Source organism: Sphaeramia orbicularis, chromosome 22, assembly GCF_902148855.1.
Source record: "Sphaeramia orbicularis chromosome 22, fSphaOr1.1, whole genome shotgun sequence".
NCBI lineage: Eukaryota > Metazoa > Chordata > Actinopteri > Kurtiformes > Apogonidae > Sphaeramia > Sphaeramia orbicularis.
In genome coordinates this window covers 39,010,195-39,082,283 of record NC_043978.1, presented here as the reverse complement: position 1 = coordinate 39,082,283, position 72,089 = coordinate 39,010,195, and the positions used below count along the sequence as shown (strand labels likewise).

Genomic DNA, 72,089 nt, shown 5'->3' with positions numbered 1-72,089 from the left:
TATTTACTCTATTTTGAACGAGGCAAAAGCCACGTCTAAGAGAAAAAAGCATTTGCATTAGTCAGTTTCTAATGTGAACTGTGTTGGGTTGTGACAAATGTTTTCCCATTACTAATACACACTGTCTACCATCTATTTAGACGCACCATAATCTTAAAGCAAAACTATAGTAGTGAAGAGAGCCTCACTTAACCACAGAATGGTGTAAACTAATTTGAGGATGAATGTGGAAGGTGTGATGAAAACAAAACTAATCACACAGTTTAGGTTACAAACAACTTGTAACACCATATGAACACACATTACTAATGTTTAGAAGGTTACACATCAGAGTCAGAGCCTGAACCTCCTGCCTCTGAAACGGAGAGCCTCCGAAATCAACCAAACTCATTTTAAAGCACATTAATCTTATGTGTATGTGATAAGATAATCACATTTTCTCTTCTTAAGACCAAAGACACAACAAAAAATTATATTTAAATCTAAAAATCATGGAATTGAAGAATACAAAAGGCACATTTTACACTTGAAATCACATTGCTGAAAAACACAGGATTTATCGAAATAGAAAGCTTGTAACGCATTTCTCCACATTGAAAAAAAAAAAAAAAAAATAGGAACAACACTCATATACACCTGTATATTAACCCTTTAGGTGTGGAGTTGTTTTTTTTTCTTCAGGAAATATTACATTTTGATATCAAGATTTGAAAAAGCTGGCCTTTTCATTCAGTTATGTTGCTTGTCGCAATATTGCCACTTTGGCACTTAAAGTGTTAAAGTGCACACACAAATTTAATTTTACTTTTCAAGCGCCAAATGAATATCCACAACAGTCAAGTAAATGCAATAAATAAAACAAGACACTCAGTTAAGAGTCCAAAATGGTAAAGCTTTTTGACTCTTTGACTTACAAACAGACCAGTCTGTCCCATGATCAGGTAGCTGATCTAATACACATCTATGGAATTTGAGTTAAGAGGCAGTGACATCTCAGGAACTGGGAAATATATGACCTAAAGTACCCCAACAGCTACATACAGATAAAGTTTAGTTTTTTGTTTCTGTGGTAAACTGGGCTGTTCAGTGCCCTGGAAAAACAACAAAAATATAGTGAAAGAAGGAAATATTTCAGCATTCAAGTCAACACACACAGGCACACATTTTCTCAGGATGAAGTGCCCTTGACCAGAACTACACCATTTCTTTCTCTGCTGTTTTAGCTACTTCACTTGAGAAGGGTTAGACTTCAGAAAGCGCCTGGTTTAGATGAGAACATAAAGGCTGCCGATGCAGGATCAAAGTCATGGGTGTCTGAAGAGACAAGAATGAAAGTGGGACACAGGGAGGGCAAAGCAATCAAGACAAGAAGGGAAAGGATGTGGCAAAGAAAGAAAAATTAGCTTTAAGTGAGCATACTGAAGCAGAGTTCATTACTTTGACAGCCAACAGCCATAGCTTTTAAAACATTTACAAGATGTATTACCCCACCCCCCCAAGGTGAGGCAACGGGTATTGTTTTTGGTTCAGTTTGTTTGTTAACACTAGTAGCAAAACTGTTGATTGAATTCATACCAAATTGGGTTTATAGATTGCCAGTGATTCAATAGATCTGATTACAGTTTAGGAACAGTAGGTCAAAGTTAAAAAAATTTTCAATTAAAAAAAAAAAAAAAAAAATGTATTTCCACATTTCTTTATAATGGCCAAAATTTCAAATGTCTGTAGCATCAAAACAATTGGTTGAATTAATACCAAATTGGGTTTATAGATTGCCAGTGACCCAGACTAGATATCACTATATTCTGGGAAAAGTAAGTCAAAGTTTACATTTCTTTTTCAATAAATTTTTACAACCCCCCCCCCCCCCCCCCCTTTACTTACAATGGGCAAAATTTCACATGTCTGTAGCAACAAAACTATTGGTTGAATTCATACCAAATTGGGTTTATAGATTGCCAGTGACCCAGAATAGATGTGGTTATATTTTAGGAATTGTAGGTCAAAGTTCAAATTTTTTATGAATATTCTAACTTTTTTTTTTTATCCCATTCACTTATAATGGGTGAAATTTCCAATGTTTGTAAAAACATCAATTCTGTTTCCATTTACTTCAAACTTGGTACATAGAGACAATTGCAATTACAATTAGCACAGGCATAGACATGATGACATCAGCTGGATCGATGCCAAAATAAGATACAATATGTGCGAGGGGCGGGGTTTGTTGTACCTGGCCCCACTTGTTCTATTTTGGTTCTTTTTCTGCCCCCTAAAAAAAACCCTACAGGGTATTTTTTGCTGCTGAATATTCTACTATGTTCACCATCTAGTGGATAACATCACCTGTCTGATGCTTCGATAGCAGTGAGTGACAGCTAACCAGTGGAGTTGAGGGCAGAAATTTGAAAGAGCTTTGGACTGATTTTGTTTTCCGTCTCTGGACTACACTTGTCAAAGTCATGTCAACCTAGGAGTGTAAAGCCTTCATTTATTTCAGGCTGACTCTAGTAACAACAAATTAAATGTGTGTTACAAACCCTTACAGAGAATTCTAACCCTATAAACCACGAGACAGTCAGTATTTTTGACCCAGTATCCATGTATATGAGTTGTTGGGTTGGGCTTCTTCCAAATGCCTCCTCTCTAATTCCTGCACATATAAATTAATTAGAGGAAAAGGTCCACAGAGCTTTGTAATGTCCTGCTTTAAGATTCTGATGCAGTCCACAAGGAAATTAATCACCCACCAGCAGAACAACATAGGATGGACATAATCGCATAATCAGATTAAACCAACATGTAGCACTGGTGGGAATGTCTCAGGACTGGTACAGTAATAATTAAAGCAAACTGGTTTCAGTACCTTGGACAGCTCCTGTGGCACTGGGAACAGATGTCGGATTAAAGTGCTGTGGTCTGCCAGGAAAAAAAAAAAAAAGTGTCATACATGGACAGCACTGGTGGAAAAGTCTCAAGGGCTGAATATGTTAACGCACACACATTAAGAGAGTGGGCAGACAAAGACTATTCTTTGTGAGTCATTCTTCTATTACATGCAACAGACTGTTTACATACCTTAGAGCCATTTTCTGCTCCACCACATGTCAACATGACGGATCTACCATATTTCCTTGAATAGTGCCTTAATGTCTCTTAGCTACAGAAGGGACCAGGCCTGTATTTAAAGGAGGCTGGTACTACAGGCAATATCCTGTTTAATATAGAGAAACGCTCATATTTTGTGCAAAATCTTGTTTTAAGACGTTCCCGTTTCTGATGTTAATAGAATTGCACTTTTCTACAAACGAAGCCCTAATGTTTCAAAATAAAAGCCCTCAAACAGTGTTTTCTTTCTAAAATGCTAAACAAAAGCTCTGTTTAGCATTTAATTGAAGAGAAAACACTGTTAGATGGCTTTTAATTGCACATCCCTTTATTTTCACAACCATTGCTTTCCTGTGGTGCTTCTGAGTTTCTATAAAAGGTGGTTTTATAGATAGTTAGACAAAGTGCTGAAAAGAGCTAGATTATATTGTTTAGTGCAATAAAGTTATTAGTAAGTTAAAGCAAGTGGACATTGTTCTTAACAGACACCAGAAGCTTATCCTTACTATTTTTTTTCCCAACCCGGCCTGTATTTGAAGACCAGTGTTGTTCGTTTCTGGCTATTATTAGAGACCCAGCTAGTTACTGACACCTGGTGTAGTTTATTTATTAGCGGAATTACACTATGTTTAAACAGGCTCCTGTTTGTGGAGCATGAACTTCAGCTGAACTTCATACCTCTCTGTGACCACCACATCAGGGTGGGATACATGTTTATAATTATGTGCAATCTGCCTCTTTCATCCTTCCACCATGTAAGTGTTTGACATATTCAGTTAATGAACAACTTTATTCTATACACTTTCTGGCTAAGGTCAGTGGGATGTTTGATCTTGGTGAGTGGTGACAGAGCTGCATCATTTGACTGCTACATGTACAAAACTGACAGAATGCTTCATTATTAAAAAGAAAATAAAAAAGTGGCAAAAAACTAATTTCTGCACATTGTTCTAAAGTACCACCACAAAATAAATTCTGTATTAAAGGTGGTTAACTAAATGATTATTAAACTTTAAAAGGGGTCATATTTAGCTAAACCCACTTTTATTAGTCTTTGGTTCATTTATTTGTGTATTTGGACCCTAATAGTTCCAAAAGTTTGAATTTGAATCCTCCACGTGTTGCAAAGCTATCTTTATATTCATTTTGGCAAAAACCGAGTGGACTTCTACAACCCGTATCGATTCCTGCTTAATTTGTTATGTCTATAACTAGTTATGTCATGACTTTTGCATATATAAGGTCCAGATTTCCAACGAACATTTCTCAGAGTACAACATAATTGTTTGTCAGCAGCAGTGGTTGTAGTCCATACTGAAAATATGTCCAAAGTTCGAGTCGATTACCTAAAATGTTCAGTTGTTGGTTGAAAAGGACAGAGCAGCACAGCCAACAACCTGGAGGGGGTGGGGCATGAAGTGGCTCATATGCATTTAAAGGGCCAGCACTCAAAATGACCTTTCTGGTGTCATTACTCAGAAATAGGGTTGAAGATGGACCTGTGGAGTTGAATTAAAGAATTCAGACCCAAGCATAGCATTTACAGTTTACGTAGGTCACAGGGAAATGGTTTAAAATGCATAATTCCATTTTAAAAAAAAAAAAAAAAAAAGCAAAATATTACTCCTTTAAATGAAATCAACAGATAAAAAAAGGTACTGAAACTGATGTCCTCTGTGATTCCGTTTTAAGAACTCCTGTTCATCACCTGCCTTAAACCTGAGGCTGTGGGATGAACATCAGGCTCTGCTTCCATTCTTTTCTCTGTCTTTTCCTTCCATTTTCTCCTTCTATGTTCCACGTGGCCCCTACTTCTGTAACTGCCCTTCGTTGTGTCACTGCCTCTTTCTGTTCCTGTCTCACATTTCTTGTCCCTCACTTAGTAAAGTGAAGAGCGACAACTCCACTACCTTGACATTCCCTCAGGGGTCCTGGTGAAAAATAAGAGCTGATGCCGGCCTGATGCTGCCCTACCGTGTCAGAACATTTCCTAATAAAATACCAAACTATCAGTTATCACAGGGTTTCCACAGGGTGCATAAAAATCTAAAATAACTCCTTCCTCAAAGAAAAGTTTGACGCAGTAAGTTAAACACACAATGATTTAAGTTACTAACTGCAACGGTGTGTTAGGGCCACCTAAGAAAATAAAAACACTTGTCACTACGGGAACAAAGTTGTAATATTTTGAGAATAAAGTCATAATATAATGAGAATAAAGTCGTAGTTATCAAATAACACATTATTTAACAAAAATAATGTTGAACTTTTAAAAACTTAAAGTTGTAATATTTTGAAAATAAATTTGACAGAGTTTCCAGTTACAAGCAGCAACTTTCACTTCTGTTGGACCAGACGAACCCCAAATGAAAGTATCACCTCACAAAATGTTCAAAGTTCTCCATTATGCAACGAGTGGGTCCAACTTTATTTTCAGAAATTATGATATTTTTCCCACCTGTTTGTGTTTTCGTAATATTAAGACTTTATTCTCAAAATCTTACGACTTTAATCTTATAAAATCATAAATTGTCAAATATGTTTTTTAAAACTATGACTTTATTCTCATATGACTTTCTTCACAAAATATTACAACTTTAATGTCATAAAAGTATGACATTATTTTCATTAAATAATGAGGTTTTTAACACTACTTTATTCTCATTATATTATGACTTTATTCTCGAAAATAGTATGACTTTAATCTCACAAAAGTACAACATTATTTTTGTTAAATGAGTTTTTTAAAACTACAACTTTATTCTCATTATATTATGATTTTATTCTCGAAATATTACGACTTTGTTCTCGTAGTGACAAGTATTTCTATTTTCTTACGTGACCCTAATACGCCATCGTAACCAACTAATGCAGCTGTGTGGGGGAAAAAAAAAAATGAAATGTTGCTGTAGTTCTGGAGAGCAATATCAGTTTCACCTCCTTCCTTTGGGACATTATTAAGTTTCCTGATCGTCCCCATACTGAACACACCTTCCACCTTCCACAAAATTCCATAAAATTCCAAAGTCAATGTGTAGTTGAGGCCCTATTATTAACACTTACAGGGGCCAAAAAGAGGCCACCAGGGGGACATGCCAGTATTTAATAAATGGAATACCCAGAGGCGTCTGTTATAGCACAAAGGGTCAAAAGGTCACATCAGAATAAAACTGCACCTTTAGCTACATCCTGAAAAACGTGTGTGTGTGTGTGTGTGTGTGTGTGGGGGGGTCTGGCTTACACAACCCTGATTAGAATTAGTTTAACATCCATAGTCCTCGTCCCATTGGGGCTTCAGAAGCAAATACGAGCGGCACTTGGGACTTGCCTGACTGTAATTAGTGTCCATAACATTAACAGCTCAAAGGGTCAGAGCTGCAACGTGCCTGAATAAAGCCGGCGTCATATCCAAAAAGAGGCCTTCGAAGGGGCCTGGGGGTCTTCGCCATCTAGGGACATGCCTGCATATTGAATAAAACCCACAGGAAGGGTCATTCTGGGGCTTTTACCATGCAGAGGCTGTCCTGAGCTGCCTGTGGGATCAAGCCGTTTATAATTAATGTACTATCCCTTATATAGAGCCCACTGTGGAGTAAAAGCAGAGGAAGGAGGGGGGGCTAGGCATAGTAAAGGTCGTAACACCTTCTCGCCATCAAGTTTCGCTACTTTTCCCTTTAAAACAGCTAAAGGTCTCATCTCAGGGGTACTATAGGTGCAGAGATCAGCCTTTTAATATCGGTAAAGTTCTGAGGATTAAAATTAATTAAAGTTATCACTGTAATCTATCATTGATAAAGGAGTGGGGTGGGGGGTAGAGAGTATGGGCCTGTCCTCATTAGCAAGTTAAGGGGACTCGGAAGGGATGGGAAAAGAAGGAGAAACGGGGGTAAATGAGAAGAGGAAGCTGAAGAAGTGGAGAGCAGATTGCTATGCAGACTATTTTTGCGTCGCTAAAGTGAGCTTGATAAAGTGACAGCTTAACCGCACACTGTAGAGCCACAGACAGAGAAAATTGAAATCACTGTCATCATTACTGTCATATTGTACAAACTGAACATAGCTGCGTCGGAGCTGCGTTGGATTAAAATGTGACTTATTCTGTCACATTTCAAAGGTATATCAGGGATTTGCAATTCCTTTAACAAACGTATATAAAAACAACACCATACAAGATTCATGTCTTGCCATGACAAGCCCGGTCCAGTCCAACACCAGTTTTTATATAGATCCTTAAAGATACATGACAATAAATAAAACAATGGCAGTGTCCATATTTTCAAGAACAGAGAAACAAACATACTGGAAGGTATACTGACAAAGACCATACACTTTTAAAGTCTGTTACGGGCACAGATTAGCCCACAGTTGTGTTTCCCTCTGGGTTAGGAGCTTGGCCTCAGGTCATTTCGGACTATCAGGTTCACCTGCCATGGTTTCCTCACCTGGCTGTAATTAGTCAGGTCAGCTTTAAAAGGAGCTGGAGCTCAGCAGCTCAGTTGGCTGTGAGTTGTCAAGGCAACATCATCCCCTTTTCTTTGGTTGACAGTCCCCATTTAGTTTTTTTAGCGGGCCACATGTCATCCCTTTTGTCCTCCTCTCATTCTGACCACTGACTGCCACTTCCACACAAGAGTTTTTAAGGCCCACCTTTTCAGTTTTTCTATCTTTACAATAGACTTAGTAGGTTGACAGAGTTTCATTCTCAGTCTCCTTTTAGAACCCCTCTCATCCTTGGTTTTGTGCAGCTTTCTTTGATAGTTTTCCAACTTGCAACCCCAATCCAAGCTTTGTTGGATTTTGTTTAGGAGGAAACATAACAAGTCAGTCAATTAAAATACGCAAAATGGTGATATAACTTCTACTCACTTCTCACAATAAGTATCTTTAGGTTCCGTTGCCCGCAAAAATCACTAAAAGAGATCTGACGCCCATATCGTCTAGAGACACTATCATGAGATGGTTTGGTGTCTGCAGTTCCCCTCTTGAACACTGGTTGCCTCCACTGAGTTTCCCCTTTTGTGCAGATCACCCTGCATGGATACAGGCCAACACGGCTCCTTCTGCTTCTCTTTGCCAAACACAGACTATAAAGAAGCTTACAGCCAGAGTGGAATCACCTACAACTGCGATTGACTCAAAACTGACTCATTGAGGAGCCGATTTCAAAGCAGTAGATAATGATACTGAATAACACTCCTATTTAGACTAGAAATGACAGGGAATCTTCTGCAGATAGAAATAGTTGGACTTTGCTGCCATGAACTCATATTTTGGCTAACATTTCTCCTCACAACCTTACATTTACATTTGATTTAAAGGCACAACAACAATTTCAATCCTGTTACAAACAACACTGCAAGTTTTCAGTGTCATGATATTTACATGGTGTCACTTGGTATCATCACTTTTAAATCATGTGTAAAATAACAATTTTTGTATTTAAAAAAAAAAAAAAAAAACATTTACAAGGAGCAACTGATTGGAAGAAGTCTGAGGATTGTCCTGCCAGTGAAAAAATACTGCACTAAAACCTCAAAACAATTAAAAAAACAACTTGATATTATGACAATACATTAACTTCCTGGTGAAAATGCTCATCTTTCAAAGCTTCTCTGGATAATGCATTTATTTTCAAAAGCCTGAGGTGATATAAGTTATACATGACTGCCATCTTGTGGCAGAATTTGAAAATCCACCCTTCAAAAACAAGTCTAACCAAATGTGTGCATGGAAAATGAAGAATTCAGTGCAAAGGAATTGTTGCTTATGGTAATTTCTGTCAAACATGATGTACAAATCTACCAATCATGCAGAGGAAGCAGATTAAATAAATTAATTTAGTGAAAAATGAATAAATGTCTGATATCATTGATGACTTGGCTTATGTTAGTGTGTATGAAATTCTCTTTTAGGTGTGGCTTTACATGTGACTGAGTGCAAAATTTCACTGCTAGTTTTCATTAAGAATCAATTTATATTATGGGATTTTATAAAGTCTCAAAACATTGTCATACAGAGAATTAAAAAATAATAATGTTCACTAGCCTTTAGGGGCTAGTATCCTTCAAAACATATTGATTAAATGTAACACTTAATGTAACACAGTGTGGAATACAGACTTGATCAAACCAGGCTTTACTTTTGAAAATAATTATTATAACAACTAGGGATGTAACGATTACCGGTATAATGATAAACCACAGTAAAACTGCCAACAGTTAGTATTACCTTTTAAATTCTAATTATCATGATAACCGTGCTTGATTACCGTACTTTTCCGGAGAAAACGCCTATGTAAAGATTCCCTTTTATGTCAAATATTTGAGTATAGTTTTAATTTATTACAATTTTAATTGTATATACCTAATATTTGGAACCAGTATTCACTTTTAAAGTCTTTGAAAAGGTTTGTTAAGCATCTGTGTGTTATTTATGCAATAAACTATATACACTTTTCAAAATTGGATTTTATATATTTTTTGTGTGTTTTTTGTCCTTTTATGTTGATATAGTAGGTTAAAGAGAAAAAAAATAGGCAGATGAGATAGATGAAGCTGTACTGAAAAGAAAGATACCAAACTTGGGTATAGTAAACATTTGTTTATATAGTATATAAAGGCAAAATCAAAAGGACTGAAAAATGGCCAAAATAGGCTCAGACCACTAAGGGTTAATATTTGAACGCTTCTGCTAAGAGAAAGTGCATTGTGCCTATTATTTTATTTGGGTTTTTTTTTTTGTTGTTGTTTTTTCAAAATACAACTTGGTTAAATTATTTCAGTGTGTATAAGTACGTTTTAAACATTTTGAGCACAATTTCAACAATACCGCGATAATAATGATAACCGTGATATGAAATTTTCATACCGTTACGTCACTAATTACAACTTAGCACCTGAACCACTCAGTCAATTTGTTGAGACACAAAACAGCAACAGTCACCAGAAGCTCCTCAAACCTAAATTGCAAAATCCCATTCAGCAGGACAACTTTCAGACAGTCATCCTTCTCCTGTAAGGGTATTAAACTCTAGAACTCACTGCCATCACAAATAAAACCCATCTCGAAGTTTATGATGTTCACCACCAGAACCAAAACCTGGTTAAAGACAAAACACAACTGTTCTCGTCTGTAAATATTGTGTATAGTGGGAGAGTGAGTGAGTGAATGAATGCCTCATATCATATAAATGCAACACTGGATTATTAAATTGTATGGTATGGTTGTTTTAAATGATGTGTATTTTATGTTGAACTGCAATGTTGTGGAAGAGCCCAACTGGGGACTGGAGTTGAGAATTAGAACTACCTATAAACGCTATATGCATCACATCAGCTGCAACTATGTTTGACTGCATTGTCCCTGTCAAATAAATAAATACATATTATTTTACTTTATCTCACTCCAAGGTATTAAATGTAAGGCAATAGATGAGTTTGTTGCACAATCTCCTTTTTGTTTAATTTTGTCCTTTCTACTGCCCCCACCCATTTTAAACTTGTTTGTATTCCTCTGTCTCCATCTTGTCCGTTAGCACGTCCCCCTCTTTTTCTTCCAGCCTCTCACTCCAACGTGTCAGTCGACTTTCCACAAAACACTCCCAGAGGAAAGAACAGCTATTCCGGTCGTGAACATTGAGTCAGAGAGACGTCGAGAGGTAGAGAGAGAAAAGAGAAATGACTGATGGAGAAATCGGGCAGAGGAGGAGGAGGAAAGACACAGGGGAGGTGGGTAAAGGGAGAGAGAGACAGAAGAAGGGAGGACCAGCAAATATATTCCCATGAGAACTAATTATACCATTGGCACTGAGCTTAATTCAAGGCCGATTTTAAAAAAACTAATGTTATGCTTGCACTTTTGTTGAAACTGCTGACAACATTCACACCATTCCTTCACACTCACACCCTCTGCTGCCATCTAGTGTGGAATAAGTTTTATTTTAGACACCCATAGACGTGACTGGCAGATGATTTTGTGTCAGGGACTTCGACATAGAAGTACGGTGGCCCAGAGGTGCAACTGCCCAAAAAATTATCCACTAGTCCAAAAAATTATCCACTATAAAACAAAAAAAGAGAACAGCCCAAAAAATTATCCACTATCAGAAAAAAAGAGAACAGCCCAAAAAATTATCCACTGTAAGAAAAAAAGAGAACAGCCCAAAAAATGATCTACTATAAGAAAAAAAAGAGAACAGCCCAAAAAATGATCTACTATAAGAAAAAAAAAAGAGAACAGCCCAAAAAAAAAAATTATCCACTATAAGAAAAAAAAAGAGAACAGCCCAAAAAATTATCCACTATAAGAAAAAAGAGAACAGCCCAAAAAATTATCCGCTACAAGAAAAACAGAGAACAGCCCAAAAAAAATATCCACCATAAGAAAAAAAAGAGAACAGTCCAAAAAATTATTCACCATAAGACAAAAAAAAAAGAAAACATCCCAAAAAATTAACCAGTATTTTTTTAAATAACTATTTTTAGCGCACCAACCTCCACTTCTAGTGGGTAACTTCCTTAGCATTAGCCACATTAGCTGAAGGCCTTAAAAATTTTCAGCCTATGCTTTTATTTTTTGTGGTGGCCTTGATTTTAAAGCAAGAGACCTTTCAGGTAAACAGCACCCCCTTAATTGAAAAGGTAGATGTTTTGTTTTTCTTAGAGTGGATAAGTATTTGGGCTGTTCTCTTTTTTTTCTTATACTGGATAATTTTTTGGGCTGTTCTCTTTTTTTTTCTTATAGTGGATACGTTTTTGGGCTGTTCTCTTTTTTTCTTACAGTGGACAATTTTTTGGACTGTTCTCTTTTTTTTCTTGTAGTGGATAATTTTTTGGGCTGTTCTCTTTTTTTTTCTTATGATGGAAATTTTTTTTGGGCTGTTGCACCTCTGGGCCACCGAATAGAAGTATATTTATTCTAAAAGTGTTCAGATAGGGCCTAAATGTTCTGATCTGTAGTTAAATAACATCTACTAAGCAGACAAAAGTGATTTAATGGACAGACTGTAACAACAAAATTATTACTGTTAAAATGTACACTGAAAAAAGTTAAAATCTTACCAAGTGTATTTTTCTCATTTCTAGTCAAAATATCTCATCACACTTGAAATGAGACATAATCACCTAAAGAGTAACTAACTTTTCAGCAAGAGATAGAAGAACTTATTTTAAGAAATTAGATCTGGAAAATGTTATTTCAAGAAATCTTACCAAGATAATTTTCACTTGTTCCATCGGCAAATTTTTACGGAAGAGGATTAGGGCCAATGGGAAAAAAAGTCCAATATATATGTTTTTTCATTATTATTCTGAGAAAAAAAGTCATGAGATTAGTCAGAATTCTGAGATTATAGTCAGAGTTCTGAGATGAAAGTCAGAATTCTGAGATTAACATCAGCATTCAGACTTTTTTTTTCCAGAGTAATAATAAAAATATATATTGGATCTTAATTTTTTTTTTTTTTCCAGTGGCCCTAATCCTTTTCCATAGATCTGCCAATGGAACAAGCAAAAATTATCTTGGTAAGATTACTATTAGGTTTAAGATTATTATTCAAGATCTATTGTGTAAAAATAAGTTCTAATATCTTGCTGAAAAATTAGTCTTTAGGTGATTATGTCTTTTAAGTGTGATGAGATATTTTTACTAGAAATGAGAAAAATACACCTGGTAAGATGTTGATTTTTGCAGTGTAACCTCTTAAGTTCACAGGAGTTCAACAGTACTCACACCGATTCTCTGCAAGATTTGATTTTGAAGATCCACAGAATGGATTTTGACCCGGGGGGGGGGGGGGGGGGGGGGGGGGCTGCCGTCAGGGATTTGGGAACCTATGGGAAAAATAAATCACTATGGGCCCACCATTTCAACGACTGGTAAAATATTCTGCTTACAAAACATTTTATGATTTCCTGCAAGACTGATGAGAAAGGTGCAGGTGAGAAAGTTTGTTTTTTTTTTTTTGTTTTTTTTTTACATTTTATAAAAGTACAAGATTTTTTCCATTGACATACAAATAAAATGTAGTTTTAGTCTTTGGGTAGAAGTATATTTACTAGCATCAGACAGGACCTCTAACACCTGAGCTAAACCGTATTATGAAATAAGGAGGGGGTGTTGTGGCAAATACTGCTCCCTGCCGAAAACTGTATCCCCAGCCACGTCGGGTGTAGTTTTCAGCAGTATCTGCTTTTATTGTTATATATTTTGTGTGTGTATCTAAGATTTAACTTTAGAAAGTTTCATATACCTTACAGTTTGCACATTCTTTAATATTACACAGATACAAAACTTTACAGCAAAACCTTTCAATTTTAATAATTACTTAATTGCTACTCAGCTATGATGGTGTTAAGAGGTTGAATAAGTCACAATTACTTCCATACCCTACAGTCAGAAAGGAGAAAAAGTTGTGACAGGGTGAATTTGGTGCACATTATCCACTTTATGCCTGATTTAGGAAGGGGGAGCAGTTTTCAGTAGGGAGTAGAATTCAGCACAACATGAGGAAGACAGGCTGGAATTTATTATTTTTTACCAAAAGCAAAATCATTCATTCATTCATTCATTCATTTTCTGAACTCGCTTTATCCTCACTAGGGTCACGGGGGTCGCTTGGAGCCTATCCCAGCTACACAGGGGCGAAGGCGGGGTACACCCTGGACAAGTCGCCAGTTCATTGCAGGGCTGACATATAGAGACAAACAATCACTCTCACATTCACACCTATGGGCAATTTAGATTAACCAATTAACCTATTAGTGCATGCCTTTGGATGGTGGGAGGAAGCCGGAGTACCCGGAGAGAACCCACGCAGACACGGGGAGAACATGCAAACTCCACACAGAAAGAAAAAGCAAAATCAAAGAAAAAAATTAGCATTAGTGCCTTTATGAAGCAAACATGTTCATAATTTTGTAGAAAAAAAAACACAAACACATTGACATTCTCATAGGCAAATAGGAAAATAAAGTACACATTATTCACCATGAATGTGTTTAGAGAGAGCAATAGAGGGTATGCACATATGTCACTTCCCCCCCAGGCCACGCCCCTCTAAGTCAGACCTGCTCAACATGACGGAGTATAGCAGTAAACACAGCCAGACCAGGAACATGTGAAATAGGAAATTAAATGAAGGACAATTGGAGTGGACATAGATCCGTACGAGCTACCACAGAACAAGTGGTCCATGAACATTGACATGTGGACAGAAACGGAGTATCCTGACATCCAGGGTGTAGGGGATCATTGCTATTTTTATCTGAAACAAATATACATGGTTTCATCATTACTGACAACCAGAGTCCAAAACTAGGGCCCAGAACCAGCTGATCCAAAGTGCATTTACAGTAGACCATGTACTGACCCCAGTGAATATATGCAGGATCTACTGGTACTGAGGAGATTTACTGAGTCTAGTTCAGATCAAGTACTTTATACAACACAGATACTACTGCTGTGGACCAGCAGGGGACCACTGGATTCTGGGAAATTAGGAGATTTATACACCTGTTTTTAAATCACCTCATTATTCTTGTAATATTATGGCTTTATTGTCGGAATATGACGACTTTAATCTCATTAACAAATGATATTTTTGTTAAATTATGAGGTTTTTTTTATAACTATGCCTTTATTCTCATAACATTGTGATTCTTTTTGTATTCGACTTTATTCTCATAAAATTACACGTTTTATATCAATATTTTATGACTTTATTCTCGTAGTGACAAGTGTTTTTATTTTCTTATGTGGCCCTAATATGCCGTGGTAGCTTTATTTTCCAGTTCCCCCGTATTTAAAAACTGGGTTAGCCTCAGTTTAAGTCAGTTTACTAATCATGTAGGAGCACAAGGTTCAGAATCACAAAATGAAGACAAAAACCATGAAAGATCTGATCATGAAACCAAGAGCTTTACTAAGAAGTAACGTTAGCCAAAACAATACGTAATTTAAGGTCTGATTTGACCCAAAAATACAGCATAAATTAATGTTACCTGACACCAAACAGGATCCACAGATCTAGGTTTGGTTTCCTGGATTTGTGGATCCATCTATGTCTCTTTTCTTTGTCTTTCGGTGTCTGTAAAACGATAGCTCCGACTGCTTTTCAAACCTGTTCATACAATCAATCGCACAACAGCTCTTCCCCATTTTTTATTAAATATTGTTCTTCAGTTTAGACAGTATTGAGGCAAACGCTGTCACTCATCTCCCTCTTTCTGCACTCAGTGGGCGGAACCGCCGTGACTTCTGCTAGCGGTGACGTCAAGTGCATACCCTCTATACCAGGGGTGTCAAACTCATTTTAGTTCAGGGGGCCATATTCAGCTAAATTTGATCTGATGTGGGCCGGACCAGTAAAACAATAACATAATAACCTATAAATAATGACAACTCCAAATTTTTTGTCTTTGTTTTAGTGTAAAAAAAACCCATTAAATTATGAAAATACTTACTTTTATAAACTATCCAAAAAAAAACAAAACAAAACTGAAATTTAAATTAAAAAACACAAGAAAATTTAGTGGAATTTTAACAATATTATTCCTCAACTTATCATTTCTACATGTGCATTATGGATCAGATCTACAAAGACACTAAACAATGAGTAACAGGCAGAAAAATTGCTAAAATCGTGCTTAATTTTCTTTAGACATTTCAGGTTGTTCAAATTTGTTCAGGTTATTCGCATTTTAGTGTTACGGGATAGTTTGTGAATGTAAATATTTTCATAATTTAATGTTATTTTTTGCACTAAAACAAAGAAAAAAAATTAAGTTGTTAATTCTAGATTTTATTTGGCTTAATTCAAATTTTTTTTACTTAACTGAAGATTTTTTTTTTTTTTTTTTGCTTAATTCAAGATTTTTTTTTACTTTACTGAATTTTTTTTTGCTTAATTGAAGATTTTTTTTTTTTACTTAATTGAAGATTTTTTTTGGGCTTAATTCAAGATTTTTTGCTAAATTTGAGATTTTTTTTTTTTTTTGCTTAATTGAAGGGTTTTTTTTTATAAATTGAAGTTTTTTGGCTTAATAGAAGATTTTTTTTTTTTTTTTTTTTTTTTTTTACCTAATTGAAGTCTTTTCTTTTTCAGCTTAATTCAAGATTTTTTCCTTAATTCACGCTAATTTTTTTTTTTTTTTTGCTTAATTCAGTTAAAGACTGGAATTTTCGCACTTTGCAAAAACACCCCAGGGGCCAAACTGGACCCTTTGGTGGGCCGCATTTGACCCCTGGGCCACATGTTTGACACCCCTGCTCTATACAATAGCACTGGTAACAACACAACAGCTATATTTTTAAGTTTGTATTGCTGATTATTTCTATTATTTTCATTTATAGGCCCAGGGTAGGATACTATAGCATGTTTACCAACAGGAGAAAAAAAAAAAAAAAAAAAAAAAAAGCAGCAAGTACTGGGACAGACTGCCATAAACAGAGGATGTATCAGATTCATTCTTACTGTTCAAGTCCACTGGTCCTCTCAGGTAGATGAACTCCTTCCGATATTTAGTCCTTTTTAATGACCCACTGCTCTTCTTATTCCGTTGCTGGTTCGTTAAAATCACTCTTTTCCTTTTTTCAAGGCAACTAGTTTTGCTAACTTCCTCAGTTAGCAAGAAAACACTGTAAAAACTAGCTAACAACGTCTTTTCTTCACATTAATCTGCTTTGTGTTTATTACACAAAAATAATGAAAAAAAAAAAAAAAATAATAATAATAATAATAATAATAATAATTTAAAAGCAGTTTTCACCTCATTTCTCTTCTTATTCTTACTGTTTAGTCTGAATTGTGTCAACTGACGTTTGCAGTTAAAGTAACTTTTAATCAAATCCATGAGACTCACCTGTCGCCACTTTCACACTGAACCAATTACCGCGAGATTTCAGTAACATGTGAGACCACAGATTGACTCCAGAGGGCGCTGTTTAACTGTTTAACACATCCACATGTTGGCGTTCAGATTTTAAGCAAAAACACTTTACCATCAGGTTTATATGAATTCTGTATGTATTTGTTTTTCAAATTCATGCTCACATTACAATACTTTGTTTCATAACATTATTTATTCATTATTTGTTTAACCCTTTCATGCATGAATTATGAGAACCATAATCAAAATTTTCTCCTGACTGTTTTTATTCCTCTTTAGGCATGAAAAAAACAATGTGATTGAAAATTTTCCTCTGAAAAATAAATTAAACAGTAAATAAAAAAAAAAAAAAAAAAAAAAAAAAAAAAAAAAAAAAAAAAAATTAAAAAAAAATAATAATGAAAAAAAAAAAAAAAAAATTCTGATGAACCTATTTTTCATGAAGTTGCAAAAATGTCCACTCAGCTGAACACCACACGTTTAATATTTGATACACAGAAACATGTATTTACTGATAAATTGTGTGAAAACTATGGGGAGGGCTTGTGATTCTGGGGGTTTATGCTCAGGAGAGATCTACATAATATTACCAATTCATGTCAGAAAAGATATGTAGTGTCTTAAAACTTTAATAAAGATAAGTGTAAAAAAAAAAAAAAAAACAACGAAAAGAGCAACAAAATTCATGAATGTACAAGAGAACAGCTGAAGAATAGCTGTCCACTGTAGTGACCAGTATGCATGAAAGGGTTAAGCATTTACCCCCTAAATAAATTAATAAACAAATAAATAAATAAACAAATAAAAAAAAGAAATAATTCATGCCATCACAAATTGACATCATTCTTGTATTTTTATGGACTCTTCCACCTTCCACCAAGATGTGGGAGTCACAAAATTTTCCACTTCTACGGTCTTTTGTATTGAGTTTTTGTTTGTTTGTTTTTCACCCATAATTTTGATCTTATTCTTTCTGTCGCATCTTATGGGATACTTTTTCCTTGTTTCGTTTCATATCATTTTCATTTTGTTGCATTTTTTACATCTCCTTAAAACATTTTCCTCTTGGTTTTTACATCTTATTGAATCTTTTATTCCCTTTTCATCTTGTTTTTGTCTTAATACATCTCGTACGTCTCCTCTGCATTTCACATTACTGTTGTAAGATGAACATTTATAAACCACGCTATTTTAATTTGAAAAATAGGACCAATAGCCCTGTAGCTTACCGGCACTTCCTATCTCTTATAATGAAGAAATTTTTCAAGGTCGCACCAAATCCAGAATCAGATCCGGATCCAGATAATTTCACTAACTTTTGTTGACATCATCATAAAGAAGCTGTATACCAAGTTTGAAGTCAATTGGAATTGTAGTTTCGGAGAAGAAGAAGATTGAAAGTTTTGTAACAGACGACGACAATGACGCCAGAGGCCACATGACGACAATAGCTTACATCCTGTCGGCCGGTAAGATACAAATTATTTCACATATCATAACATTATGTATTTTTCTTTGACAGTTGTTGAACCAGTAAAAATAACTCTACTGCTAAATGTTACTGTATCACACTTTTAGCAAGGATCTAATATGCATTGAGCTGGTACAGTTTACTTTAACACTAAAAAGACTCAACTATTGGAATATAGAAGGTTAATTCCTCTTGAGGTAAAACCAGTGTTAGCATTTTTCTGTCTGCAATATTATTTATTTACATAAAATGGTGCCAAGTATAGAAAGCTAACAGTGGTCGCTTTTCCATTGACCGTCAAATTGCGCAAATATAACTTGCGCATAAAAATTTACCTAATGGAAAAACGACAATTTCGCCAAAAGTTTCATTTTTCGATTAAAAGTTTTTGCGCTGGCAAGAGGTGGTTTTGCGGGCGTAGCACATATGGTATATCATGCAAAAGTGCAATGGAAAGACCTTTTTTTCGCAACTAGAGTCAGGTGAATTAAAAAAATGGATGTTGACGGACATTACAACAACTGAAGAATAGAAGAAATGTGGGTGTATGTGTGGACACACCAGGAAACCTAATCATTTTTTAATTTAATACAGGATACAGGGGTAATATATAATAATAATAATAATAATAAATATATATGTAAATCAACACCATATTTATGTTCGTCGCCATGTTTATAGAATGACTTCTCGCTTCATCTCACGATAATAAATAAACAAATCATTGCATTTGTAATTTAATGGAAGAACCGTCATTACATATGTTTTTTTGACATTTAGTAAGTATTGGTAAAGTTTTGCGCAGTTGTCCAAATGGAAAAGTGACTAGTGGCAAATGGTTTAAGAAAAAATAGTATTAGTGTTTGTGTAATGATTGATACCTTATTATTTTGCAAATTATAGATTGAATCACCTGCTATGGAGGAAACAATCACCTGTTCAATGGATGTGTGAACTTCTGGTGAACTTCTGTTGCTTCTGCAGCAGGAGTTGTCTACACTGAAAGAAGTTTATAAACCTTCTAAGAGTAAAAACAACTCCTATCACAGCCTGACCCCAAAGGACAGCACTGACATGATGCTGTTGCTTCTGTGACAGGTTAAATCTGACTCTTCTCAGAGGTCGCTCTAAAGATTATTTTTGTGCACAGTGTGTAGTTTTACATAGCCAGTGTTATCTCCACTCTTCAGTAGTGCTGTGCCTGAGGTGGAGATAGGTTTAATAACATCCTCCACTATTGTTCTAGAATAAGGCTAAAGGCTCTCTGCATTTCTTTCAGTTAATCACACTTGTCATCGGCAGCAGTGGGTGTTGGGATGGAACTTATTTTAATGGAAAATGTGCTCATGAGGAAATGTGGTGTTAAAGTAGTAATAACTTTACAATAGAAAACCCTATTAAAACCTGCTTTCAGTTCACCTGGATTTCTAAATATTTAGTTTGTTTTTTATGCAAGAAAAGTGACAGAAAACAGCTTTTTTTGTCACTACTTATGCATTTTTTTCTGGAAGAACTTAACTTTCAATATCGGGCCATTAATTACCATTATCATATGTTTAAAAACAAAAAAACAGACTTGCATTTTTTAATCATATTTATTCGGAAAAACTGTAAATGTTCAAAACAAAATTAGAGATTACAGAAATAGACTTTCAGTTGTTGTACATGTGCCCAAACATTTTTGTTTGTTTAGAGCATTCTGTGTCCATGTTACAGCCTCTTATTTTTAGTTATTTCTAGTCATTCTTGGCTTGCGTATCTCTGTAGCATTGTCTGACAGTAGACAGAGCCCCTCATTGGGAGAAAAACCTCCATAATCTGCATCTTTTACAGACAGAGCATTTCTTTCTGCCCTGGCTAGCGCTCTGCCTATACAACCACACACACATACACACACATTATGTATGTATATATATATATATATATATATATATATATATATATATATATATATGTGTGTGTGTGTGTGTGTGTGTACAGGGTGTCCCATAAGTCTGCATACATAGGAGACATAATACATATATGGTTCTAACATGTATTTCTTTATATTTCTTCTTTATAGTTCTTCAGCAGTGGAGGACACGCATTGAAATGTGTTCCCGACAAAATGGCAGTCATATAGAGCATATGATATAAATAAAAATGGTTTATGTCAAGAAACATTTATTTTTCCTATGTATGGAGACTTATGGGACACCCTGTATATATATAAAGATACATACAGTTATATAATATACTTAGCACCATTAAAAACACATGGGTCAGAATAATATGTATATTTGGAGATATATTAAATTAATTGGTTTGGGGTTACCTTCATATTAAAGAGGGAAGCGTTGGTCATGAAAGAATGAATTGTGGACAAATTGGGATCAACTTAACACGTTTATTCAGTCACTGAATACAGGTACTCAGAAACTGAAAGTGTGTGTCCACCTCTGGCTTTCAAACAGTTCAGGGACGACGCATGGAACTCAGACGACTGATTGTACTGCGATGACAGCGCAGACAGCGAGCGACTTCACCACAGCTCAGACCTGCGCATAAAATGCCAATGGCACGTTCTCTCTGTTGTATTGTAAGTTGTGGCATTTTGAGCTGGCAAAAATATTTCAGTGTTTTCTTTGCTGCCTTTATATCGGCTATTGACCACACCTGAAGTTACCAGTGAAGCGTGACTCTGAACAAGAGATTCAACTCAATGTCCGACATTGAGGATTAGTCCAAACGCTGACGTCGCGCGCACGTCGGGAATGAAAAAAATACAGCTGTTAACTGTGTTACTCATCTCGTGAGCAACATATACAAAATAGGAGCAAATAATTTTCTGGAAATTACACCACATGTTCAGACTGTGTGTTCTTCATCGTGACTAAATTCCGAAGATGCCCAAGTTACCTCCCAGCTCTGTTTGTAAACACATGGTTTGTTTATGGTGGATGACATTTCGAAATTGTTCATCGTGAGGGAAGAGATTCAGGTGAGTAATCACAGAAAGATTTACAGATTCATGATGCTTAGGCTATGACTGAGGTTTTACAGATTTGATGAAAAATTGGGGACAAAAGTCTCCTACAGCTTTAAACTTAAGGCACTTAAGCAACTTTGTGAAAGGAGTGAATAACTTAAATTCATCATCGGGTCTATTCTATAATTTCACACCCGCAACTAGTGCGGCACAATATATTCTTTGACCATCGTCATCACGATGTACGTGTGTACAATAGTCACACCACAGGTGCTGTAATGTAGGAGGCAAATGACCTCAATGTGTTTTCATCTAATTTCAAGGGTACCTGACACACACTACGTGTAGCGATCCACCAATCACAGTCGTTCTTAATCAGTTTGCTGAAGCAGACCACACCCCTGCACATGGAGTGAGTCGGTGGTGACAACATAGAAAAATGAGCAACGGACAAGAAAAAAATCACTGAAAAGGAAGACTTGTTGCCAAAAAGAAAAGCAATGTCAGTTATCTGGTATTATTTTGGCTACAAGGACGATGATATTGAAACATGTGTTCTGTGTTGATAATGCCTTGCACCTGTTGCCACAACAAGAGGTGACAACAAATTTGTTTGACCATTTACATCGGCACCACACAGCTGTTATATCCTCCTGAATAGTTTTTCATATCGCAATATATATCGCCAGGTTAAAAAAAAAAAATCACGCCAGTTTTTTTTCCCCAATATCGTGCAGCCCTAGCTGATACCAGCCTGAATTTTACTCGGTATCGGATCAGAAAGGAAATCCATGGTATCGAACATCACTACTGCTCAGTTCACTTCCACCCCTCCCCCACAGGCTATTTTAGGCCTCTACCGTAAACTGTTATATAACGTTGGAAAGCTCAGAATCTCAGCTTTTCATTTGAATTTTGTGGATATCGCAAACGGTTCAGAGAGTTACGATAATCTGAATGCCGTAAAGCGCAAACTGTAGCGCCGGAGCAACAATCGTCGTGAAAGGGTTTTAATGAACAGCGCCACCCGTCACCTTTTATATTTAGTCTGTCTGAATGAAGGAATTCATATCCACCTCATTCAAAATCTCCACTCTTTCCAGGGGTTATCCAGGTCTCTGATATTAAAATGACACTGAAAGGTTCATGAAACTGTCTTACATATTCTTGAGTAGTTTGAAAGTTTTCAAACTTCTACTAGTGAAGTGAACCACTGTTATGCTGTTTTCTACTTTTATTTTCCGGCTAAATTTATCATCTGTTTAATACTAATACATTTGTCAGCTTGTTGAAGAAATTATTGTCTGGGTCTGTATTTGTGTCGACTTCCAGTTAAAGTCAGTTCTGATTACAATTTCCAACAATATGTAGTTGCTTTGTATTTTTTGTTCATTGATATTTTTTGCAGTAATTTGGACAGTTTATGGAATAAACCCCCTCAGAGTGACCCCATCTCTAATCGAACACCACTCTCAGAAGTCGGTATATTCTTTGGTCTTCTATGGGAAACACGTCTCTTGAACATGACATGAATGTTTTGTCAATCGTGTATGAATACTGATTGCTCAGAGAGTTTACATCGAGCTCAGTGTCCTCTGATATTTTACTGAGACAAGCTGAGAGATGGACAGTGGCCTTGAGATTGGTGAGGGAGAGGACGGCGGACAGAGCCAAGGTGAACACGAAGAAGGGCACATCAGCATCCACATTTCCAGGCAGCATGAATGGGATGACCACCCGCCTCCTGTCTGAAATGCTGAATGCATCTCTGAGGACCATGAATCGCTCCCAGGCACCGTCAGAGGGTTTTCCAACAGGGCTGACCATGATTTTTGGTATCAATCCACCTCTGGTATTCGCCATCCTATTCCAGTCCTTGGGCAGTCTGGTCGGTTGGTGGCCGGAATCAGGTATTGAACATGTTTTGCGTTGGCAGTAGAACTCGCGGTGCTTAGGCAGAATTCTTCCTGATGCGATACCATATGCTGCGTCACTGTCGATGGCGCAGTTCCATGGAGAATACAGGAGAACATCTTTAATGCTGTGAGATGGAAGGAGGCACCTGGATGGGATCAGAGCTTCAGTGATGGATCCATGGGCCACGAACACAATGTCAATTTCACCCTCAGGTGTCTTCTTCTTTTTCTTCTCCTCTTCATCATATTTCTTCATCTCTTTTTCCACCAGATTGAAAATGTCCACAAAAATGAAGAATGCCTCAGACTTACGGTTTTCTCTCAGCCATTGTTTGACTTCTTCATCGTAGCAACTATTGATCGCAAAGTCGATCAGCAGCTTTTTCTTGGTGGAGGTCCTCTGGGGGTTTTCAATGCAAAGATTCACTTTTCTCAACCTGTCAAAAGGTTTTCTGTGTAAAGGGAAAGAAGAGGCAGGTTTAGTTGATAAAGGATCAGGCTATAAATCAGTCTATGTGTGTCCGTCTGTAAATCAAGAATTTACTCAGAAAACCTGAAAAATGTCTAAACTCATAAAACTAACTGGAAATAAACTGAAAGATCAATAACAAAAATAGCAGAAAAATGTATCTAATGAACGTTCTTCTAAATCTCACAATCTCTCAATTAATTTTGCAGTTGTTCTAGTTACTAAAACAAGTTACTATAGGAAAACTACAACCTAGGACAAAAAAATAGAACAGAAAATGTAAATTTAAATTAAAGCTGCAAGCAGCATTGGGTGGGACCTCGCACTCTGGCTGGGTTCCGCCTCCCATGCCTCCACCTGTTACTGGTCACGCCTCCCTCCACCCATTCTTGTTTTTTTTGTTTTGTTTTGGGGTTTTTTGGCAGTTTTATGTTTTTTCACATTTATAATACGGCTTTTATTTTGAAAAATCCTACTGTGTGTGTGTTTGTGTGTGAGAGACAGGGAGAGCGAGAGAGAGAGAATCAGTTATAAACAGTTTTTTATATTATGCAGGTTGGATCAGTAATAGTAGTAGTAGTACTGGCAATAGCAGTAGTAGTAGTATTAGATGTAGTAGTAGTAGTAATAGCAGTAGCAGTAGTAGTAGTAGTAGTCTCTCACACACACACACACAAACACACACACAAACACACACACACACACGGTTGCTATGGGCTCTACAGGGTTGCTAGGGGAGCAGAAACATGGCAGATGCTCCTGATCACCACTAACGACCTGTGGAGGAGACATGGGTGTCCATGTTAAATTAACTACAAAACCCCCTGTCAAACAAACTGACGTCAATCCATAACCGTACCTCCTATCTCAAAAATTTTTGAACGTCAGGCTTGTGGAAAGTTGTGTAAAAGTATTGATATATAATATGTTGGAAAAAAAGTTAGAACTGAATAAGTGATTGTACGAATGTGAAGTTAGTCAAACATGTTCGTGAAAGAAATTTAACATCGGAGTAAATGAGAGAAAAATTGTCTGTCTTTGTGCTTGGAGGGCCGTAGATCAAAAACTAAACAGGTTAAGATTAAAATAGCAACAGTCTTTGAAAGAAAAGAGTTTTTCCTTCATTTTGATGTATAATTTGTCACTGAAACCCTAGAAATGTTAGAGTTATGAAGAGTTTTTTTATAGATTTTCTAGCAAAACAAAAGCCTCTCCACTCTGAAGCAGGAAGATTTCAGCCAATCAGCTGTCAGCATTTTGTTCCCTGTGTGCATGTGCATGTCCATCTCACATGGCTCTTATGGATGAGACATGTGAGCCAATTAAATTCACTTAATAGTTCAATTCAGTGAGGCACCACTTCTCAAATACACTGCGATTAATCCATAACAGTACATCGTATCTCAGGCTCAATGCGCCAAAACTTTTGGCATTGGTTTCATGTATCTATGACATTCCTACTGGAAGTTTGTAGGCAAGCATTTTACTTTGAAAGGCAAATTGCGAACTTCCTGTTGGAGTTAGCTCATGGGTATCAGTGTATAATTTGTCGGGCTCGATGAGACAAAAAATTGTGTTGCTTGTTTCATGTTTCTACGACATTCCTACTGGTTGCTAGGGTATCTAGGGGGCGCTAGAGAGCACATTTTGGTACCTACGGAGTTAATTTTTCAGTTTTATCAAATTTTTTGCCAGATCTGTCATGCGTGCCAAATTTGGTGAGTTTTTGAGCATGTTAAGGGGGTCAAATTCCAGTTTATTGCATCTTGGTATAATAATAAAAAATGAACAAAATACAATAGGGCCTTTGCCCGTGTTTGTGAGTAAGTGAGTGGGCCTGTCCCCGTGGGCTCGGTCCCTAATAAAAAGCTGAATCAAATACTCACAAGTGAAATATTGATAAGACAAAAATGATGCCATTTATCAACACTAGCCAGTTACGAAAAGCACTAAAGCCTCATTTAGTCATCATCAAACATTGACAAATAACAAATACATGCCAAAATTCATACTGAGATTGAAAAAATAACCATGAAAATAACAAAATCATTCGTACAACAAAAACTGGAATCACAACTGTGAGCTCTTTTCCACGCAGACTAAACTTGACAGGACTACACCAAAGTATAATAAAGCCAAGTTCAGAGATGATTTAAAAGGTGGCAAAAACAAGCTATTTGATGGTTAAACCCGACAAACCATGAAATAAACCAGAAACCAGAAAAAAGATGGTTAAACATGACTTAAGTCATGACTAAAGTTCAGAATTGATTTAAACAGACTAAAAGTTGGTAAAGCCAGTAAAAATAAACTAAAAGATAATAAGGCAAAACTAAAAGTTGCTAAACCCAACTAAAGGATGGTTAAAAGAGACTTCAACACAGTTAAACTCAAATAAGTACAGTAGAAACCAAATTAAGAGATGGTTTAAAAAGGGTTTATCGATTATTGTATTTCTGAAGTGCATGTAAATGCATCAAATCTGATTATTATAATCATAGTATTACTAACAGTTATTGGACTTTTATGGTCATGTAAACAGTCTCAATATCAAACTGACAAAACATTTAGTCTTAGTTTTATTTTCAGTACTTGTCATCTTCAACTTCTAGTTTTTATTTTGTCTGATTAACCAAACTTTTGCCACAGGTTTTTCTCTTCCCAGATAATCATTTATTCAATACTTTACTTGATTTCATTCAGCTCAAGCTTCGTTGCTTGAGTTGCGTTCAGGAATGACATGGAGGTTTTCCTCAGAGATTCACTGGCTTCAGTCACATGGTTTCCTGTTGTGAACTTTTTCCAGGATTTGATCGCTTCAGGAAGTGAAAATATCAGTCCAAGAGCTCCGCCCACAACCTGTTAATGAAGACACACACATCTATATAACATCCATTATTAACTGTTAGAGGATGTTGTATGAACACAACAGATTTCTACTTGTTTTTATTCATACAGATAATCTGATCATCATGTCCACTGACAGGACAAATGTTCAGAATATTAATTATCTCATTGCAATGGGACCTTTCACTAGGTTGGATATATTTGACACCAAGTGACTTTGGGCCATACTGTAACGGTGACGACTGGGTCAGAGCATCTCCACAACTGCAGGTGTTGTTGGGTGTATCCATACATAATATGAAGAAAATAGTCAACAAAATGGGGGCAAAATTAAGAAACAAAATGGACAAAAATATACAAAATAATCAACAAAATGAACAAATATTAAGAAATTAATCACAATTTAATAAAACAAAATTTCCATGTAGGAGATTCCTCAGATTTGCGGTTTTTTAGAATGCATTTTGCTGATGAACTGATGTCACCAAGATATCAGGTTTTTTTTTTTTAGATTTTAGAAACATGGTGTCAGCTGAAGTTTAGACTTTTATACCTTGAGGACATTTCAGAGCCTGAAAAATAAGTTCAATCAGTAAGTTTACTTTTATCACTTTATGTGCACACAAGTATCAGTACTTCTATTGGAGTACAGAAGTTCCTTTGGACCAGAGCTGTCAAAGTCATTTTAGTTCAGGTTGCAGACCAATATGATCTCAACGGGATTAGACCAGTAAAATAATAACACAACAACCTATAAATAACCTGTAAAAAAAAAAAAAAAAAAGAAAGAAAATGTTTACATTTATGAATTATCCCTCCACAAATAAAATATGAATAACCTGAAATTTCTTAAGAAAAATGAGTGCAGTTCTAACAAAATTATGCCTCAGTTTATCATTTACACATGTGCAATACAACTTACAGATCACAGTGGATCTAAAACATTTAGTGACAGGTAGAACATTGTTAAAGTTATATTTATTTTTCTTAAGACAGGTTGTTTGGGACATTTACATTTTTCTCAATGAATGAATGAATGAATGACTGTCTTTATCAGAAAATGGCATCCCTGTTAAGGTGCATGAAAGGAAAATAGCATGCACATAAAAAACACTATAAAATCATTAAAAATAAATACATTAAAACATGAGTATCCTTGTGAAAGAAGAAAGAAAGTTTGGAGTGGTCTGCTCCATTTTAGATCATGTTGGTCTGAATGTGGAACCTGAACTACAATGATTTTAACACCATTAATTGTTAATATCTTCAGTGTAATTTTTTCATTTCATAAATTCATCCCATGGGCAGGATCGGACCTTTTAGCAGCTGGTTTGGTCATCAGTTTGCCACCCCTGGTTTAGACTCTATAAGGTGTTGGGCCTGTGTTTCATCTCACCATTGCACCTCCTTTTACGGCTGTTTTCAATCCGATGGTCGATAACTTCCAGTTTAGTTTTTTACCACTGGGTACAAAGGAGAAAAAGCTCAGAACACACATGAATCCAGTGATGGCGGGCATCTTCAACACTGGGTTGAGCTTCATGGATGTGTGTTGTCCACCCAAGTTAAAGATGTGGTCGTCAAGTAGAAAGGAGGGGTTGATGTCAGTCAGTCCACTTCTTCTGGCCATGGCTTCCAACAGTTCCTTTAAGACGTACTGGTCGTTTTGGTCTGGATCCGTAGATGTACTCTGGGCCTTCAGCTCCTCAAACAGCTGCTGGAGTTTTTCTGCCTTATGGTTGCACTTCTTTTCTATTTCCGTTGCTTCTTTAAAGGTGCTGGAGGATGAGATGTGTTTGGTGATCTTGGTCCTCATATTTATGGTGGTGCCAACAACAGAACACATAAGTCCTGCAATGACCACAACTAGAGCGGCGAGACCACCCGCAAAAAGCATGGCCACGCCTGCTGCGATCAGGGACACACATCCCACCACCGCCGTTGTACTGCCCGCCACCTCAAAATTATCGCACTTCAGCTCTTTGGCTAGTTTCTGCAGCTTCTTGGCGCTAAGCTCCTTCTGCTCGATCCATGAGTACATTTGTTCCAACGCCTCGTCGGCCGCCACCATCATACAACAAACGTCAACAGGAAGCTGAAAGACATGAGCCAGAAGGTCACATCAGAAACATGTTAGAAGATCAAACACCAATAACATGGACTCTGGTCTTTTAGTTTGTACATTTCTAAAGAAAAATAAGTGCAATTTTAACAATATTATACCTCAGTTTATTATTTAACACATAAAGACCCAGTGTTACTTTTGTGTCAGTTCCTAAATGAATGTTTCTCTATATTTAACCTCCTACGACCCAGGAAATGTCAGCCAAGTACAAGCTTTTGTTGTTTTTTTTATTAAATAAGTGCCTATAGTGGAAACATCATGACGCAACAGTTTTTTCAGATGCAGTTTTTAAAATTTTTATGGAACGTCCTTTTGTGGTAGACAGTTTTCTTTCTTTTTTTTTTTTTCGTTTAAAGTTGTGAAACTCTTGTCCACAAATGTGGACAGAAAACCCATAGCTGGATCTTAGGAGGTTAAGTGAATTATCACCATTTATTGTAATATTATCCTCTGTGTTCTGTCTTTTTTTCAGTTAAAATCTGGTATTTTCCTGTGTTTAATTCACTGATTATGCAGATGTTCATTAAAGCTCAGATGACAAACTGTATTTTACACCAATTATTTAAATGGATTGATAGGATTAGTGGATCAACAGATATTAAACAGTTCCATCAGTAGATGGTTTAGGTTAAAGGTGGAGGTTTGAGTCTTTATGGGTTAAACATGTGCATTACAATTTACAGATCACTGTGAATCTACAAATACACAAAACATTTAGTAACAGGCAGAATATTGTTAAAATTACACTTCTCTTAAGACATTTCAGGTTATTCACATTTTTAGTCAAAGGATAGTTTTTAATTGTAATCATTTTCATGTAATTTCACTTTTTTTTACATTAAAAACAAAGAAAAATTTGTAGTTATCATTATTTATAGGTTATTATGATAGTATTTTACTGGTTTGACTCACTTTAGATCATATTGGTTTATACGAACCTGAACTAAAATTAGTTTGATGCATTTGTTTAATTTTTTTCAATTGTGGGCTTTGTGTATTTTCTGTCTCACTTTTAATGATCAAAAATAAATAGGTCAGTACTATGGTTTGGGTATAGAAAGCGGTTTTACTGAACTAATGCTTGTTGACACAGTCTGTTCCAACAGCTCACCTTTTCCTTCCATCCTGACAGGAACAATCTCCTCATCACTACTGGCTCCTGGCTCTGCTTCTGACACTTAAGCAAATTTTAAAAATGGTCAGAATTCTCAGCACAAATCTTCTATTTTGCAAAGCCTTGGTGTCATTTTCATTCATGTAGTGCTGCATCCTGGAGCATCTCAGAGCAACTTTCATATTGAACAGGCCTACACCATACTCTTCATTGTAGCCTATTTATTCTAATAATCTTCCCTCTATAAGCAGTCCTACCTGCCCACTCTGGACTTGTGGGCTCATGGCTGGTGTCTGCTGCTGGATCTGCTTTCTGACTCTGAGGAGCTACAAGACAAAGTTTCCCAGTTCTGTGGCGTTGCATCATACTATTATTTAAATTGCATAATGTTATGTTCCACGCCACAATGCCACACAATTCACTGACTCGATAATGAACTAGCTTTAAAGGTGGTTTACCCGGTTCATCGTCCTCATTAGTTGTTTCCAACCGGGAGGTCGTTTCTGTGAAAAAAGTTGCTGATTTTAGCACATTTGGCTGCGCTTGCTTCAAAAGCTTTCCTCTTTTTAATTCTTGCTTCTCCACACCACCTTTGCTCTTTCTATTACCCATGTTTCAAACAGCAAACACAGCTGACCATCCACAGCCTACAGAGCACAGATCGTATATGCTCTACAGCTACAGTATAGAGCTACTAACCATATGCAAGGACATGTTACGCCAAGGTGTGTCTGCAAAAACGAAGGAAGAAAAACAACAGCTTGCTAGTAGAGGGGGTGGCGGCCCAGGAACAGCGGTTGCGGTTTACGTGATCAACCCAGTACTATGACTGAACACCGCCCCTCCCAAAATAAATAAATAAAATATTAAATATATATTTAAAGTGAACTCCGGCCCTCGCAGCCTAAATATTATACCGGCCCACCAGGAATTGTCCCGGTCCTCCCGATTAGCCAGTCCGGCCCTGTTATCGAGTCAGTGAATTGTGTGGCATTGTGGCGTGGAACATAACATTATGCAGTTTAAATAATAGTATGATGCAACGCCACATAACTGGGAAACTTTGTCTTGTAGCTCCTCAGAGTCAGAAAGCAGATCCAGCAGCAGACACCAGCCATGAGCCCACAAGTCCAGAGTGGGCAGGTAGGACTGCTCAGAGAGGGAAGATTATTAGAATAAACAGGCTACAACGAAGAGTATGGTGTAGGCCTGTTCAATATAAAAGGTGCTCTGAGATGCTAGATGATTCAGCACTACATGAATGAAACTGACACCAAGGCTTTGCAAAATAGAAGATTTGTGCTGAGAATTATGAGCATTTTTAAAATTTGCTTAAGTGTCAGAAGCAGAGCCAGGAGCCAGTAGTGATGAGGAGATTGTTCCTGTCAGGATGGAAGGAAAAGGTGAGCTGTTGGAACAGACTGTGTGAACAAGCATTAGTTCCAGTAAAACCGCTTTCTATACCCAAACGATAGTCCAGACCTATTTTATTTTTTATTATTAAAAGTGAGACAGAAAATACACAAAGCCCACAATTGAAAGGCAACAGCATAAAGTAATATCAAATAAGCCTGCATATTTTGCCAACGTAAATATCTTAATCGGTTAAGTAAAAGTCCAAATGTCTGTAGATATTATTTTTTATTGTGATCCAGGTGCAGGCGAGTCTAGGGAAACAGGATGAAGTGTGAAAGGGAGAGCAGAGTCTACTGATGACAGAGGAGCAGCTCAGCAGCACAACCCTGAACCACTATCAGACATGAGACAGATGAAGACGAGTCTGTTGCTCCGATCCCCCTCCTATCCCCTTGTGGGCGGAGCTATTGAGGAAGAAATAACTAAAATGTCCCTCCTTCACCAAAAGGTTGTTTCCCACTATTTGCGTTTGAGCACTTTGCACACGGTCCCTAAGCGATCCGAGCAGAACCGCTCATCGGTCACTGGTGCCAGGGCCCTGTGCCCAGCAGTAGGACAAATCTCCCATTCGAATAATTCTGTTCAAGTCATCGGCAGATGGAGATAAACACATCATAAAAGTGCAGCAGTGTGATGAAAGAAACACAAATGTACGGATTTTATTCATAAACAACTAAATCATCTCGACTCATCATCGACTGTTTCATGCCATTTTAATGTGTTACAGATCGTATTTCTGTGGTTTATAGTTGATAGCTGATAAAAGATGTCCACAGCCCATGAACAGAGACAGGTCCAGCTGCTGATGGCCTGAGGAATACTTTCATAAGTAAAGTTTTCACATGTTTACAGCAGCATCCATGACTGTAGAAGCAGAAGTGAAATTGACCTCTCATCACCTTTTCACTTCCTCCTGAAGCTTCGAAAACTTTCATTTATTATATATTATATATTATACATATGTATAATAAGTCTAATGTGACGGTGATGATTTTTTGTAGTGGTACTGCACTGTTTATGGCACTGCATTTGTTAATTATTATTTACGACAGTAGGATTGTCCTTCATAATTTATGTAATGTTTTTGTTGTTATTTCTTTGTCTGTCTAGAACTACAGATGGGAAATGACAGTGTGAATAAATGTAATAACGGTTAAATTGGATCTGTGTACTTTCTTTTGTATGAAAACGTAAGTCTACTTGAGTCAACATTTTTTTCTGTCAAAATAATTTAAAGGAAATGCAATAAGAAAAAATAGTGCTACTCTTTTTTGTCTTAAGCTTAAGTTTCTTTATTTACAATTACAAAGACAGGCTTTGTAGTGAAAGTAAACCATTAGTTCCTGCAGATTATAACGTTGTGCTAATGAATGATAAGAAAAAAAAAAAAAAAAAAAAAAAAAAAAAAGCTGAAAAGTTAAATGTTGACAGTTTTAGCACCCCTTAGGGGGCGTTACATGGGGGGGTGAAAGTGAAACTGATCTCTCATTACGTTTTCACTACCTTCTCGTAACATCGTAAACTTTCATTTATTATATATTATATATTATACATATGTATAATAAGTCTAATGTGACGGTGATGATTTCTTGTTTGACATGTATGGTGTGGCTCCTCGGCTAAACTTCACCAGCGGAAACACTGCGTCAGCATTGATAACAGATGTTTAATGTGTTTGTGTAAAAGCTGGACTCACTTTGTCGTAGAACAGATGTGATGTTTGAGGAGAAGCTGCCGTCTGATTGTCTGCTTCCTTCTGCTGAGTACTGCTGTCAGCCTTCACCAGCCACTGCCTCAGACTGAAGCAGAAGAAGCAACACCCAACTGTTTTTCCCTTCTGTTCCTCAGCTCTCATTGGATCATCTCTGGTGATGTCACAGCAAAACTTTATTTCTATTGGTCAGCATGGTGGCCATGAGCAGAGTCTTCGATATATATTTTTCTTTTTTTTTAATGGAATAATACATTTGAAAACTTTTCTCTGGGGTCTACATAAACTGTAAATGCTCTGCTTGGGTCTGAATTCTTCATTCATTCAACTCCACAGCTCCATCTTCAACCCTATTTCTGAGTAATGACACCAGAAAAGTGGTTTTGAGCGCTGGCCCTTTACATGCAAATGAGCCACTTCACGCCCCCCCCCCCCCCCTCCAGGTTGTTGGCTGTGCTGCTCTGTCCTGTTCAACCAATAACTGAACATTTTAGGTAATTGGCTTGAAGTTTGGACATATTTTCAGTTTTTACTACAACAGCTGCTGCTGACAAACAGTTATGGTGAAAAGTCTTGACCTTATATGTGCAAATGTTGTGATGTAACTAGATATAGATGTAACAAATTAAGCAGGAATTAAAACAGGTTGTTGAAATCCACTCGATTTTTGTCAAAATGAATATAAAGATAGCTTTGCAGCACCTGGAGGGTTCAAATTCAAACTTTTTGAACTATTAGGGTCCAAATACACAAATAAATGAACCAAAGACAAATAAAAGAGGGTTTAGCTAAATATGACCCATTTAAATAAAAATTCTATTTAATTTATATAATTTCATAAAATTCTTCTTTCTTACACTCGTATATTAATCATGTTCTTCCTGTTGTTGTATTCATTTGTGTAGTGTACAGTATAACAGTGTATATAAACTAAAGACACCCTTTCAGATTTCAGCTTCAGTCCACTGATGTCGGTTGTTTCTTTAACAGGTAAAAACTAGGACACATTTCCATGAGGTGTTTGTGGAGGATTTAAATATGGTTTCTGATACGCATAAAGTTTGGAGAATTTTAACCACAAAATGTTTAAGAAAAACATCCACATTTAAATGACAAAAAACATCAGATTGTAATAGAAATATTTTAGTATAGTTGATTTCAGACACAAACAAGATACTAAACATAGGGAAAATAATAATAATAATAATAATAATAATAATAATACTAAAACAAAACAAAAATAGAATAATAGTAAAAGAACAACTGTTGTGCTTGAAAGGGAGTAGGAAGAAGCCACTGCTTATCCAGTCCTACCCCCTGATTCTCATTCACATTTCCCATATTGAGCAGTTACTAACACGATGACACTGAACTAGGTAATGAACAACTGTAGCATAATGGAAAAAGTGTTGGAGAAATGATGTTCTGACTGATAGTGACAGTATTTTATAGTTTAATATTTGATCATCTTGCAAAGGTACAGTCTCACATCACACTGATTATATTTCTGCTTTTTCATTCATTTATTCATGGTTTTCACTCATATATTTATCATCAGATTTTTTTTTTCCATTCTTTTTAATTCATTTATTCAGAGTTTACATTTCTAGTTTACAGTGTTCTGCAATGTTGAAAGTTTGGAGATGAAATTGCATAATTTGGACACAAGATGGCTCTGTTGTCTGCTTAGGTTCATACCATGTCTAATGGGTTCCTATTAAGTTCACTTTATTGAAAACAGAAGTAAAACATGCCCCCCCCCCCCCCCCTTTATTTAATTCTTTGTATTTATGAACAGTTAAATGTGTCTCACATGTGTCACATCCTCAGAAGTACAACAACGTCACTGTCAGGATCTATATTCAGCACAACTTCAGCAGTGCTTTATTATTTGTAATCATAGGTTCACTTCAGGTTATTCCAGGGTAGCATTAGGATTATTTTCAGAGATGTAACTGTATGCAAAAAGAAAAAAAAAAAGAAAATAAAGAAAAAGAAGGTAATTCACTCAAGACTTTGGGCTGTTGAAATATAAGAGGGTTGAAATCATAATGTAAAGCTGATGACACAGAATACCACAAAGCATATATGGAAAAATCCACATTAACTGCATTTATTGACCAAACAATTCTTATGAAGTATTAATGTATTTATCAGCAACAACGTAGTAAAGGTCATGTCTTATTTGGTGGTATTACATTAGGATAACATCATACGGTGCACAGTCAGTATTAAACAGTCTCAGATTAGTCCGTTCTCTTGGGTCTTTGTGTTTTGTCGTGCTGCGTATCTATAGAGTTCCGATGTACAGTATAAGCTCCGCAGACATCCTTTGACACTTTTACATCTTATGACGTTTTCCTTTTAGTTTTTACATCTTATTGCGTCTTTTATTCCATTTTCATTTTGTTTTTGTCTTCGTACGTCTCTTACATCTCCTCTACATTTCACATTACTGTTGTAAGATGAACATTTAGAAACTCTTCCAGAGACCACACCATTTTAATTAGAAAAATGATTTCACAAATCATAATATTATGTATTTTTCTTTGTCAGTTAGTGAACCAGTAAACATAACTCTGCTGCTAAATGTTACTGTATTACACTTTTCTCAAGGATCTTATATGCATTCAGCTGATACAGTTTACTTTAACACTAAAAAGACTCAACTATTGGAATATAGATGGTTAATTCCTCTTGAGGTGAAACCAGTGTTAGCATTTTTCTGTCAGCAATATTATTTATTTACATAAAATGGTGCCAAGTAAAGAAAGCTAACAGTGACAAATGGTTTAAAAAAAAGTATTAGTGTTTGTGTAATGATTGATACCTTATGATTTTGCAAATTATAGGTTGAATCACCTGCTATGGAGGAAACAATCATCTGTTCAATGGATGTGTGAACTTCTGTTGAACTTCTGTTGCTTCTGCAGCAGGAGTTGTCTACACTGAAAGAAGTTTATAAACCTTCTAAGAGTAAAAACAACTCCTATCACAGCCTGACCCCAAAGGACAGCACTGACATGATGCTGTTGCTTCTGTGACAGGTTAAATCTGACTCTTCTCAGAGGTCGCTCTAAAGATTATTTTTGTGCACAGTGTGTAGTTTTACATAGCCAGTGTTACCTCCACTCTTCAGTAGTGCTGTGCCTGAGGTGGAGATAGGTTTAATAACATCCTCCACTATTGTTCTAGAATAAGGCTAAAGGCTCTCTGCATTTCTTTCAGTTAATCACACTTGTCATCGGCAGCAGTGGGCGTTGGGATGGAACTTATTTTAATGGAAAATGTGCTCATGAGGAAATGTGGTGTTAAAATAGTAATAACTTTACAATAGAAAACCCTATTAAAACCTGCTTTCAGTTCACCTAGATTTCTAAATATTTAGTTTGTTTTTTATGCAATAAAAGTGACAGAAAATGGCTTTTTTGTCACTACTTATGCATATTTTTCTGGAAGAACTTTCAATATCAGGCCATTGATTACCATTATATGTATTAAAAAAAAAAAAAAAAAAACAGACTTGCATTTTTTAATCATATTTATTTTGAAAAACTGTAAATGTTCAAAACAAAATTAGAGATTACAGAAATAGACTTTCAGTTGTTGTACATGTGCCCAAACATTTTTGTTTGTTTAGAGCATTCTGTGTCCATGTTACAGCCTCTTATTTTTAGTTATTTCTAGTCATTCTTGGCTTGCGTATCTCTGTAGCATTGTCTGACAGTAGAAAAAGCCCCTCATTGGGAGAAAAACCTCCATAACCTGCATCTTTTACAGACAGTGCATTTCTTTCTGCCCTGGCTAGCGCTCTGCCTATACAATCACATATATACATATAAAAATACATACAGTTATATAATATACTTAGCACCATTAAAAACACACGGGTCAGAATAATATGTATATTTGGAGATATATTAAATTAATTGGTTTGGGGTTACCTTCATATTAAAGAGGGAAGTGTTGGTCATTAAAGAATGAATTGTGGACAAATTGGGATCAACTTAACACGTTTATTCAGTCACTGAATACAGGTACTCAGAAACTGAAAGTGTGTGTCCACCTCTGGCTTCCAAACAAACAGTTGAGGGACGACGCATGGAACTCAGACGACTGATTGTACTGCGATGACAGCGCAGACAGCGAGCGACTTCACCACGGCTCAGACCTGCGCATAAAATGCCAATGGCACGTTCTCTCTGTTGTATTGTAAGTCGTGGCATTTTGAGCTGGCAAAAATATTTCAGTGTTTTCTTTGCTGCCTTTGTATCGGCTATTGACCACACCTGAAGTTACCAGTGAAGCGTGACTCTGAACAAGAGATTCAACTCAATGTCCAACATTGAGGATTAGTCCAAACGCTGACGTCGCGCGCACGTCGGGAATGAAAAAAATACAGCTGTTAACTGTGTTACTCATCTCGTGAGCAACATATACAAAATAGGAGCAAATAATTTTCTGGAAATTACACCACATGTTCAGACTGTGTGTTCTTCGTCGTGACTAAATTCCGAAGATGCCCAAGTTACCTCCCAGCTCTGTTTGTAAACACATGGTTTGTTTATGGTGGATGACATTTCGAAATTGTTCATCGTGAGGGAAGAGATTCAGGTGAGTAATCACAGAAAGATTTACAGATTCATGATGCTTAGGCTATGACTGAGGTTTTACAGATTTGATGAAAAATTGGTGACAAAAGTCTCCTACAGCTTTAAACTTAAGGCACTTAAGCAACTTTGTGAAAGGAGTGAATAACTTAAATTCATCATCGGGTCTATTCTATAATTTCACACCCGCAACTAGTGCGGCACAATATATTGTTTGACCATCGTCATCACGATGTACGTGTGTACAATAGTCACACCACAGGTGCTGTAATGTAGGAGGCAAATGACCTCAATGTGTTTTCATCTAATTTCAAGGGTACCTGACACACACTACGTGTAGCGATCCACCAATCACAGTCGTTCTTAATCAGTTTGCTGAAGCAGACCACGCCCCTGCACATGGAGTGAGTTGCTGGTGACAACATAGAAAAATGAGCAACGGACAAGAAAAAAATCACCGAAAAGGAAGACTTGGTGCCAAAAAGAAAAGCAATGTCAGTTATCTGGTATTATTTTGGCTACAAGGACGATGATATTGAAAGACGTGTTCTGTGTTGATAATGCCTTGCACCTGTTGCCACAACAAGAGGTGACAACAAATTTGTTTGACTATTTACATCGGCACCACACAGCTGTTATATCCTCCTGAATAGTTTTTCATATCGCAATATATATCGCCAGGTTAAAAAAAAAAAATCACGCCAGTTTTTTTTCCCCAATATCGTGCAGCCCTAGCTGATACCAGCCTGAATTTTACTCGGTATCGGATCAGAAAGGAAATCCATTGTATCGAACATCACTACTGCTCAGTTCTCTTCCACCCCTCCCCCACAGGCTATTTTAGGCCTCTACCGTAAACTGTTATATAACGTTGGAAAGCTCAGAATCTCAGCTTTTCATTTGAATTTTGTGGATATCGCAAACGGTTCAGAGAGTTACGATAATCTGAATGCCGTAAAGCGCAAACTGTAGCGCCGGAGCAACAATCGTCGTGAAAGGGTTTTAATGAACAGCGCCACCCGTCACCTTTTATATTTATTCTGTCTGAATGAAGGAATTCATATCCACCTCATTCAAAATCTCCACTCTTTCCAGGGGTTATCCAGGTCTCTGATATTACAATGACACTGAAAGGTTTATTAAACTGTCTTACATATTCTTGAATAGTTTGAAAGTTTTCAAACTTCTACTAGTGAAGTGAACCACTGTTACACTGTTTTCTACTTTTACTTTACGGCTAAATCTATCATCTGTTTAATACTTGCAGTGATTTGTCAGCTTGTTGAAGAAATTATTGTCTGGGTTTGTATTTGTGTCGACTTCCAGTTAAAGTCAGTTCTGATTACAATTTCCTACAATATGTAGTTGCTTTGTGTTTTTTGTTCGTTTGTATTTTTTGCAGTAATTTGAACAGTTTATGGAATAAACCCCCTCAGAGTGACCCTAATCGAACACCACTCTCAGAAGTCGGTATGTTTCTTGATCTTCTGTGTCAAACACGTCTGGTGAACATGACATGAATGTTTTGTCAATCGTGTATGAATACTGACTGATCAGAAAGTTTACATCGAGCTCAGTGTCCTCTGATATTTTTTCGAGACAAGCTGAGAGATGGACAGTGGCCTTGAGATTGGTGAGGGAGAGGACGACGGACAGAGCCAAGGTGACCATGAAGAAGGGCAACGTGACTTCCACATTTCCAGGCAGCATGAATGGGATGATCACCCGCCTTGTGTCTGGAATGCCGAATGCATCTCTGAGGAATGTGAAGGCCTCCCAGGCACCGTCGGAGGGTTTTTCAAAAGAGCGGACCATGATGTTTGGTATTGATCCATCTCTGGCATTCGTCATCCTGTTCCAGTCATTGGGCAGTCTGGTCGGTTGGTGGCCGGAATCAGGTATTAAACACCGGTTGTGTCGTGTTAAAGATCTGTTGTCTCTGCAGTAGAACTCACGGTGCTGAGGCAGAATTCTTCCTGATGCGATACCATACGCTGTGTAACTGTTGATGAGGCAATTCCATGGAGAATACAGGAGAACATCGTTAATGCTGCGAGAAAGGAAGTAGCTGGGTGAGATCAGAGCTTCAGTGATGAGTCCATGGGCCACGAACACTACGTCAATTTCACCCTCGGGTATCTTCTTCTTTTTCTTCTCCGCTTCATCATATTTCTTTATCTCTTTTTCCACCAGATTGAAAATGTCCACGCAAATGAAGAACGCCTCAGACTCAGAGTTTTCTCTTAGCCATTGTTTGAATTCTTCATTGTTGCAAAGATCGATCGCAAAGTTGATCAGCGTCGCTTTGTCGGCCAAGGTCCTCTGGGGATTTTCAATGCACAACTTCACTTTCCTCAACCTGTCAAAAGTTTTTCTGTGTGAAGGGAAAGAAGAGGCAGGCTTAGTTGATAAAGGGTCAGGCTGTAAATCAGTCTATAATCAGTCTATATATATCAGTCTATAAATCAAGAATTTACTCAGAAAACCTGAAAAACAAACAATGTCTAAACTCATAAAACTAACTGGAAATAAACTTAAAGACTAATAACAAAAATACCAAAAAAATTATCTAATGAACATTCTTCTGAATCTCACATTAATTTTGCAGTTGTTTTAGTTACTAAAACCAATTACTATAGTAAAACTTCAACCTAGGACAAAAAATAGAACAGAAAATGTAAATTTAAATAAAAAGCTACTCACAAGTCAAGTACTCAAGTAAAATATTGATAAAACATAAATGATGCCATTTACCAACACTAGCCAGTTCCGAAATGAGCTACAGCCTCATTTAGTCATTATCAAACATTGACAAATAACAAATACATGGGAAAATTAAAACTGGGATTGAAAAAATAACTATTAAAATACCAAAAGCATTCATACAACACAAGCTGAAATCACAACTATGAGATCTTTTAGATGCAGACTAACTAAACCAGACAAGACTAAAGTATAATAAAGCCAAGTTCAGAGATAATTTAAACAGACTAGAAGTTGGTAAAGCCAATAAAAAGAAACGAAATGATAATGAAGCCAAAGTAAAAGATGCTAAACCCAACTAAAGAATGGTGAAACCAAAGAAAAAGATGGTGAAACAAAACTGTTTGATGGTTAAACCAGACTTAAACATGACTTAAGTAAAAACAAGTTCAGAGATGATTTAAACAGACTAGGAGTTGGTAAAGCCAGTAAAAACAAGAAAAGCACTCGGAGAGTGCAGACCTCCGCCAAGACAGATCTGCCCCCCCCCCCCCCCCCATCACCACCAAAATTTTATAATTTCTTCCTTGTGCCAGTATCAACATTTCCTGAAAATTTCATGAAAATCCGTCCATAAGTTTTTGAGTTATCTTGCTAACAATCAAAAAAACATGCACACACACAAACACACAAAGCAAAGTGATCATAATACCTCCTGGTGGAGGTAATAAACTAAAACATAATAAAGCCAAACTAAAAGCTGCTAAACCCAACTAAAGGTTGGTTAAACCAGACTTAAACATGGTTAAGCTCAAATGAGTACAGTAAAAACCAGATGGTTTAAAAAGGGTTTATCGATTATCGAATTTCTGAAGTGCATGTAAACGCATCAGAACTGATTATTGATATTATATTATTAGTGACAGCTAATGGGTTTTTAGGGTCAAATAAACAGTTTCAATGTCAAACAAAACATTTAGTCTTAGTTTTTTTTTTTCAGTACTTTTCAGAGACCACGACCACAACTTGTTTTAATTTTGTCCAATTAATCAAACTTTTGCCACAGGTTTTTCCCTTCCCCGATAATCATTTATTCAATACTTTACTCGACTTCATTCAGCTCATGCTTCATTGCTTGAGTTGCGTTCAGTAATGACTCTGCGGTTTTCCTCAGGGATTCACTGGCTTTGGTCACATGGCTTTTCGTTGTGAGCTTTTTCCAGGATTCAATCTCTTCAGGAAGTGAAAATACCAGTCCAAGAGCTCCGCCCACAACCTGTTAATGAAGACACACACATCTATATAACATCTATTATTAACTGTTAGAGGATGTTGTATGAACACAACAGATTTCTACTTGTTTTTATTCATACAGATAATCTGATCATCATCATCATGTCCACTGACAAGTCAAGTGTTGTTTCACTGGGTTGGATATATTTGAAACCAAGTGACTTTAGGCGACATTGTAACGGTGATGACCAGGTCACAGCATCTCCACAACTGCAGGTGTTGTTGGGTGTATAAATATATAATATGAAGAAAATAGTCGACAAAATGGGGGCTAAATTCAGAAACAAAATGGACAAAAATAAACAAAATAATCAACAAAATGAACAAATAAAGAAAATAGTCAACAAAATTGAAAAAATGAAGAAATAAAATGGTCAAAAATGAATAAAATATTCAACAAAATGAAGACATATAAATAAATTAATCAAGTAAATAAATATAACAAAATTTCCATGTAGGAGATTCCTCAGATTTTTTTTAGAATAGAGGGTATGCACGTGACGTCACCACTAGCAGAAGTCACCGTGGTTCCGCCCACTGAGTGGCAGAAAGAGGGAGATGAGTGACAGCGTTGGCTTCAGTACTGTCTAAACTTAAGAACAATATTCAATAAAAAATGGGGAAGAGCTGTTGTGAGATTGATTGTATGAACAGGTTTGAAAAGTAGTTGCAGCTATCGTTTTACAGACACTGAAAGACAAAGAAAAGAGAAGTAGATGGATCCACAAATCCAGGAAACCAAACCTAGATCTGTGGATCCTGTTTGGTGTCAGGTAACATTAATTTATGCTGTATTTTTGGGTAAAATCAGACCTTAAATAACGTACTGTTTTGGCTAACGTTACTTCTTAGTAAAGCTCTTGGTTTCATGATCAGATCTTTCATGGTTTTTGTCTTCATTTTGTGATTCTGAACCTTGTGCTCCTACATGATTAGTAAACTGACTTAAACTGAGGCTAACCTAGTTTTTAAATACGGGGGAACTGGAGAAAAAAGCTACGAAGGTGTATTAGAGGCCACATGAGAAAATAAAAACACTTGTCACTACAAGTATAAAGTCATAAAATATTGATAAAAAACCCGTAATTTTATGAGAATAAAGTTGAATACAAAAAGAATCACAATGTTATGAGAATAAAGTCATAGTTATAAAAAACCTCATAATTTAACAAAAATATAATTTGTTAATGAGATTAAAGTCATCATATTCCGACAATAAAGCCATTATATTAAAAGAATAATGTGGTAATTTAAAAACAGGTGGGAAAAAATATCATAATTTACAAGAATAAAGTTGTACCCTGCTCGTACAAAGCAGTAGAATCTGTGTTGTAATGAAGTACTTGATATGAACTAGATGTAAATATCCTCAGTACCAGTAGATCAGAGGCGATTTCTCATAGACTGCAAGGGAAGCTTGGCTTCCCCTAAAATTATGAAAATTAAATGGTTAAATATGTTCGGTTGTGTTGACATTTCATTGACTACAAATGTGTTAGAACACGTTCATCTCACAGACGAGTTCGTTCAGAATCAGCTTTATCACAAATCATCGGACTCGATGTTGTTCACTTCTCATACATTCCCGTTGCGCTGTTTTCTCATTCGATCTCTGCTCCGTGCATTTGCTTGTAGAAGCTCAGCGTCCATGCACTTCAATGGGACTGAGTGGAACATCGTTTTTCATTGCCTCAAAACTGGACGGTAATTGGATAAATGCCAGAATGTTGCCCCGCCCCCGGACGCTCAGCATCTCTGGGGGTGAATGGAGCTGTGGGCAGAGCTCGGCCGGGCAGGACGCTGGGCTTCCACGTGCTGATTGGAGGATCAGTCGAAAGGCTGAATCCTGTTTGATTTACAGCTATTTTGAGATCTACTCTTTCACTGACACAGTTCAGTTTAATACCGTCGCACATTCTGCTGTGAAATCGAGACAGAAACCACTACGAAATTACTTGTTCATTTCTTGCACTGTAAATAAAACACACTCATTGTACTTCCTTGTTTCAATTCAACATAATTCCAACGTTTTCTTGTTTACTTGGTACGATAAGGTCACTGACCATTTTCTTAAAAAGGAACGGAGGGACAAATTTATGTTTAAATAACTTGACCATTTTTTGAAGTAAGCTGACAATGAGCTTCCCCTGTCTGAAAGATGAGCAGCCGCCACTGTAGTAGATCATGCATATATTCACTGGGGTCAGTACATGGTCTACTGTAAATGCACTTTGGATCAGCTGGTTCTGGGCCCTAGTTTTGGACCCTGGTTGTCAGTAATGATGAAACCATGTATATTTGTTTCAGGTAAAAATAGCAATGATCCCCTACACCCTGGATGTCCAGATACTCCATTTCTGTCCACATGTCAGTGTTCAAGGACCACTTGTTCTTTGGTAGCTCGTACGGATCCATGTCCAGTCCAGTTGTCCTTAATTTAATTTCCTATTTCACATTTTCTCAGTCTGGCTGTGTTTACTGCTATACTCCGTCATGTTGAGCAGGTTGGTTTTTGACACTCAGTCTGACTTAGAGGGGCGTGGCCTGGGGGGGAAGTGACGTATGTGCATACCCTCTATACATTTTGCAGATAAGCAGATGTCAACAAGATATGAGGATTTTTTTTTTTTTTTTTTTAAGATTTTAGAAACATGGTGTCAGCTGAAGTTTAGATTTTTATACTTTGAGGACATTTCAGAGCCTGAAAAATAAGTTAAATCAGTAACTTTATCACTATGTGTGCACACAAGTATTGGTACTTCTATTGGAGTACAGAAGTTCCGTTTGACCAGGGCTGTCAAAGTCATTTTAGTTCAGGTTGCAGACCAATATGATCTCAACTGGATTAGACCAGTAAAATAATAACACAATAACCTATAAATAACCTGTAAGAAAAAAGAAAAAAAAACTATTTACATTTATAAATTATCCCCAGTTTTAACAAAATTATGCCTCAGTTTATCATTTACACATGTGCAATACAACTTACAGTGGATCTACAAATACACAAAACATTTAGTGACAGGCAGAATATTGTTAAAATTACATTTATTTTTCTTAAGAAAGGTTGTTTGGGACATTTACATTTTTCTCAATGAATGACTGAATGACTGTCTTTATTAGAAAATTATATCCCTGTTAAGGTGCATGAAAGGAAAATATCATGCACATAAAAAATACTATAAAATCATTAAAAATAAATAAATAAAAACATGAGTAGCTTTGTGAAAGAAGAAAGAACGTTTGGAGTGGTCTGCTCCATTTTAGATCATGTTGGTCTGAATGTGGAACCTGAACTAAAATGATTTTAACACAATTAATTGTTAATATCTTTGGTGTAATTTTTTCATTTCATAAATTCATCCCATGGGCAGGATCGGACCTTTTAGCGGCCGGTTTGGTCATCAGTTTGCCACCCCTGGTTTAGATTCTATAAGGTGTTGGGCCTGTGTTTCATCTCACCATTGCACCTCCTTTTACGGCTGTTTTCAATCCAATGGCCGATAACTTCTGGGTGAGCTTCATGGAGCCTGTGGCCAGTAACAGGTTTAGATTTTTACCACTGGGTTCACAGGAGAAAAAGCTCAGAACACACACGAATTCAGCGATAGTGGGCATCTTCAACACTGGGCTGGCATCCACGGATGTGTGTTGTCCACCAAAGTTAAAGCTGTGGTCGTCAAGTAGAAAGGAGGGGTTGATGTCGGTCAGTCCACTTCTTCTGGCCATGGCTTCCAACAGTTCCTTTAAGACGTACTGGTCGTTTTGGTCTGGATCTGTGAATGTACTCTGGGCCTTCAGCTCCTCAAACAGCTGCTGGAGTTTTTCTGCCTTACGGTTGCACTTCTTTTCTATTTTCGTTGCTTCTTTCAAGGTGCTGGAGGATGAGATGTGTTTGGTGATCTTGGTCCCCAGAGTTATGGCGGTGCCAACACCAGAACACATAAGTCCTGCAATGACCAGACCTGGAGCGGCGAGACCACCCGTAGAAAGCATGGCCACGACCACTGCCATCACGGACACAAATCCCACCACCGCCGTTGTGCTGCCCGCCACCACAAACATATTGCACTTATCTCTCAGAGCCTCCAGCTCGTCGGCTACTTTCTGCAGCTTCTTGGCGCTAAGCTCCTTCTGCTCGATCCATGAGTACATTTGTTCCAACGCCTCGTCGGCCGCCGCCATCATACAACAAACGTCAGCAGGAAGCTGAAAGACATGAGCCAGAAGGTCACATCAGAAACATGTTAGAAGATCAAACACCAATAACATGGACTCTGGTCTTTTAGTTTGTACATTTCTAAAGAAAAATAAGTGCAATTTTAACAATATTATACCTTAGTTTATTAGTTAACACATAAAGACCCAGTGTTACTTTTGTGTCAGTTCCTAAATGAATGTTTCTCTATATTTAACCTCCTAAGACCCAGGAAATGTCAGCAAAGTACAAGCTTTTGTTGTTTTTTTATTAAATAAGTGCCTATATTGGAAACATCATGATGCAACAGTTTTTTCAGATGCACTTTTTAAAATTTTTATGGAACGTATGAAACTCTTGTCCACAAATGTGGACAGAAAACCCATAGCTGGATCTTAGGAGGTTAAGTGAATTATCACCATTTATTGTAATATTATCCTCTGTGTTCTGTCTTTTTTTTCAGTTAAAATCAGGTATTTTCCTGTGTTTAATTCACTGATTATGCAGATGTTCATTAAAGCTCAGATTACAGTTGAGGGTTATTATATCAAAAACAGGGAGAACTGAAGTAAAAGTTACTTTTCAGTCCAATCTCTCATTAAGTCAGTGTTTTTCAACCTTGGGGTCAGGACCTCACGTGGGGTCACATGGAATTCAGATGAATTCTGAAATTTCTAGTAACTGATAATTAAAAAAAAAAAAAAAAATTACTAATAAAAATATTTTTTAATGATTCAATATATATTTCATTATAATTAAAACACCACACATTTTTCCTAATAAAAATCAAGTTCAAATAAAATGCAGGATATAACATTTTGATTGACCTGATCATGTAACCGCATGCGTTACTATGCTTCAACCTGCCCAGACACAGCCAAAACCGGACCAAACAAATAATGGAAAGATTTCTTCACCCGCCTGGCCCCGCTAAGATATCTCTAAGAGAAAAATGTCTCCATTTAGAATGTCTGAGGTCGCCAGAAATTCATAATGCAAAATGGGGTCACGAGCCAAAAAAGGGTTTTATTTATTTTTATAAAAATGGGTTTTATTGGTGAATCAATGCTATAGAAAATGATGGTGTTTCCACAGTAACTATGGAGCCTCTGAACGTCCAAATGGGTCATATCTGATGACCATGAAAAGATGACAAACTGTATTTTACACCAATTATTTAAATGGATTGATAGGATTAGTGGATCAACAGATATTAAACAGTTCCATCAGTAGATGGTTTAGGTTAAAGGTGGAGGTTTGAGTCTTTATGGGTTAAACATGTGCATTACAATTTACAGATCACTGTGAATCTACAAATACACAAAACATTTAGTAACATGCAGAATATTGTTAAAATTACACTTCTCTGAAGACATTTCAGGTTATTCACATTTTTAGTCAAAGGATAGTTTTTAATTGTAATCATTTTCATGTAATTTCACTTTTTTTTACATTAAAAACAAAGAGAAAATGTTGTAGTTATCATTATTTATAGGTTATTAGGATAGTATTTTACTGGTTTGACTCACTTTAGATCATATTGGTTTGTACGAACTTGAACTGAAATTAGTTTGATGCATTTGTTTGTTAATATCTCAGGGATTAAAGCAAAAATTCTTCATCTCACTGAAAATTTTCTTCTGGTCAAAATCATTGGCCACTATTAAAAATGATGCAATACAATACTACTATAGCGTACAAGTTTATATAGTCAAATTTGGCAATACTGTAAAACACACTGAATGGGAGAGTGTACAGGTGTAGAAGATTAGTAACATGGATAGAAAAAATGTCATGAGTGGAATTGGTGGGGGGTCTGGGGGTCCTCCCCCAGAAAATTTTTAAAGCTTCAGGTCAATTTTGGTGCTCTCTGGTTAATTTTAAAGGGTATGAAAACCTTTGAAGCAAGTGAAAATAACTAGAAGAAAACCTTACTGCAAAAAATGAGTGAAAAACTTTTTATTTAACAATTTAGGAACTCCTAAAACATAACTCCAACTCCAACAGCACATGAATTTTGGGGAAAATGTCTGTGTAAATGTAACCCTAACCAACTAATCTTCAGCTTCTCAGATTGATGGCGGATCAGGACTTTTTTACCATTGGAACTATACAGAATTTTCTTGTGGCAAACTACGCACATGCACGCACCAGGCTGCTTCATTTTTTTGCACCATGATCTAATTGGAGTTCCATCATCTCCCTTCTCATCAAGCCATGCCCACCTCCATCTATTTTTCACGCATCTCTCAATAGTTACCACTTCAGCACCTTCCTCTACAAACGTGTCCATGATGTCGTGTATGCTAGCCAAAATAATCTGTACGTCGTCAAACCTGCGTCCACAACCCCCTCCCGCCAATATCATGTTCTGATTGGAAAAAATTACGTCAACTGAAATTACGTCAACTGAAACAGAAATTATATTCCGTTACAGATACTCTGTGAGGGTATTTAAAATACAGTGGCTTTGCAAATACCAAGGGTGTTACTCATTCATTCAATGTTATCTTCGTACTGTACCACACAGATAGAAATAAGATGTTAAACGGGTCAAAATAAAGCACTTATGCAGTTGGGCGCGTAACCGCATAAGGCCGCGGCGCGCACATCCACACGCACGGGAAGGGCACATACACACAAACACACACACTAGTCATATACCGGCAAGAGGAGATAAGCTATTAACCCAAACATGAAGGTACATGTAGATCAGTTCTGTCTTCTTCCCTTTTCGCTGTGGTTCTTTCATAATGAAAGCTACTTGTTAGCACTAAACTAAAGTTAGCGTCTGGAGGCTGAACTTTGGTAAAGCTGAACTTGTCCATGTGTTTCTGAGGCACAGAATGGGCAGCGTTTCCTTCCAAAGATAAATAGTCATCAATCTCTCCCCCCGACATAAAAATAAAGAAGTCATCTTATTATCATCACTGTTAAACCTATCAGCCCCCTGTGCGTGGCGTGCCTGTGTTAAACACCTGCAGACCCAGGACAGGATCGACTGGACTCCGCGAAACACGTGGGGAAGTTACTTCAATATGACTTTTTTCCCCCCTCAATTTTTCCATTTGATGGATATCCGTCGAGGTGACGGAGAACTTTAATCCCTGTAATATCTTCAGTGAAATTTTTGCTATTCACAAATTCACCCCATGGGCCCTGTGATGGGCCAGTTTTTATCCACAGGGCAAACCAGGCTACTACCAGAGGGGGGTCACTTATTTTAAATTATCAGCTTACCACTTGGGTTTCGGATGGAAGAACCAACATAGGAGAAATGAAGAAATTCACCAAACAGAAGGGTTGAGGTTTAAAAAGTTAAAACAAAGCTGGATTTATCGATTCCATAAAAAATAGAAAAAATGACAAAATTGTGAACATCAAAGAGAAGACAGTTATCCACTAGTACCTGATACAACAAACTTGCAACTTAGAAAAGTTTTCCATCTCTTTTTATAGTCTTTAGTGACTTTGGAAAACTCCCCCTATACCAGTTATGTTGATTTCATACACACACATTATTGGTTAACTTTTGTTACTAGGCAAAAACACATATTTGCCCCATGTGGGGGCAACCAATCACAAACAAAGCTTAAACCACTCCACGTGGGGTGCTATGAATCCCACGTGGGGTAGAATAGCTGTATGTGAGAGCCAGCACGTATAGAGGGAATGCAGAAACGTCACTTCCCCCCTGGGCCACGCCCCTCTAAGTCAGACTGAGTGGCAAAAACAAAGCGGCTCAACATGGCGGAGCACAGCAGTAACTACAGCAAGACCCGGAAAAATGTGGAATATAACATGAAATTAAAGACAACTGGACTGGACATGGATCCATACAACTACCAAACAACAAGTGGTCTACGAACATTGATATGTGGCCGGAAATCACGTATCCTGACATTTATATGAACCTGATTTCAACACCGGGAAAATCCCCAATGCAAAGGCTGAAAGCATACAAAAGACAAAGAGCTGTATGAAGTAAACCATTGTTTTCTCCAAATAAGCTACAACTGTGTGATATGTTTGAAAGTGTGCGAACAAAAGCCCTCACATCAGTGACCAAACACACAGATAGATGTTAGCATGAGAGGGAGAGGTTCAGTTCAAGAACTAATCATATACACACAACACAACTGTGTTCTGTTGGAAGAATTTAAGGACAGAATAAACACAACTTCTCAATCGCCCTCTTCTACTGTTGTACAGTGTTCCAAAACTTCTTTGGAGCTAAATAATTTGGATGTGGAGGACCGAAGTACGACAGCATTAACAGTATTTAGTCCTGAAAAGCCAAAGCTAAGCCTACTGAAGTGTTTTCACTTACTCTGGACGGTTGTCTGCTCCTGCTCCGGTCACCCACACAACTTTATTCCAAACTAAATCGTCTGCTCCTATGAATCCCATCCAGTTTGGACAAATAATCCATCCAGTTCAATGGACATTTTCGGTTAGCTAGCAATTTCCGTTGGTGATCCTTCCATCCCATTAGGAGAAAAATGTCCCTTTTCCATTGCGTTTGTCCGTCTCATCCATACGTCTGTTCCTTGTGTGTCAGCTGGTTTAGGCACAGAAGAGGACTAGAGTAGGACTGCTGCAAAAGTTTGTATTTTCAGTCCAACATTTGTTAAAGTCCCTCACATCAGCTCTGAGCCCTCAGTGCGTTTTTTCTTCACGTTCAAGGAAAGCCCACGTAAACAATACATGAGGCGTTCAGGAACAATTAGAATAATTAGGAAATTACAACACTTTTCAAAATCGTCAAATACTCAGAATATTCAAATACAACATCAAAAAAATGAATGGCGGTGTCTGTGAACCATGTAATCACAATCCTACATTTTAAACTCTGTAATTATCTATATTTCCCACACTTGCCCATCAACACATCACAACACTTTGCACCATGTGCTCAGGTAGTTTTCCCGGATGAGGTCTGACATTACATTTTGGTGCATTATGGGAAGTGAAGTTCTTCTCCTGCAAAGTTACTATCAAATCCTCCGCACTTTAATCATATACTTCTAGAATAAGGACAATAGTAAGCCTACTCACCAAATGCCTTTTTTTTTTTTCTTTTTCAGGTGCTTTGCTTAAATTTCTGTCAGTGCCAATTGATAGTGACAATTTGTGTCACTCCCATCAACAATGCCTAATTGAAGACACTGTGTCCTTTACTACACTCTGGTGGATACTCTGTGTTGCATAATACAGAGTAATTCATGACTCATTAAATGCACCAGAAAACAGGAAATCGCATCTGGATTTTATTTTTCTTCTTCGGTGATTCGACCACCACATCTTCGCGTATTAGGGGCCTCACTTTACTTTCTTGCCTAGGGCCCCCAGATATCTTGAAACGGCCCTGCTTATCATGGTCTGTGAATATGGAGCCTCCTATCCTCTTGTGGGCGGAGCTATTGAGCAAGAAATAATTAAAATGTCCCTCCTTCACCAAAAGGTTGTTTCCCACTATTTGCGTTTGAGCACTTTGTAGACGGTCCCTAAGCGGTCTGTGCACAACGGTCCTGCTATGAACAACAACTGCTTTTTGATAAATGCGAAATGCGGGTAATTTTGGCTGAAATGATGTTGTAGTATTTTGCCAGCATAACCAAGAGCACAGCAAAGTAACATATGTGCTTTGTATGCCTTTCGTTTGTTCGCTATTACCGGCCAAAGTCTGAATCTGCCAGTCTACTGCCTACTGTCCGTTAGTCTTGCACGGCACGGCACGGCACAGGACCGTCACTGCTCATCGGTCACTGGTGCCAGGGCCCTGTGCCCAGCAGTAGGACAAATCTCCCATTCGAATAATTCTGTTCAAGTCATCGGCAGATGGAGATAAACACATCATAAAAGTGCAGCAGTGTGATGAAAGAAACACACAAATGTACGGATTTTATTCATAACAACTAAATCATCTGATCGACTGCTTAATGCCATTTTAATGTGTTACAGATCGTATTTCTGTGGTTTATAGTTGATAGCTGATAAAAGATGTCCACAGCCCATGAACAGAGACAGGTCCAGCTGCTGATGGAATGAGGAATACTTTCATAAGCAAAGTTTTCACATGTTTACAGCAGCATCCATGACTGTAGAAGCACAAGCCAAAGTGAAACTGATCTAAGATCACCTTTTCACTTCTTCCTGAAGCTTCGAAAACTTTCCTTTATTATATATTATACATTTTACATATGTATAATAAGTCTAATGTGACGGTGATGATTTTTTGTAGTGGTACTGCACTGTTTATGGCACTGCATTTGTTAATTATTATTTACGACAGTAGGATTGTCCTTCATAATTTATGTAATGTTTTTGTTGTTATTTCTTTGTCTGTCTAGAACTACAGATGGGAAATGACAGTGTGAATAAATGTAATAACTGTTAAATTGGATCCGTGTACTTTCTTTTGTATGAAAACGTAAGTCTACTTGAGTCAACATTTTTTTCTGTCAAAATAATTTACAGGAAATGCAATAAGAAAAAATAGTGCTACTTTTTTTTGTCTTAAGCTTAAGTTTCTTTATTTACAATTACAAAGACAGGCTTTATAGTGAAAGTAAACCATTCGTTCCTGCAGATTATAACGTTGTGTTAATGAATGATAAGAGAAAAAAAAAAAAAAAAAGCTGAAAAGTTAAATGTTGACAGTTTTAGCACCCCTTAGGGGGCGTTACATGGGGGGGTGAAAGTGAAACTGATCTCTCATTACGTTTTCACTACCTTCTCGTAACTTTGCAAACTTTCATTTATTATATATTATATGTTATACATATATATATAATAAGTCTAATGTGACGGTGATGATTTCTTGTTTGACATGTATGGTGTGGCTCCTCGGCTAAACTTCACCAGCGGAAACACTGCGTCAGCATTGATAACAGATGTTTAATGTGTTTGTGTAAAAGCTGGACTCACTTTGTCGTAGAACAGATGTGATGTTTGAGGAGAAGCTGCCGTCTGATTGTCTGCTTCCTTCTGCTGAGTACTGCTGTCAGCCTTCACCAGCCACTGCCTCAGACTGAAGCAGAAGAAGCAACACCCAACTGTTTTTCCCTTCTGTTCCTCAGCTCTCATTGGATCATCTCTGGTGATGTCACAGCAAAACTTTATTTCTATTGGTCAGCATGGTGGACATAGCAGAGTCTTCGATATATATTTTGCTTCTTTTTTAAAAAAAAAATGGAATAATACATTTGAAAACTTTTCTCTGGGGTCTACATAAACTGTAAATGCTCTGCTTGGGTCTGAATTCTTCATTCATTCAACTCCACAGCTCCATCTTCAACCCTATTTCTGAGTAATGACACCAGAAAAGTGGTTTTGAGCGCTGGCCCTTTACATGCAAATGAGCCACTTCACGCCCCACCCCCTCCAGGTTGTTGGCTGTGTTGCTCTGTCCTGTTCAACCAATAACTGAACATTTTAGGTAATTGGCTTGAAGTTTGGACATATTTTCAGTTTTTACTACAACAGCTGCTGCTGACAAACAATTATGGTGAAAAGTCTTGACCTTATATGTGCAAATGTTGTGATGTAACTAGATATAGATGTAACAAATTAAGCAGGAATTAAAACAGGTTGTTGAAATCCACTCGATTTTTGCCAAAATGAATATAAAGATAGCTTTGCAGCACCTGGAGGGTTCAAATTCAAACTTTATGAACTATTAGGGTCCAAATACACAAATAAATGAACCAAAGACAAATAAAAGAGGGTTTAGCTAAATATGACCCATTTAAATAAAAATTCTATTTAATTTATATAATTTCATAAAATTCTTCTTTCTTACACTCGTATATTAATCATTTTCTTCCTGTTGTTGTATTCATTTGTGTAGTGTACAGTATAACAGTGTATATAAACTAAAGACACCCTTTCAGATTTCAGCTTCAGTCCACTGATGTCGGTTGTTTCTTTAACAGGTAAAAACTAGGACACATTTCCATGAGGTGTTTGTGGAGGATTTAAATATGGTTTCTGATACGCATAAAGTTTGGAGAATTTTAACCACAAAATGTTTAAGAAAAACATCCACATTTAAATGACAAAAAACATCAGATTGTAATAGAAATATTTTAGTATAGTTGATTTCAGACACAAACAAGATACTAAACATAGGGAAAATAATAATAATAATAATAATAATAATAATAATAATAATAATAATAATAATAATAATAATACTAAAACAAAACAAAAATAAAAATAGAATAATAGTAAAAGAACAACTGTTGTGCTTGAAAGGGAGTAGGAAGAAGCCACTGCTTATCCAGTCCTACCCCCTGATTCTCATTCACATTTCCCATATTGAGCAGTTACTAACACGATGAAACTGAACCAGGTAATGAACAACTGTAGCATAATGGAAAAAGTGTTGGAGAAATGATGTTCTGACTGATAGTGACAGTATTTTATAGTTTAATATTTGATCATCTCCCAAAGGTACAGTCTCACATCACACTGATTATATTTCTGCTTTTTCATTCATTTATTCATGGTTTTCACTCATATATTTATCATCAGATTTTTTTTTTCATTCTTTTTAATTCATTTATTCAGAGTTTACATTTCTAGTTTACAGTGTTCTGCAATGTTGAAAGTTTGGAGATGAAATTGCATAATTTGGACACAAGAGGGCTCTGTTGTCTGCTTAGGTTCATACCATGTCTAATGGGTTCCTATTAAGTTCACTTTATTGAAAACAGAAGTAAAAGATGCCCCCCCCCCCCCCCCCCTTTATTTAATTCTTTGTATTTATGAACAGTTAAATGTGTCTCACATGTGTCACATCCTCAGAAGTACAACAACGTCACTGTCAGGATCTATATTCAGCACAACTTCAGCAGTGCTTTATTATTTGTAATCATAGGTTCACTTCAGGTTATTCCAGGGTAGCATTAGGATTATTTTCAGAGATGTAACTGTATGCAAAAAGAAAAAAAAAAAGAAAATAAAGAAAAAGAAGGTAATTCACTCAAGACTTTGGGCTGTTGAAATATAAGAGGGTTGAAATCATAATGTAAAGCTGATGACACAGAATACCACAAAGCATATATGGAAAAATCCACATTAACTGCATTTATTGACCAAACAGTTATTATGAAGTATTAATGTATTTATCAGCAACAACGCAGTAAAGGTCATGTCTTATTTGGTGGTATTACATTAGGATTACATCATAAGGTGTACAGTCAGTATTAAACAGTCTCAGATTAGTCCGTTCTCTTGGGTCTTTGTGTTTTGTTGTATCTATAGAGTTCCGATGTACAGTATAAGCTCCGCAGACATCCTTTGACACTTTTACATCTTGTGACGTTTTCCTTTTAGTTTTTACATCTTATTGCGTCTTTTATTCCATTTTCATTTTGTTTTTGTCTTCATACGTCTCTTACATCTCCTCTACATTTCCCATTACTGTTGTAAGATGAACATTTAGAAACTCTTCCAGAGACCACACCATTTTAATTAGAAAAATGATTTCACAAATCATAATATTATGTATTTTTCTTTGTCAGTTTGTGAACCAGTAAACATAACTCTGCTGCTAAATGTTACTGTATTACACTTTTCTCAAGGATCTTATATGCATTCAGCTGATACAGTTTACTTTAACACTAAAAAGACTCAACTATTGGAATATAGATGGTTAATTCCTCTTGAGGTGAAACCAGTGTTAGCATTTTTCTGTCAGCAATATTATTTATTTACATAAAATGGTGCCAAGTAAAGAAAGCTAACAGTGACAAATGGTTTAAAAAAAAGTATTAGTGTTTGTGTAATGATTGATACCTTATGATTTTGCAAATTATAGGTTGAATCACCTGCTATGGAGGAAACAATCATCTGTTCAATGGATGTGTGAACTTCTGTTGAACTTCTGTTGCTTCTGCAGCAGGAGTTGTCTACACTGAAAGAAGTTTATAAACCTTCTAAGAGTAAAAACAACTCCTATCACAGCCTGACCCCAAAGGACAGCACTGACATGATGCTGTTGCTTCTGTGACAGGTTAAATCTGACTCTTCTCAGAGGTCGCTCTAAAGATTATTTTTGTGCAGTGTGTAGTTTTACATAGCCAGTGTTACCTCCACTCTTCAGTAGTGCTGTGCCTGAGGTGGAGATAGGTTTAATAACATCCTCCACTATTGTTCTAGAATAAGGCTAAAGGCTCTCTGCATTTCTTTCAGTTAATCACACTTGTCATCGGCAGCAGTGGGTGTTGGGATGGAACTTATTTTAATGGAAAATGTGCTCATGAGGAAATGTGGTGTTAAAATAGTAATAACTTTACAATAGAAAACCCTATTAAAACCTGCTTTCAGTTCACCTAGATTTCTAAATATTTAGTTTGTTTTTTATGCAATAAAAGTGACAGAAAACAGCTTTTTTGTCACTGCTTATGCATTTTTTTTCTGTAAGTACTTAACTTTTAATATCGGGCCATTAATTACCATTATCATATGTTTAAAAAAAAAAAAAAAACAGACTTGCATTTTTTAATCATATTTATTTTGAAAAACTGTAAATGTTCAAAACAAAATTAGAGATTACAGAAATAGACTTTCAGTTGTTGTACATGTGCCCAAACATTTTTGTTTGTTTAGAGCATTCTGTGTCCATGTTACAGCCTCTTATTTTTAGTTATTTCTAGTCATTCTTGGCTTGTGTATCTCTGTAGCATTGTCTGACAGTAGAAAAAGCCCCTCATTGGGAGAAAAACCTCCATAATCTGCATCTTTTACAGACAGTGCATTTCTTTCTGCCCTGGCTAGCGCTCTACCTATATATTCACATACATACATATAAAAATACATACAGTTATATAACATACTTAGTATCATTAAAAACACACGGGTCAGAATAATATGTACAGTATATTTGGAGAAATATTAAATTAATTGGTTTGGGGTTACCTTCATGGCACGTTCTCTCTGTTGTATTGTAAGTCGTGGCATTTTGAGCTGGCAAAAACATTTCAGTGTTTTCTTTGCTGCCTTTATATCGGCTATTGACCACACCTGAAGTTACCAGTGAAGCGTGACTCTGAACAAGAGAGTCGACTCAATGTCCAACATTGAGGATTAGTCCAAACGCTGACGTTGTGCGCACGTCAGGAATGAAAAAAATACAGCTGTTAACTGTGTTACTCATCTCGTGAACAACATATACAAAATAGGAGCAAATAATTTTCTGGAAATTACACCACATGTTTAGACTGTGTGTTCTTAATGGCGCTACGTATATTTACAGCTAAAATACAACTATCAGTGAACAATAGACTCAGAAAATACAGATAAAAACAATGGAAAACTAGAAAAGCACAGAGAGAGCGCACACCTCCGCCAAGGCAGATCAGTGCCCCCCCCATCACCACCAAAATTTAATCATTTGTTCCTTGTGCCAGTATCAACATTTCCTGAATATTTCATGAATATCCATCCATAACTTTTTGAGTTATCTTGCTAACAGACAGACAAACAAACAGACAAACACAAACCCCGATGAAAACATAACCTCCTTGGTGGAGGTAAAAAGGCAGGAACAAAATGGCTATACTCCACAAAAACATGGCAAAATACACTAGCAGAACAGTCCAAAACAGCACGAGCACTATTATTTGAATGAATGAATGAATTTATTTATTTATGGTTTGTACATTAATCATTGCACTTAGTACAATAATTATAATAAACATAAAAACCAAAACAAGAATAGGTTAGAAGCAAAAGCTTATTTTTTTGCCTATCCTTTTCACATGATACACTGCTAACATGAAATTAAATGTGTACAGTATCAAGCCTTCACACCATAAAATAAAATCAACAACAACAAAAACATATCTACCATCTCAATTCAGTATTCCTAAATGATTTTAAAGGTGTGGGAGACTTTCGTCACCAATTTTTCATCAAATCTGTAAAACCTCAGTCATAGCCTAAGTATCATGAATCTGTAAGTCTTTCTGTGATTACTCACCTGAATTTCTTGCATCATGGTGAACAATTTTGAAGTGTCAACCACCATAAACAAACCATGTGTTTACAAACAGAGCTGGGAGGTAACTCGGGCATCTTCGGAATTTTGTCGCGATGTGCATTGTGGGAAATGGAGGTTTGCGCAGCCACCTGTCAGCAGCAGCTGCTACAGACACGACACGGAAACAGCAGGAGCTCCCTTCCCTCTCTGCATATTCCTCCAGCCGTTTCCGCATTTCAGCTGTTTCCGCATCATGTTTGTACCATCCATATAATATCATATTCCCACAATGCACGTCGTGACAAAATTCCGAAGATGCCCGAGTTACCTCCCAGCTCTGTTTGTAAACACATGAGTTTGTTTACGGTGGATGACATTTCGAAATTGTTCATCATGAGGGAAGAGATTCAGGTGAGTAATCACAGAAAGATTTGCAGATTCATGATGCTTAGGCTATGACTGAGGTTTTACAGATTTGATGAAAAATTGGTGACAAAAGTCTCCTACAGCTTTAAACTTAAGGCACTTAAACAACTTTGTGAAAGGAGTGAATAACTTAAATTCATCATCGGGTCTATTCTATAATTTCACACCCACAACTAGTGCGGCACAATATATTCTTTGACCATCGTCATCACGATGTACGTGTGTACAATAGTCACACCACAGGTGCTGTAATGTAGGAGGCAAATGACCTCAATGTGTTTTCATCTAATTTCAAGGGTACCTGACACACACTACGTGCAGCGATCCACCAATCACAATCGTTCTTAATCAGTTTGCTGAAGCAGACCACGCCCCTGCACATGGAGTGAGTCGGTGGTGACAACATAGAAAAATGAGCAACGGACAAGAAAAAAATCACTGAAAAGGAAGACTTGTTGCCAAAAAGAAAAGCAATGTCAGTTATCTGGTATTATTTTGGCTACAAGGACGATGATATTGAAACATGTGTTCTGTGTTGATAATGCCTTGCACCTGTTGCCACAACAAGAGGTGACAACAAATTTGTTTAACCATTTACATCGGCACCACACAGCTGTTATATCCTCCTGAGTAGTTTTTCATATCGCAATATATATCGCCAGGTTAAAAAAAAAAAATCACGCCAGTTTTTTTCCCCCAATATCGTGCAGCCCTAGCTGATACCAGCCTGAATTTTACTCGGTATCAGATCAGAAAGGAAATCCATGGTATCGAACATCACTACTGCTCAGTTCACTTCCACCCCTCCCCCACAGGCTATTTTAGGCCTCTACCGTAAACTGTTATATAACGTTGGAAAGCTCAGAATCTCAGCTTTTCATTTGAATTTTGTGGATATCGCAAACGGTTCAGAGAGTTACAATAATCTGAATGCTGTAAAGTGCAAACTGTAGCGCCGGAGCAACAATCGTCGTGAAAGGGTTTTAATGAACAGCGCCACCCGTCACCTTTTATATTTATTCTGTCTGAATGAAGGAATTCATATCCACCTCATTCAAAATCTCCACTCTTTCCAGGGGTTATCCAGGTTTCTGATATTACAATGATACTGAAAGGTTCATTAAACTGTCTTACATATTCTTGAATAGTTCGAATGTTTTCAAACTTCTACTAGTGAAGTGAACCACTGTTATACTGTTTTCTACTTTCATTTTCCGGCTAAATTTATCATCTGTTTAATACTTGCAGTGATTTGTCAGCTTGTTGAAGAAATTATTGTCTGGGTCTGTATTTGTGTCGACTTCCAGTTAAGTTCAGTTCTGATTACAATTTCCTACAATATGTAGTTGCTTTGTATTTTCTGTTCATTTATATTTTTTGCAGTAATTTGGACAGTTTATGGAGTAAACCCCCTCAGAGTGACCCCATCTCTAATCGAATACCACTCTCAGAAGTCGGTATATTCTTTGGTCTTCTATGGGAAACACGTCTGGTGAACATGACATGAATGTTTTGTCAGTCGTGTACGAATACTGATTGATCAGAGAGTTTACATCGAGCTCAGTGTCCTGTGATCTTTTACTGAGACAAGCTGAGAGATGGACAGTGGCCTTGAGTTTGGTGAAGAAGAGGACGAGGGACAGAGCCAAGGTGAACACGAAGAAGGGCACCCTGACATGCACATTTCCAGGCAGCATGAATGGGATGACCACCCGCCTCCTGTTTGGAATGCCGTATTCACCTCTGAGTTGCATGAAATGCTCCCAGGCACCGTCAGGGGGTTTTCCAACAGGGCTGACCATGATGTTTGGTATCAATCCACCTCTGGCATTCGCCATCCTATTCCAGTCATTGGACAGTCTGGTCGGTTGGAGGCAGGAATCAGGTATTGAACGTGTTTCGTGCCGGTGGTAGAACTCACGGTGCTGAGGCAGAATTCTTCCTGATGCGATACCATATGCTGCGTCACTGTCGATGGCGCAGTTCCATGGAGAATACAGGAGAACATCTTTAATGCTGTGAGATGGAAGGAGGCACCTGGATGGGATCAGAGCTTCAGTGATGGATCCATGGGCCACGAACACGATGTCGATTTCACCCTCAGGTGTCTTCTTCTTTTTCTTCTCCTCTTCATCATATTTCTTCATCTCTTTTTCCACCAGATTGAAAATGTCCACAAAAATGAAGAATGTCTCAGACTTACAGTTTTCTCTCAGCCATTGTTTGACTTCTTCATCGTAGCAACGATTGATCGCAAAGTCGATCAGCATCATTTTCTTGGTGGAGTCCCTCTGGGGGTTTTCAACGCACAGCTTCACTTTTCTCAACCTGTCAAAAGGTTTTCTGTGTAAAAGGAAAGAAGAGGCAGGTTTAGCTGATAAAGGATCAGGCTGTAAATCAGTCTATGTGTGTCAGTCTATAAATCAAGAATTTACTCAGAAAACCTGAAAAATGTCTAAACTCATAAAACTAACTGGAAATAAACTGAAAGATCAATAACAAAAATAGCAGAAAAATGTATCTAATGAACATTCTTCTGAATCTCACAATCTCTCAATTAATTTTGCAGTTGTTTTAGTTACTAAAACAAATTACTATAGTAAAACTACAACCTAGGACAAAAAATAGAACAGAAAATGTACATTTAAATTAAAGCTGCAAGCAGCATTGGGTGGGACCTCGCACTCTGGCCGGGTTCTGCCTCCCACGCCTCCACCTGTTACCGGTCACGCCTCCCTCCACCCAGTCTTGTTTTTTTTGTTGTTTTTTTTTGGCAGTTTTATGTTTTTTTCACATTTATAATAAGGCTTTTATTTTGAAAAATCTTACTGTGTTTGTGTGTGTGTGTGTGTGTGTGTGTGTGTGTGTGTGTGTGAGAGAGAGAGAGAGACAGGGAGAGCGAGAGAATCAGTTATAATCAGTTTTTTATATTATGCAAGTTGGATCAGTAATAGTAGTAGTAGTACTGGCAGTAGCAGTAGTAGTAGTAGTAGATGTAGTAGTAGTAGTAGTCTCTCTCTCACACACACACACACACACACACACACACGGTTGCTATGGACTCTACAGGGTTGCTAGGGGAGCAGAAACATGGCAGATGCTCCTGATCACCACTAACGACCTGTGGAGGAGACATGGGTGTCCATGTTAAATTAACTACAAAACCCCCTGTCAAACAAACTGACGTCAATCCATAACCGTACCTCCTATCTCAAAAATTTTTGAACGTCAGGCTTGTGGAAAGTTGTGTAAAAGTATTGATATATAATATGTTGGAAAAAAAGTTAGAACTGAATAAGTGATTGTACGAATGTGAAGTTAGTCAAACATGTTAGTGAGAGAAATTTAACATCAGAGTAAATGAGAGAAAAATTGTCTGTCTTTGTGCTTGGAGGGCCGTAGACCAAAAACTAAACAGGTTAAGAGTAAAATAGAAACAGTCTTTGAAAGAAAATAGTTTTTCCTACATTTTGATGTATAATTTGTTACTGAAATCCTAGAAATGTTAGAGTTATGAAGAGTTTTTTCTAGATTTTCTAGCAAAACAAAAGCTTCTCCACTCTGAAGCAGGAAGATTTCAGCCAATCAGCTGTCAGCATTTTGTTCCCTGTGTGCATGTGCATGTCCATCTCACATGGCTCTTATGGATGAGACATGTGAGCCAATTAAATTCACTTAATAGTTCAATTCAGTGAGACACCACTTCTCAAATACATTGGGATTAATCCATAACAGTACATCGTATCTCAGGCTCAATGCGCCAAAACTTTTGGCATTGGTTTCATGTATCTATGACATTCCTACTGGAAGTTTGTACACTACCAGTCAAAAGTTTGGACTCACCTTCTAATAATACATGGCAAGAGATGGACCGCAGATGCCCAACAAATACTCAGTATCACTGGGAACTCCTTCAAGACTTTTGGAAAACATTTCAGGTGACTACCTCATGAAGCTCATTGAGAGAATGCCAAGAATGTACAAATCAGTAATAAATGCAAAATGTGTCTATTTTAAAGCATCTAAAATATAAAACATGCTTTGAGTTATGTCACACTTTTTTAAACTACATAATTCCATATGTGGCCAGTCATAGTTTTGATGCCTTCAGTGACAATCTACAATGTAAATAGTCATGAAAATAAAGAAAAACCAGGTGAGTCCAAACTTTTGACTGGTAGTGTATGTGAGCATTTTATTTTGAAAGGCAAATTGCGAACTTCCTGTTGGAGTTAGCTCATGGGTATCAGTGTATAATTTGTCGGGCTCGATGAGACAAAAAATTGTGTTGCTTGTTTCATGTTTCTACGACATTCCTACTGGTTGCTAGGGCCGTTTTTGTGTATCTAGGGGGTGCTAGAGAGCACATTTTGGCACCTACGGAGTTAATTTTTCACTTTTATCAAATTTTTTGCCGGATCTGACATGCGTGCCAAATTTGGTGAGTTTTTGAGCATGTTAAGGGGGTCAAATTCCAGTTTATTGCATCTTGGTATAATAATAAAAAACGAACGAAATACAATAGGGCCTTTGCCCGTGTTTGTGAGTAAGTGAGAGGGCCTGTCCCCGTGGGCTCGGTCCCTAATAAAAAGCTGAATCAAATATTCACAAGTGAAATATTGATAAGACAAAAATGATACCATTTATCAACACTAGCCAGTTAGGAAAAGCACTAAAGCCTCATTTAGTCATCATCAAACATTGACAAATAACAAATACATGCCAAAATTCATACTGAGATTGAAAAAATAACCATGAAAATAACAAAATCATTCGTACAACACAAGCTGGAATCACAACTGTGAGCTCTTTTACACGCAGACTAAACTTGACAGGACTACACCAAAGTATAATAAAGCCAAGTTCAGAGATGATTTAAAAGGTGGCAAAAACAAGCTATTTGATGGTTAAACCCGACAAACCATGAAATAAACCAGAAACCAGAAAAAAGATGGTTAAACATGACTTAAGTCATGACTAAAGTTCAGAATTGATTTAAACAGACTAAAAGTTGGTAAAGCCAGTAAAAATAAACTAAAAGATAATAAGGCAAAACTAAAAGTTGCTAAACCCAACTAAAGGATGGTTAAAAGAGACTTCAACACAGTTAAACTCAAATAAGTACAGTAGAAACCAAATTAAGAGATGGTTTAAAAAGGGTTTATCGATTATTGTATTTCTGAAGTGCATGTAAATGCATCAAATCTGATTATTATAATCATAGTATTACTAACAGTTATTGGACTTTTATGGTCATGTAAACAGTCTCAATATCAAACTGACAAAACATTTAGTCTTAGTTTTATTATCAGTACTTGTCATCTTCAACTTCTAGTTTTTATTTTGTCTGATTAACCAAACTTTTGCCACAGGTTTTTCTCTTCCCAGATAATCATTTATTCAATACTTTACTTGATTTTATTCAGCTGATGCTTCATTGCTTGAGTTGCGTTCAGTAATGACTCTGCGGTTTTCCTCAGAGATTCACTGGCTTCGGTCACATGGTTTCCTGTTGTGAACTTTTCCCAGGATTTGATCGCTTCAGGAAGTGAAAATATCAGTCCAAGAGCTCCGCCCACAATCTGTTAATGAAGACACACACATCTATATAACATCCATTATTAACTGTTAGAGGATGTTGTATGAACACAACAGATTTCTACTTGTTTTTATTCATACAGATAATCTGATCATCATGTCCACTGACCAGTCAAGTGTTAAGATTATTAATTATCTCATTGCAATGGAAACTTTCACTGGGTTGGATATATTTGACACCAAGTGACTTTGGGACGTATTGTAATGGTGATGACCGGGTCAGAACATCTCCACAACTGCAGGTGTTGTTGGGTGTATACATACATAATATGAAGAAAATAGTCAACAAAATGGGGGCAAAATTAAGAAACAAAATGGACAAAAATATACAAAATAATCAACAAAATGAACAAATATTAAGAAAATAGTACACAAATTGAAAAAAAAAGTAGAAATAAAATGGTCCAAAATGAACAAAATATTCAAATAAAAATGAACAAAGATAAAGAAATTAATCACAATTTAATAAAACAAAATTTCCATGTAGGAGATTCCTCAGATTTGCGGTTTTTTAGAATGCATTTTGGGGATGAACTGATGTCACCAAGATATCAGGGTTTTTTTTTTAGATTTTAGAAACATGGTGTCAGCTGAAGTTTAGACTTTTATACCTTGAGGACATTTCAGAGCCTGAAAAATAAGTTCAATCAGTAGCTTTACTTTTATCACTATGTGTGCACCCAAGTATCAGTACTTCTATTGGAGTACAGAAGTTCCTTTGGACCAGAGCTGTCAAAGTCATTTTAGTTCAGGTTGCAGACCAATATGATCTCAACTAGACCTGTAAAGTAATAACACAATAACCTATAAATAACCTGTAAAAAAAAAAAAAAAAAAAAGAAGAAGAAAATGTTTACATTTATGAATTATCCCTCCACAAATAAAATGTGAATAACCTGAAATTTCTTAAGAAAAATGAGTGCAGTTCTAACAAAATTATGCCTCAGTTTATCATTTACACATGTGCAATACAACTTACAGATTACAGTGGATCTAAAACATTTAGTGACAGGTAGAACATTGTTAAAGTTACATTTATTTTTCTTAAGACAGGTTGTTTGGGACATTTACATTTTTCTCAGTGAATGAATGAATGACTGTCTTTATCAGAAAATTACATCCCTGTTAAGGTGCATGAAAGGAAAAGAGCATACTCATAAAAAATACTATAAAATCATTAAAAATAAATAAATAAAAACATGAGTATCCTTGTGAAAGAAGAAAGAAAGTTTGGAGTGGTCTGCTCCATTTTAGATCATGTTGGTCTGAATGTGGAACCTGAACTAAAATGATTTTAACACCATTAATTTTTAATATCTTCAGTGTAATTTTTTCATTTCATAAATTCATCCCATGGGCAGGATCGGACCTTTTAGCAGCTGGTTTGGACATTAGTTTACCACCCCTGGTTTAGATTCTATAAGGTGTTGGGCCTGTGTTTCATCTCACCATTGCACCTCCTTTTACGGCTGTTTTCAATCCGATGGTCGATAACTTCTGGATGAGCTTCTTGGAGCCTGTGGCCAGTAACAGGTTTAGTTTTTTACCACTGGGTACAAAGGAGAAATAGCTCAGAACACACACGAATCCAGTGATGGCGGACATCTCCAACACTGAGCTGGCCTTCATGGATGTGTGTTGTCCACCAAAGTTAAAGCTGTGGTCGTCAAATAAAAAGGAGGGGTTGATGTCGGTCAGTCCACTTCTTCTGGCCATGGATACCAACAGTTCCTTTAAGACGTACTGGTCGTTTTGGTCTGGATCTGTGAATGTACTCTGGGCCTTCAGCTCCTCAAACAGCTGCTGGAGTTTTTCTGCCTTACAGTTACAGTCCTCTTCTATTTCTGTTGCTTCTTTCAAGGTGCTGGAGGATGAGAAGTGTTCGATGATCTTGGTCCCCACACTTATGGTGGTGCCAACACCAGAACATACACTTCCTGCAACAGCCAGAGCCGGAGCGGCAAGACCACCTGTAAAAAGTGTGGCCACACCTGCTGCCATCACGGACACACATCCCACCACCGCCGTTGTGCTGCCCGCCACCTCAAACTTATTGCACGTATCTCTCAGAGCCTCCAGCTCGTTGGCTAGTTTCTGCAGCTTCTTGGCACTAAGCTCCTTCTGCTCGATCCATGAGTACATTTGTTCCAACACCTCGTCAGCCGCCGCCATCATACAACAAACGTCAACAGGAAGCTGAAAGACATGAGCCAGAAGGTCACATCAGAAACATGTTAGAAGATCAAACACCAATACCATGGACTCTGGTCTTTTAGTTTGTACATTTCTAAAGAAAAATAAGTGCAATTTTAACAATATTATACCTTAGTTTATTATTTAACCCATAAAGACCCAGTGTTAATTTTGTGTCAGTTCCTAAATGAATGTTTCTCTATATTTAACGTTTGTTTTGTGAATTATCACCATTTATTGTAATTTTATCCTCTGTGTTCTGTCTTTTTTCAGTGAAAATCAGGTATTTTCCTATATTTAATTCACTGCTCATGTAGAGGTTCATTAAAGCTCAGATTAAAGTTGAGGGTTATTATAACAAAAACATAGAAAACTGAAGAAAAAGTTACTTTTTCAGCAAAGATTTTATTAACTGAACATAAACCACATGTCTCCATCCACTGTTATTGATCCAACTCCATGGGTTTTACTGGTGAATCAATGCTGTAGAAGACGATGGTGTTTCCATGGTAACTATGGAGGCACATCCAAATGGGTCATATCTAATAATAATAATAATAATAGCTTTATTTATATAGCACCTTTTAAAACAAAGTTTACAAAGTGCTTTGACAAACAAGTAAAGGGCACAACAGCAGGATACAAAATGTAAGTAAAAACACTAAAATAGAAGCAACATAATAGGAGAGATGTGTACAACAATGCAGAAACAAGACACTTTGAATAGATTAAATGAATCGGAATAAGGAGGGGAGGGGTATATGGAATCACAGGAGTGCCAAAATTAAAAGGAAATAAATGTGGAAATAAAAAGAGAATCAATAAAAGAAATGTGGAAATAAAAAGAGAATCAATAAAAGAAATTTGGAAATAAAAAGAGAATCAATAAAAGAGAATCAATAAAAGAAATGTGGAAATAAAAAGAGAATCAATAAAATAAATTTGGAAATAAAAAGAGAATCAATAAAAGAAATGTGGAAATAAAAAGAGAATCAATAAAAGAAATTTGGAAATAAAAGGAGAATCAATAAAATAAATTTGGAAATAAAAATAGAATCAATAAAAGAAACTTGGAAATAAGATGAGAATCAATACAAGAATCAATAATAAAAAATATACAAATGCAGTCATATCATTGCTTTTGCTTATTCCATTTTGACATTGTCTTTACCATTTGCGTTTTGACATTGTCTTTTCCATTTGCTTATTGTCATTGCTTTTACCTGATGGCTCAAGCTGTCAATCAAATGGCTGTGGGTGGGTCTTTCTGTCCAGGATAACTAGGATAACTAGTCGATACCTGATCAGACGATTCCGGCTTGACAGTGGCTATGCAGTAGCTATGTTTATGTGTTAGCTCTCAGCACAGGAGACCGGTAGTAGCGTCACAGACAGGACGTAGACGCGCATACACATGTGTCAACTAGAACCATGTCTGCATTCGTCAGTACAGATATTTCTCCAAGACTTTCCATTACATCTTCCACCAACCTTAAAATATAGTCCGTTGGAAAATTTTCCTCCACATACCAAGCAATTGCTAATAATTCTCGTTGAACGCCTCTTCTCAATTCGTCCACGTCAACCATATTTAACTTTCCCTCTTTTTACTTCAGATAAATGTGTATGCGCGTCTACGTCCTGTCTGTGACACTACTTCCGGTCTCCTGTGCTGAGAGCTAACACATAAACATAGCTACTGCATAGCCACTGTCAAGCCGGAATCGTCTGATCAGGTATCGACTAGTTATCCTGGACAGAAAGACCCACCCACAGCCATTTGATTGACAGCTTGAGCCATCAGGTAAAAGCAATGACAAAACGCAAATGGAAAAGACAATGTCAAAATGGAATAAGTAAAAGCAATGATATGACTGCATTTGTATATTTTTTATTATTGATTCTTTTATTGATTCTCTTTTTATTTCCACATTTCTTTTATTGATTCTCTTTTTATTTCCAAATTTCTTTTATTGATTCTCTTTTTATTTCCAAATTTCTTTTATTGATTCTCTTTTTATTTCCACATTTCTTTTAATTCTCTTTTATTGATTTTCTTTTTTATTTCCACATTTCTTTTATTGATTCTCTTTTTATTTCCAAATTTCTTTTATTGATTCTCTTTTTATTTCCAAATTTCTTTTATTGATTCTCTTTTTATTTCCACATTTCTTTTTATTCTCTTTTATTGATTCTCTTTTTATTTCCACATTTCTTTTGATTCTCTTTTATTGATTCTCTTTTTATTTCCACATTTCTTTTATTGATTCTCTCTTTATTTCCAAATTTCTTCTATTGATTCTCTTTTTATTTCCACATTTATTTCCTTTTAATTTTGGCACTCCTGTGATTCCATAGAGGTAATGTAACATGATGCTGTTAAATCAATGCAAAAGTAGAGGCGTGAGATAAAACATCATGTATGAGAATATAAACCAACAATCAAACAGGATAAGATTCAAATTTAAAAAAAAAAAATTAAAGTTTAAAGTTAAAAGGGACAAACATCACATAAAAGCAAGTCTATAAAAGTGTGTTTTAAGGAGTTACTTAAAAGATGCCACTGATTCCGCAAGCCTTATCTCCTTGGGCAGGCCGTTCCAAAGTCGAGGGGCCCTGATGGAAAAGGCCCGGTCACCCTTAGATTTAAGCCTCGACTTTGGAACAGCCAGGAGCCCTCTGCCCGAGGATCTAAGGCTAGGTGCTGGCTCGTAGGTAGCTAACATGTCATCTATATAGCTTGGGGCCAGACCCATTCGGGCTTTAAAAGTAATCAGTAAAATCTTAAAATCAATTCTAAAACACACAGGGAGCCAATGGAGGGATGCCAGGATAGGGGTTATGGGATGTTGCCTGTTAAAACCAGTGAGAAGCCTAGCTGCTGTGTTCTGGACCAATTGGAGGCGGGACAGTGATTTTTGATTGATGCCGGACAGAAGTGAGTTACAGTAATCGAGTCTTGTGAATATGAATGAATGTATAACTGTTTCCAGATCTGAGTGAGGGACTATTGGTTTGATTTTTGAAATGGTTCGCAGATGTAAGAAACATGATTGGATAACTTTATTGATGGGGTTTGGAATGTGAGGTCTGAGTCAAATATTACTCCAAGATTTCTGGCAGTTGGTATAATATTTGAGGAGAGGGGACCGAGGCAGTTTTTTACGGCAGTGGTGGAGTTTGGTGAACCGATATGTCAACAATATGATTCTGATCAACAATATGACTTCTGATTTAGAGTTGTTTAATTGCAGGAAGTTCTGGGCCATCCAACGGTTTACATCATTAAGGCAGTCAGACACAGCAGCTAGGCTTCTCGGGTCATCCGGTCTCAGGGGCAGGTATATCTGTGTGTCGTCCACGTAGCAATGAAAGGAAACGTTATGACGCTTAAAAATCTCACCAAGTGGGAGCATATAAATAGAAAATAAAATCGGACCTAAAACTGAACCCTGCGGTACACCACAGGCAATCTGGGTTTTGGAAGATGTGTGGTTGCCTATGGTGACCGCAAAGGTTCTATCTAAAAGATAAGAATAAAACCAGCTAAGAGCAGTGTCTCTGATGCCGACCCAGGTTCTAAGACGTTCAGTTAAAATATCATGATCTACAGTGTCAAAGGCGGCACTGAGATCTAAAAGAATTAAAATAGCGCTCTCTCCTCTATCAGCTGCTAAAAGAAGATCATTGGTGACCTTGAGGAGGGCAGTTTCTGTGCTATGTAAAGGTCTAAAACCGGACTGAAATTTCTCAAAGAGGTTGTTATGGGACATAAAAGATAAAAGCTGGATTGAAACCACTTTCTCTAAAACTTTGGATAAAAACGGAAGTTTAGAAATGGGTCTAAAATTATTGAGAACAGAAGGATCCAGGTTCGGTTTCTTTAAAAGGGGTTGGACCACAGCATGTTTAAAAGAAGAGGGGACGCTGCCTTGAATTAAGGACTTATTAATAATTGATAAAATACTGGGTCCAACTGTGCCTAAAACCTCTTTAAGAAATTTAGTGGGAATGGGATCAAGGCTGCACGTAGCTGATTTCATGTGTAAAATTATTTCAGTTAAAAACGTCAGTGAGATCGGTTCAAAATTTTTAAAATGGCTAAAAATTTCCCTACCTTCATCTAGAACATGCTCTGGGGGTGTGATTCATTGCCTTATGTCTTTAATTTTATTAAAAAAGAATTTTAAAAACTCCTCACACATATTTTGTGAGGCATCCATAAAATGATAAATGATGAAATGACCATGAAAAGATGACAAACTGTATTTTACTCCAATTATTTACATTTATTGATAGGATTCGTGGATCAATAGGTATTAATCAGTTCAATCAGAAGATGGTTTAGGTTAAAGGTGGATGTTTGGGTCTTTATGGGTTAAACATGCACATTACAATTTACAGATCACAGTGAGTCTACAAATACTCAAAACATTTAATAACCAGCAGAATATTGTTAAAATTACACTTCTCTTAAGAAATTTCAGGTTATTTACATTTATAGTCAAAGGATAGTTACCTCCGCCAAGGAGGTTATATTTTTGCCAGTGTTGGTTTGTCTGTCTGTCTGTGTGCAAGATAACTCAAAAAGTTATGGACGGATTTAGATGAAAATTTCAGGAAATGTTGATACTGGCACAAGGAACAAATGATTAAATTTAGGTGATGATCGGGGGCGGGGGGGGGGTGGGGGCCACTGATCTGCCTTGGCGGAGGTCTGCGCTCTCTGAGTGCTTCTAGTTACCTCCACCAAGGAGGTTATATTTTTGATGGCGTTGGTTTGTCTGTCTTTTTGCTTTTCTAGTTTGTAAATGTAAACATTTTCATATAATTTCGCTTTTTTTACACTAAAAACAAAGAGAAAAATGTTTAGTGATCATTATTTATGGGCTATTATGATAGTATTTTACTGGTTTGACTCACTTTAGATCATATTGGTGTGTATGAACCTGAACTAAAATTAGTCGGATGCCTTTGTTTGTTCATATCTTCAGTGAAATTTTGACAATTCATAAATTCATCCCATGGGTCGGATTGGACCCCTTGACAGGCAGGTTTTTATCCACAGGCCATATGTTTGACATCACCACATGAAGGCTGCAGTCAAGTGGGCCACACTTTAAAAATCTATGCGCGTCTATCCTAGACATTATAGTTCAGGGAAAAAAATAGCACTTGATAATGGAGACTTTGAACCCTTATAAAATCATTTCCTTAAGAGGTCACACAATAATTTCAATGGATTATTGTTCAGATTGATGAATACTATGAGTCTGATGCATTTCAAGAAAATTTACTATCAAACTTATTAATAATTTAAAGGCAAAGTCCATGAAATAATCAACATCGAGCTCATTTCTTAAACTTTGAATACTTCTAAAATCATTTCCTGAAAGCGCAGTTTGGCTGGGGGAGGGAGGTGGGGCACGGGAGTGAAAGTGAAACTTAATGCTGATGACCTTTTCTCTACCTCCTGAAGCTTCGCAAACATTTGCAGACATTTGTCCTGGCCTATTATATTATACATATGTATAGTAAGTCTAATGTGACAGTGATGATTTTTTTGTATGAAATGTATGGTGTGGCGCCACAGCTAAACCTTACCAGTGGAAACGTTGTGTCAACATTGATAAACAGTTGTTAAAATGTGTTTGAGTAAAAGCTGCACTCACTTTGTCGTAGAGGAGATGTGATGTTTAAGGAGGAGATGCTTCCTTCTGCTGAGTACTGCTGTCACCCTTCACCAGCCGGTTCCTTATAGTGAATCAAAAGAGCCAACTCCTAACTTGTTTTTCCCTCTGCTCCTTATCTCTCACTGGATCATCTCTGGTGATGTCATGGCAGAACTTTTTTCTATTGGTCAGCATGGTGAACATGAACATGAGCAGAGTCTTCCATATATGTTTTGCTTTTATAAATGGAATTATGAATTTTAAACCATTTCCCTGTGGTTTACATAAACTGTAAATGCTATGCTTGAGTCTGAATTCTTCATTAATTCAACTCCACAGGTCCATTTTCAACCCTATTTCTGAGTAATGACACCAG

The 72,089-nt window shown here is 36.9% G+C and overlaps 3 protein-coding genes across 3 annotated transcripts; all 3 read right to left on the bottom strand.

Moving 5' to 3' along the window:
• Window positions 1-22,160: 22,160 nt before the first annotated feature.
• LOC115414317 (uncharacterized) lies at window positions 22,161-33,106 on the bottom strand. Its single transcript, XM_030127617.1, has 4 exons — window positions 33,017-33,106; window positions 28,062-28,760; window positions 26,508-26,677; window positions 22,161-23,801 (listed from the first exon to the last, which is right to left on the bottom strand). The coding sequence occupies exons 2-4, from the start codon at window positions 28,737-28,739 to the stop codon at window positions 22,889-22,891; spliced, it is 1,761 nt and encodes a 586-aa protein (XP_029983477.1). The 5' UTR covers window positions 28,740-28,760; window positions 33,017-33,106; the 3' UTR covers window positions 22,161-22,888.
• Window positions 33,107-38,356: 5,250 nt separating this feature from the next.
• Window positions 38,357-52,924, bottom strand: LOC115413241 (uncharacterized). The gene is made up of 4 exons (XM_030125975.1): window positions 52,766-52,924; window positions 45,100-45,846; window positions 41,451-41,620; window positions 38,357-40,015 (listed from the first exon to the last, which is right to left on the bottom strand). Exons 1-4 carry the CDS (start codon window positions 52,922-52,924, stop codon window positions 39,085-39,087), a joined length of 2,007 nt encoding a protein of 668 aa, XP_029981835.1. The 3' UTR covers window positions 38,357-39,084.
• A 6,041-nt stretch (window positions 52,925-58,965) lies between these two features.
• On the bottom strand, window positions 58,966-66,014 carry LOC115414315 (uncharacterized). The gene is made up of 3 exons (XM_030127616.1): window positions 65,298-66,014; window positions 63,663-63,832; window positions 58,966-60,593 (listed from the first exon to the last, which is right to left on the bottom strand). The coding sequence occupies exons 1-3, from the start codon at window positions 65,988-65,990 to the stop codon at window positions 59,681-59,683; spliced, it is 1,776 nt and encodes a 591-aa protein (XP_029983476.1). The 5' UTR covers window positions 65,991-66,014; the 3' UTR covers window positions 58,966-59,680.
• Between the last annotated feature and the right edge of the window lie 6,075 nt (window positions 66,015-72,089).

Bases quoted from the DNA above. Each gene is read 5' to 3' on its own strand.
- LOC115413241 (XM_030125975.1), bottom strand. From the start codon at position 52,924: ATGAGAGCTGAGGAACAGAAGGGAAAAACAGTTGGGTGTTGCTTCTTC. The intron at 45,847-52,765 runs GTGAGTCCAGCT...CATGTCTTTCAG, and splicing joins CACATCTGTTCTACGACAAA to CTTCCTGCTGACGTTTGTTG. The intron at 41,621-45,099 runs GTGAGATGAAAC...CTTCATTAACAG, and splicing joins CCGTAAAAGGAGGTGCAATG to GTTGTGGGCGGAGCTCTTGG.
- LOC115414315 (XM_030127616.1), bottom strand. From the start codon at position 65,990: ATGTACTCATGGATCGAGCAGAAGGAGCTTAGTGCCAAGAAGCTGCAG. The intron at 63,833-65,297 runs GTGAGATGAAAC...CTTCATTAACAG, and splicing joins CCGTAAAAGGAGGTGCAATG to ATTGTGGGCGGAGCTCTTGG. The intron at 60,594-63,662 runs GTAAAGTATTGA...CCTTTTACACAG, and splicing joins CATCAGCTGAATAAAATCAA to AAAACCTTTTGACAGGTTGA.
- LOC115414317 (XM_030127617.1), bottom strand. From the start codon at position 28,739: ATGATGGTGGCGGCCGACGAGGCGTTGGAACAAATGTACTCATGGATC. The intron at 26,678-28,061 runs GTGAGATGAAAC...CTTCATTAACAG, and splicing joins CCGTAAAAGGAGGTGCAATG to GTTGTGGGCGGAGCTCTTGG. The intron at 23,802-26,507 runs GTAAAGTATTGA...CCCTTTACACAG, and splicing joins CTTGAGCTGAATGAAATCAA to AAAACCTTTTGACAGGTTGA.